Genomic DNA, 72,089 nt, shown 5'->3' with positions numbered 1-72,089 from the left:
CAGTTTTTGGATTATAGTCAGGCAGAACAATTCTGCACCCTGGTGGAGACAGAGTGTAACAGAGAAGGGAGGGGACTTAGTATAATTTATTATCTCATTATTTACCTATAACACCAGGCATAAATCTTCTGAATTTTTTACTAAGATAGAATTGTAAGCAGAGGGACAGTTCAAGATCCTAACCCAGTGTGAGCAGTGGCAGCTGTTGTTTATTAGATGTGGGTAATTATAAGCTGATAAAGGCTATGCCAAGGATAAATTGTCATTAGCATGGTAAAAATAAAGGGCCCCTTCACTCTCTGGTGAATACATATAAATATCCCCACTTTTTGTTCACCATGAGCACCGATGGGCACTGAAGGCTTTACTGTCTGTGCAGGAGCAGGCTGCTTCCTACCTGCAGGTCTGGGTCTGGCACAGGGATGTTGTAGTACTCTCCCTCATCTTGGGCCAGCAGTTTGAACCAGCCACTGATAGGACGCCTGAAGATCTCACTCACTCCGAATGACAGCGCTCCCATGAAATCATTCCTAGATGTGCGGTCCCAGTCCCACACCTCCACAGACAAGCGCCTGTCCCACTGGTGACCGCGCACTGAGCTGGAGAGACCAACACAAAAACTCAAAATCACTGGGGAGAGTTTGCTCAGTATGAAAACAACAGAACAACACACATACTGTGCAGCCACAGTATGTGCCACAGGAAAATATTGCTGTTATTTTTCAATTTTATGCCATTTTCCAGATTTTAAGGACATTTCTTAATATCTTAATTCTACTGAATATCATTAAGGTGGTAAGAGGAAAACTTGTTCACTGTTCATGTACAATAAGATATGTAAATTCAAGGATCATCAACCTTATATTCTGTCTTTCACAGATATTTTTGACCCAGCAACCTCAATTTCTGGGACATTTCATCAAACCTATAGACTCCTGGAAATGTCCCATCCTGGATTCAAGTTCACATGTACTCACAAGGTGAAACTCTCATTCCAGACGGGATTGAGCGTTGAGCGGATGGTCTTGGTCTTCTGTTTGCTGTGACTCTTTGGGTCTGGAATCAATTTCAGTTTAACATACGGGTCTGACAGGCCATTTGGATCCATGGGCATCAGGTTACGAGCCTCCCGCACTGGAGAGAAAGTAGATTATTAGAAAATCAAGAGAGAGAAATCCTTCATTACCTGTTTAATCCTGGTTTTTATTTCAAACCAAACCTCCCATTACATCCCCTCACCTGTGACGAAGATGTCCTCCTTCTCTCCTCTGACGGTCAGGTGGATCCTGCCTCTCTTCTCTGTATGGTCTTGGCCACAGAGGCTGGGAACACTGGTCTCACACCGCCGATGGACGTTCATATCACAACCTCAAAGTACAAAGATACACATACAGTACATACATCAACACTAGAGCTAAACTGATAAATCGTCCAGGCTGATATATGAGCTATATATTGGCTTCAGTGAATGTCAGCCAATAAGCAACAAGAAATTTCAGCACAAAAATGCCAAAGATTTGTTTGAGGTAATTTAGAAACAGTGTCACCATTATATAGTTTGTCCACCAGAGAGCACTGAAGTGTCTTTGTCAACTGGAAAATGTCCCACTCTGTACATACAAGGGACCCAAAAAGCCCCAAAAAGCCATTGAAAGCATGGAAGCAGGGTGTAGTTATCGGATTTCCTGCAAAGTAGCTTATGTCTACAGCATATTGGGACTGAAAGGGAGAAGATTCGCCACCGTGGAAGAAGAATCGTAGGAGGCTCTTGACACAGTGACAAAAGATGACAACAAGAAGTGTTTCCAGGAATGAAAGAAGCACTGAGGCAAGTGTATCACATCTCGAGGAGAGTAGTTTGAAGGGGTTTAGAAAGGTTCTTCTTATAGATTTAAAGTTACAGTTTTTTTTAACAATTCTCTGAATTTTTGGGTCCCCCTTCGTATGGTGGTCACAATTCTTTAATAACCAAATTTACCAGATCTTTATTAAAAATATTTGTTTATGTTTTGTGTTTATGTAAAAGCAATTGCATTATGTTTTTTAGGTTATTACAAACCAGATGTCGGTGGTGACTTCCTACTATACACTTGTGATTTGATGCATTCAAATCACAAGCTGTGCAGTCCGTGACACATTTTCCGTCAGTGGTTGATCTGCCAGAGACGGTAGGCAGACCTAACGCAACAGACTCGCTCTTCAATTTGCTTGTGCTAGCGCAACTGGGGGTGGAGCTGTAGCAAGGTTACATTGCTTTCTCCGTCTCTCTCCTCTGCTCCACTCCGTCTATCTCTGTGTCATGAATGTATAAATAGCTGCAGGTCTGTGCATCTGGTGGAGCTGAGTTTTGGCTGAGTGGTCAGTGCAGTTATCTGTGGTGTGGACGATCAGGGATCAAGACCTGGTATGGGAGCCCTACTTTGTTAAATAGTTTATCGAAGAACACTTATTTTAACACTTTAATATCCTAAAAGTAGAAGTGTAATAAGAACGAAAACAGGATTGTTACACCTATTTCCACTTATATTTGAATACAAATACAAATAATTTTGCTGCCGACACAAATACAGACTCAAATACAAATACCGGACTCTCTACACATCCCTAACAGCGACACTGTTTGTATCTCTGGGACTGAGGTCGAGTGAGGTCCAAAAACACACCTGCAATTACTGCTTAATGCCATATGGTGCTGCCAAAGAGAACGAAACAGAGATCTCTGAGATTGCCACTTTAAATGGTCTTACATTAACTCCCTGGAGTCTTGTTCTAACCATAAGCACTATTAGCCTGAACTCAACACTGACCCTAACCTTAATCTAACCCCTCACCTAACCTCCATTAAGTCAACCATAAAATTTGGTGCTTAACCTTGTGTGGACCTGCTTTTTCTCTCCAGATGGGAGGCGAGCCCCTGTAATGCCCCTAATATGTTATTAGTCCAAGTACACACACACACACACAGATAGATGAATATGTAGGGGAACTCACAGGCACATTTCATGCCCTGGTGTATGAGGCCGTACAGCAGCGAGCCGCAGTGGTCGCAGAAAGTGGGACTGGAGTATGTTTGGATCTTAAATGTGTGGTGACTCTTCAGGTCCTGAAATACAACAGAAACAATCTGTACTGAGAATTCACACAGGCATACATAGTGACTAGCGAGATAATGTGGGGACACGTGCGCACACACACACACACACAAACACACACAGGGTATGATTAGTGGGAAAATGTTGAGTGGGGTATTCATGGTCAAGCCAATTAGATTTCTCCACTGGGAGAGGACATATAAATGAGAGTGCATCTAGGCAAGGCTGAGTGTGAGTATGTGTGTATGTGTGTGAGTGTGTGTGCGCGCTGTGCAGAGAAGGATGAATCATTTTATCTCTCTTCAGCTCATCAGACCCTGTTTTCCCTCCCTCGTCACTCTGCGCCAGTATTTAAAAACACCATCACCCTGTTTCTCCTCTTTCCCTCTCTGTGTGTGTGTTCCTTTCACTCATTCATCCGTTTTCACTCAAACACTCACTCACACACACACACACATGTTCCCCTTGACCTAATTTCTGATACAGTTTATTTGGTTGGGGGAAAAAACGTGAAGAAAAGACAAATCTCCCTGAAATCCTCAAAATGCCACAGAGAGGAAGACTGAGCAGTCTGTTGCTCTCTCCCCCCTCTAATTCTCCTTCTTATCAGTCTCTCCCACCCTCCACCTGTATCTCCCCGACTCTCTATCTCCAACTCCCCGCATCTCCGAGGCCTGTAGGATGACATGACATGTGTGCAAAATGTCACAGATGGGACAAGGTTGCGCAACGCGAAGGTTGTATGGATTGATGGATGAGTCACGCACACATTTCACTGGCAACAAGCTGATGGCTAAATATGATGATGTTGGTGTAAATCTTGACAAAAATGGAAAACAAGAGGAAAGTAAGGGTGAATGCGCTGTGATGGATACACTGAAACATTTGCTCACATCTGGTCTGGGGGCTGCCACAGAGCCAGGACAGGTGAAGGTCACAAACTCGTGACATCTTTTGTGGACCACAAAACTGCAAACTAAAGTAAACAGAGAGAAAAATATTGTCAGAAATGAATAAATCGCTCACACAGAGAAAATCATCTGAGAATATTAAATACTGAACACTGGGTTTATCTCTACCTTGACACTGGAATCCCTGTTTGCCGATGCCCCTGAGTAAGAAAGGCACATAGATTAAGACACAAAGAAAGTCTTCTCTACTCTTCTTTAAGGTGGAATATTTTGCTTCTAAGACTGTTTCTCAGCCAAAAGAACATAGATAATATTGCAAGACAGAGATAGTACTTTTGCATTATTCCATGCTGTATTAAGACCAACAGACATGCAGGCACAAGTTGAGAGAAAAGTCTTTGTGATTAAAAAAACAAACCAAAAAAACACCACAAGCTGTGTTAGAAACTACCAACTTGATCAACAAAGTCATTATGTGTGATGTTTGAGTGTCTTTCTACTCTAAGCTCTGCTGCTGACCAGGTCAAGTAGAGCAGTGTCAATTATTGTCACACACACACACACACACACACACACACACACACGGACAAACACAATTTTCCTGTTTCCAGAACTGCGGTGTTGGCTAGTTCCCAGTGTCTCCTCAGAGCTTTAATTGAATAATTAAAGCAATTGATTGACTAAAGAGTCCACTCAGCAGCTCGCCTGTTGTGAATCAAGTTTTTATTAGGAGCTTTAGAAAAGCAGATGAACAAGACACAAGCCGAGAGCTCTGCCACAATCATACTGGAGAGGCCCAGGGGTTCATAGGAAACTGACCATAATCACTGATCTACAATCAGTTCACCAATCTCGCCGAGCAATAATTAAAGACGAGGTTGCAGAGAGTAATCTGATCCTTGATCAGCATTTAACAGCAGTCTCTGTCTGCAGCATTGAGCATTTGAGGCCAATTCTGCTTTTTGACCAGCAGAGAGCATTAGAGAACCAGGTTTGGAGGGGATCGGCAGCGTAGCCAGTTGACCGAGATCACAGGGAACTCAATGCAGGGGATAACTGCATTATAAATTTAATGTTGTGCTGACAGATGAAATTAAGTAAGAATTTCCATGAAAAATCATCAGATGACCCTAATAAACTGACCAGAATACCTGAAAACATTCTGGGTGATGTGTTTATTACAAATTACAAATAATTAATTACAAATGAAATAATAAATACAGTGAAAACCCTGTATGTTGTTGCAATAGTCCCTTTTCATTGATTTTTTTTTCTTGATACAGTAGGAAAAGCACAGATGTACTACTGAGCCATTGTTAGTGGTGTTAAGTAACACCTGTGCTGTGTTTCCAACCGTGACGTGTCAGAATGTCTGCTGTGAAAAAGTCCTGCTGGAAAGTCTGTCCTTAGATGGGTTTTATGGTCTTATTTATGGATTTTCAGTGTTAGACATATGACCCTTAAAGACAGCAGATTACAGCCTCCAACCACGTACAAGATATTGTGAGTGTGATGAGGCAATGTCACTTTTTAATCTTTATCAGATCTTTTCACTTCATAATCAAAGGCTGGAGGCCTACAAGACACAAATACTCATTCCTTTTCAGTGCCTGAATTAACAAACAAGATATTTACATCTGCATATTAGAATAATCTTTTCTTAGTCTTTAATTAACTAGCAATCCCCCTTTGGGGCTCAAACACCAAGGTTGAGAGCCACTGCTGTGACACCCTGTGTGAAGGAACGAGTTTTCACCCTGAACTAAGTGCTGCTACTGTGGCCAAGACAGCAGCCAGTTGGAGAAATGTCCTGAAAGCTACCCAGAGGCTGCTGGCACATGCACTGCCCTGTATCCGACATACACCCCACCATATGTCCAACACACACACACACACACACACACACACACACACACACACACACACACACACACACACACTGCCATGGCTTCACTGGACAGAATGAGCTCACTGCATGCTTGTCTGCATTCATATGGAAGACTCAGTCTTCATATGAATCTCTATGTGCCTGCATGTCAGAGATCTACAGCAACAAAATATATTTCTTCCAGAATCTACCTGAGAACAGTTTTGACGCAGTGGTATCTTACTTAACTATTTCTAATTTTTGTGAGTTCACACTGCCTCTCCACAACCTTTCAGATGGGAATGTTGCAGTTTGTTCCACGTGTAAATACAGATTAATATTTGCCAACAAAACATATTATTTTGTGAAAGCCACATATCTCCAAAACATCAACTTATCACAAACTAAGAAAAGCAGCCCTGTTTTCAGCTTTGTGACAATGCATTTTTCACATAATCCAATAGGTTTTTAAACAATTTATTAATCTTAAGAAGTAGGACAATTTAAATCCTTCAGATTATCAGAAAAATTCAAAATCACCAAATTAGGAGATTTATGGTTTTCACTGGTAAGCAGCAAGCTTAAACACCTGCAGTTTATAATATAAGTTGCTGTACATCTAGCGCCATCTGGAGCACCTATGAAAATAAAATACTCTTCACATATTAACACATTAAACATTTAACAAAGCAGCACTGATTAAGCTCCATAATTCCTACTTTTTAGTTCATTTTACAGATTACACTTCATTTACAATCTGCACATTTAGTGAAGAACATTTTTGAATGCAGGAGGTTCTAATACTTCTAATGAAGTGTTTTTTATGTTGTGGAATCACTACAGTATTTTAAAGGGGAACGATTTTACACATGATGTTCAGCTTATGTGGAGTACTACTTAGCTTGTGAAAACAGTTCTGTATATGTCTTTTTTTCCTCTGGAGGAGCTTTCCAAAGTCTGAAAAAATAACCCTGAAGATGCCAGAAGGATTCATTCGATTTGGGCTTGAGACTCACTTTTTGTTAACAGAGAGCCTGCATTACAAACTTTATATAGTGGTTGAAAGAAGTTGGTATTTAGGAAGTGTGGGGTGGGATGGGGGCTGATGAAAGCATTAGTTTCAGCATCAGTTTTGGCCATTCTGCTATTTTAATCTATCCTACTGGAAATAATAGCGTGTCTTAAGTTCTTGCATGTGTGTTTATTAGTGTGTAGTGTACGTGTTAATGTCTGTGTGTGAGCACATGAAGTTGCTAAAGTAACTGTGTGGGCTGCAGTGTGGAGGTGAGGTTATGTGATCAGATCGGGTCACTGTGGTGGCTACAGAGTGTAGGATGTTTCTCCAGCAGGCAGCTGGAACTGGTGAAAGAGAAAAAAAATAAAAGTGCGGAGAAAGTCAGAGTCAGATGGAGGGGTGGGATGCCTGAGGAGGCGGCTTATGAACTGCCGGGGTGGTGTGTGCAGTTATGTGAGTGTGTTTATGTGTGTGTGTTACCAGATGAAGTCGGTGCAGTGGCTGCAGAAGGTGGGCTGTTTGAAGAAGCGGGCCGTGAACTGATGGTCTTTCACCTCGACAATCCTCTTGTGTTTGAGCGCTCCCTTCCTCTGGAACACAGGCACCTTGGGTGGAGGGGAGAGGGGCGAGGGCAGAGGGGAGGCACTGGGGGAGGTTGCTGATGGAGGGGAGGCCACTGTCAGTGGGGAGAGGGAGGGGGAAGGGGAGACAGGGGTAGACATGATGCCTGGAGGGATACAGTAGAGAGACGGGAGGAGGTAGGGAGAGAATGGATGATGAGTGTCAGTGAGGAGGGTATAGAGTTGTACAAGCGAAAGACCTTGAACGTGGGAGAGAGAGGAGGGGGGGGACGCAAGGACAGGGAGGAGGAGCAGGAGGAGGAGGGACGGAAAGTGTAATGGGTCACAGTGGAGACGGGAGGTGTATTAATGGCACATGGGACGTAGGGAAGGGAGCAGTGAAGGAGTGGCGTGATGGAAAGAAAGATCCAGAATAAGGATGAATGGACCAGATATGCAGAAGAAGATGGAGAGAATACAGGGAAAGCGACAGGTACGGAGGGAATGAAAGGAAGAAAGGGTATAATGAAGGAGACAGGGAGGTTAATTCACATACAAAGACAAAACTCTCCTAAGAGACTCTGAGACGCTAAACGATTAGTGCAACTCATTGTGTCCCACATACTGCTTGTCCATTCTACCTCCAATACATCTCTTGCTCTCTCTTTACCCCGTATATCTCCAGCTTCCTGGCACCTATGACTACCACCCGCGCCCCACCGCCCCTGGGCGTCAAGTTAACAGTACCTCCTGTTGCCATGTCAACAACACCCCCACCACCTGCTCCAATATTAGAACCTGTATCCTCTCCCGAGTTCCTGCCTGCCCTTATTAGCAATTAGTCCCATTTCTGAAGAAAAGTTTGGACCAGAATAATATGTATACGTCTATAGGGAATGAGATGTGCTGGAAAAAGTGCAAAGCGGCAAATATTAGCCGGAGAGATTGTGGTGCGTGTGTTGCACGCTACTAAATGATAAATGAAACACCAACAGAGATTTAATGAATAAATAAATAAGCCCATAGCAAAAAAACATGCCAGAAAAAATGTGATGAAATGATAGCGCCTCAGCAAAGAAGCAAGAGCAAATCAATCAAAAGGGTGAAGAAGCGAATGGTGGGAAAAATGGGACAGTGCTCAAAAATTAGTTAAATAATGACAAGAAGAAAGATATGTTCTAAAAATGTGTGCAGACCCATACGGCAAAAACAATAAAGAGACAGTACCTGAATTTGTGATTATTTTGGAGGAAAGGCTTGCCTGAAGGACAGCTTTCTTCTCTTCCTCTGCCCCTTCTCTTAGTCCTGCTCACTTCACAAGAAAGGCTAAAGTGTCACACCTGTAGTTGGTCACCTCAAAAAAAACAGAAAAAAGACAGAAGAAAAGACAGAAAAAAACAAGAGGAGCAGTGCTGTGGCAAGTGAGAAAGAATCAGCCGAAATAAAAAAAAAGGAAAGGAAAACCTATTAAAACAAAAAAGAGAAAGCAACAGGCATTTCGACTGAGATTCGAGCTTTCTAGGAACCAAAGATAGAAGAGTGAGGTGGTAAATATCCGTTAACCCAGAGGCAGGGTGAGGAGGAGGACGAGATAGAGAGGTGGTATTCTCTTTCCAAGATTGATTCTGTTTTTACTAAGAAGAGGACAAGAGGTAGAGAGAGAGAAAGAGAGAGAGAGAGGAAGAGAGAGAGAGAGAGAGGAGAAAGATTGAGGGGAATAGGCGGCGATTCATTTTGAAATCTGGGTTACTTCTCTCAGGAGAGGGTGAGGGTGGTAGAGGATGGAGGACGGATGAGACAGAAGCTGCCATTTTGCCACCACCGATACAGTATAGACAAGCAAGCGCCAACTGTCTCTCACTACTTCTGATGCCAGAAGGAGGGAGGAAAGAGAGAGGAAGAGAGAGGATCCAGTCTGGAAGATAAGAACAGAAAGCTTCAGTGGTGGAAACTCCAAGAAATGGCTAGTTAAGCATGACACGGACAAGTTAAAAATTGGAATTTAACAGTCACTGAGTTTGCAGCAGATCCAGATGACTGAAGGATCAACAGGCCTGTGAAATAAACAACCCTGTTAATGTTTTCTGCACCACTACAGTTAACAGCATCTTCACCGCATTTGAATTTCATTCTGAGATCAGAGCAAGTGGTAGAATGATAACACTGATCCACTGTGCACTGAAACCAGGTCAGCTAAGCCTGATGGGAAGAGTAGTTTCCAAGAGAGAGGGGCTGTTTGTCTATTACAGCGGAGTATACTGTGCATGTGTGTGTGTTCCTGTGTCAAGCCCATTGATTGCTCACATGTTGTCAAGGGCGCACACACACGCAATGACCTTTACACACACACACACACACACACACACACACACACACACACACACACACACAAGTATGTCGAATTGTTTTGACTTACATTCACTCACCTGAAGCAATTCTTAACCCTGTAACTCAATGTTGTGGGAATCAGATTTTTGTCCTCAAATGCGAGTTGAGTCCCCATGCAGTGATTTTCCCCACAATTTGATTATACAAGTATAAACACACTCACACATACACACAATTAATCACACTCCATGTGCACGTGTGGTCTAGTGTATGTGGACAATCCTGGGAGATGAGAGCAGCAGGCAGGATGCAGGCAGGCAGGGGACGAAGGGGTGGATTGCAGTGGGACGAAGAGACTAAGAGAGGGAGCGAGGGGTTGAAGGTCTAATTAATGGAAATGTAGGTTATTAGTCTCCTGATGAGGACACTGGCAGAGAATTAATTAACAATTATAATTAGCAAGATTGTTAGAGAGCAAAATGGTGTCAGCCAGTGAGATAAGAGTGAGCTAGGGTGCATGTGTGTGTGTGTGCGTGTGTGTGTGTCGGAGGGTGTCATCATTATGCCAGTCTTTATTTGAAAAAACAGCTGTGTGAACATGCCCTGTCTGACAATGATATATGTCGTTTCAGCATTAGTCATGCAGAAGCAGCAGCTGATTGGAAATGATAAGGGGCTTTCCTTCACACAAACCATCACCAGACCTTTCTCTATAGAACCGCCATTACTGTCTTCATTTTCTGGCCCATAAGACTCTTCATCGGTCTTATCTTGGATGAGTCATGTTCTTGTTCTGTTGTCACAAATAAACGAGGAAGTCACATAGTAACAGAGAGAGAGAGAGAGTGTGTCACAAAAAATATGAGCTGGTAATATCTGTAGACCGTTCGCTCCTCAGTAATCAGTGCATTGGAAAACAAAGCACATAAACAGCTCACAATGCTTCCCCTCCACGCAGTGTGATGAGTAAGCACTTGTGGCTCTAAAGTGTCTGTATCAGTGCGCGTTTGCATGCCTATCAGAGCATGCTTTACAGTGTTTGATCCCGGGCCATAAAAAGGGAGCCGGTGTGCAGCCAGCCAATGATACATTAAGGCTGTAAACCACGTACACACACACACACACACACACACACACACATACACACACAGCAGTACGAAAAACAAAGATACATGATTAAGTGCAGAGGGAAAAGCTATAAAACAGACTTCAATTCAAGATGAAAGGACATATATAGATCAACAGGAATAAAGAAAAATGAGGATAAATCAATCTGGAAGGCAATGAAGTCTCATTTTTGTCATCACCATCACCTCCAAAACCAAGGCCTGTCTCTTAGTTTTAACCATCTTTAACAGTATTATACAGTATGACAGCACTAGAAGCTGCTGCTATACTGATCATGAGCACTGGCTTTCCGTGCCCCGAGCCCCCCTTTTCTCTCTCTCTCTCAGTCTACAGATGGCTATCTTATTATTTCTGACCATGGCTTAATGAAACAGAAAATTCTCCTCCGATGGAATCTTTTTTGGGGGAGCAATCAGCACTTCACCAATTACACGCATCCATTATCGTCTAACGAGCACTCACTCGCATCAAGCACCAGCTTCAACCTGGCTGAATGGCTGGCTGGCTGGCTTTCTCCTCCAATGAAATTAGGGTAAATTGACTTGCCTAACTGTTGTTTGTGGAATCAGGGGAGAAGTGGTGTCTGAGGTAATCATATCTGCCTGTTAAATTTGCCTCTTCAGAACCGATTGGCTCTGTTTGCTTGTATTGGTTTTCTGCTGGGGTGTGCTTCTATTTGCTTTTTTTTTAATGAAGAGTGGTCCGCTGTGTTTTTGGAAGAGAGCAACAAACCTCCACGCCAGTCAGATGAGTCATTTGGCAGGCGATTAGGCCTCGTCAACACGGCCTACAAACTCTCAGTGCTGGAGCAAATAAGCGCTCTCTCCATGTTTATTTTACTGTTGACCTGCCTCTCATCTCAACAACAAATACTGCTAAAACAGAAAAACATACGGATGAATGAGAGACAGTTGTGAAAATTAAATCAAATCTACTACATGAAATTATGGATTTTAGTTCCTGGACGAGGAAGTGGGGAAACCCAAACATATGAGGGAGTGGTCTGTGGAAAGAATATTTTACTCAATTTGTTATTTTATAGTCTTTCACTGGCTGTGATGCATTCACAACTCTTTACACGCTACATAATTTTAGTCTCAGGAATTATGTTTATGTCCCATGAGGTGATAACCAATGAATTTTTTGTAATTAATGTAGATGTATTTGTGTCTATACTCTACAGTATGTTAAGTCTACTGTCCTCTTATAGATGCTACTGCTTGTCATTTTTGGGGAAACCCTTAAACAACAGTATCAATATTTCCTAATTTGTGTATTTTTTTGTCAATTGAAATGACTGTTTATTTGTAGTTTCAGTTTTTTTAAAATTTGGTAAATAAAATGTTTGTGTCTCCACTGCTTAGAGGTTGAGTTTGAGGCCTTGAGTATAATGAGTTTTGAGCCGTGGCCAAACCAACAGATCATCCACTAACATGAGCAAGACAGGCATTTGAGCTGAGACGTATTACTATTCACAGTATGTGCAAAATACTAACAAGAACTCAAATCCTCAGCTGTGGGCTGCAAAACCTTTCTCACTGCTGCAGGGAGGAAGAGACGGTTGTGAACAAAATGTGCTCAAGGGGAAGGATGAAAGCAGGAGGGCAGGAGATTCAGGGTAAGAGGGGCGATTGGATAATGAGGCGATGGGAGAACAAGGTAAAGTCTGAGGATATCTTAATCTTCATCCCAGTTTTCTAGGATGAATTCCCTTTGGGCAAATGGCACACACACAAAAAAAAGCACGCACACACACACACACACACACACACACACACACACACACACACATATATATACACACACACAGTACACACATAGAGGCAAACAAGAACGTAGTATGAATAATTATTGTGTCCTAGATGTGGTGGTAATGTTGCTTCAAACATATTGGCTGCAGCAAACAGCAAATTCATGTTTCCGTTGATGTTACTACTCCATCTTAAGGACTGTTTGCATAGACAGCTATTAATTCTTCCTACTTTACATCCTGACAAAAGGACAACAGAGTAAAACAAATCTGTCAGCATCAAAATACCAATCTAACATGCAAATAAAATATACACAATAGATATCAACATTAGAGCTAAAATGATGAGTCAATTAATCTGTTTGTTAATCCACAGAAAATTAATCAGCAACTACAGTATTTTGACAATCAATAAATTATCTTTTCAAGCGAAAATGAAAAACATTCTCTGGTTCCAGCTTCTCAGATGTACTTTGAGTCTGTTTTATAATTTAAATCTGTTTTCCTCTATTTTCTATTATTGCAAATGGTATATTCACGCTTTTTGGATTGTTGGTCGGACTAAAGAAGCATTTTTAAAATGTAAACTTTGGATAATTATGAAGGGCATTTTTCACTATTTTCTGACATTTTACAAAACAAATGATGATTAATTGAGAAAATAATCACTGGATTAATTGACAATGATAATAATAATTAGTTGCAGCCCTTACCTGCATATTTTTTATAACCTCAAAAAAGCTAAATTGATAAGCAGTGAACAAGTGTGTCATCACATGTAAACTTCCTGTATCTTCTCTGTCATCACTGGGGCAACATGTGAGATAGACCAGTTGGCATAATGAGGTACAAAAATAGAAAATACAACTGCCCCTTCAGTGTGCATAATATTTTGAGCTTTTACACAGATCGCACGATTCACATTCACACAGTTCCTGGTGAATCAAAATAAAGGGACAAATTTGCATTCAAGATGGTATTTGCATTACTGTGTAAACACTCTGCATTCATTACCTTTACAAATAGCTTGGGATGATAAAAAGCATGCAAACATGCTAACATACAGACACATTTGTGCACACATTTTCTCTCTCTTGCTTCCTCTTTACTTGTCTCTCTCTCTTTCATACACACATACAAACACACAAACAAATAGTGTGCATTATCCGCTGTAGGTCAGTTAGCTCATTTTTCTCTGGTTGGGACACAGTGTGGCTCATGTGAAAATGGAGGAAGAGAGAGATTGGCTGTGTAGATGGAGAAAAAAAAAGCATGAGATGAAAGGATGCTTGGGTGTTTTTTTTCAACTTCAGAGATCAAGACGATGAGTTGTAGAACCTTGCGGCACTGCACACATGATGAAAAAGAAAGCAGCACTTGCTTTCCACATGTACTGTATATGTGTAGATAGATAGATAGATAGATAGATATTTTTACAATACATTTATCGTGTAAGAAAGACAACTGTGTCGGTAAAGTGAAAGAAAAAACAGAGAAATTTACGATAAAATGCAGTAGAAAGGAAGATCCACTGGGAGGACTGCAGGATTTTAAAGAAGAGATAACCAAGGATAGAGTAGAGCAGAGCATAAATGAAATGACAGAGCCAGTCAGAGGAAACAGAATTGAAAGAAAATCAAAACAGAAAGACAAGGAAACCTGTTACTGGCGGAATACCGAGGAAAGATGGAGGGTGAGAGGTGCAGGAGCATCAGGACACTGCACTGCATAGCAAGAGACAACGCTAGTGTCGCTAGAGAGAGAGAGAGAGAGAGAGACAGAGACTGACGGAGAGAGACAAAGATAGAAAGAGAGTGAGAGAAAGTGTTAAGCCCTGCACCACAGACATGCGTTACAAATCCCCAGGGAGCTGGTGGCAGATCAGTACAGGATCAATCTGCCGCACCTCAGCAGGGACGCAGCGCACTCCTTCCATTCCCACACACCACTCATGAATGTGTCACTGCACTGTATGTGTGTGCATGCCTGTATGTGACCATGAAGTTGGAACAGAGGCGACTGAGTGACTGTAGCAGTGAGGAGAGAGGAGGGGGCATGGAGAAAATGGAGAGCAGGTGGAAGGAGGCAGGAGTTAAACAGGGTGTTGAGTTCAAATGTTCACAACAGACCGATCCAAACCATATATTTTACAACTTCAAGATAAAAGCATAGTTGAGCAGCATACACTTGAGATAATGTATATTTAATCCAATAAAACTGTATACTTTTATGTGAAATCCATTAAAGCCCTAAAAAGCAAACTGTATCACTGCTGGCATCTAACTGTGCCCCGCTCTAAGATAAATGATGGAAGCAAGTGATAGAAATCCCACATGGGAGATTAAGGATCAGTTTATCCCCCTCCACTCTCCCATCATAGCCATTAGAGAGAAAAGCATAACACTGACCTCAGATCAGTGTTTGGGGACACCATGATCCAACTGCCTGTAACTCAATCTTATTAGAGCGTTAAGTCATTACAGCATGTACACACAGAGGCCTCACAATGCAATTAGCCATTAGCCCATCACACTGACAAAGCATGGCTAATTAGCAGATCGCAGACGCACAGGGAGCAGAACAAAACATATTTAATATCCCCATCAACCCTCTTGCAGAATATCATGTGTCAGGTGCTGTTTAGGTTTGTTTTTTTTTCATGCTTGGTTGAGCTTGATTTTAAAGAACCAAGTTTGTATTTGTGAACACATTTAACGCCAGCATCAAGAGATTTTCCACAAAGGACAATGAAAGATGAAGTTAGTTTCATATATTTGCTGTGTTCGCCACCCTATTGGACTCTATATATTCCTGATATAATGACTTCTATCCATGAGGGGTAAAAAAAAAAAACACAAAACAAACACAATGAAATAATAAAACAAAAAAACCAAGGGCTATCAATGCAAATATCATCCTACAGAGGTCTAAGGATGACTTGCCAGAGAGCTACATCAGGGTCAGGTCTGTTTAAAATTCTGTTTTGATCAGCAAATGCACATGTGTTTGTTGTAGTAGAAATGGAGCCGGTCAGGTGGCTTTGCCTGTTGGCTGGAGTTGAGAGTTGAGGCAGAGTGTTAGGTGTGTTGCTCTCTTTGAGGGTGAAAGAAGTGGATTATGTTAGGTCAGCTCTGGCCAGATCAAAGCAAAACTCTGACAAGAACCGAGAAACCTCTGAGAAATATGTGCAAGCAAGCGTGTGCGTGCATACACACGCACATGCACGCACACACGCAGGCGTGCACGCACACACGCACACACACACACACACACACTTTGGCAGAAGACTGCCTGTCAGAATGCCAAAAAACTACTCTTTGAGCTCTCCATAAATTTACTTTGAAGGAGTTCTGACTGGGTAATAGCTTGTATGGAAAATACTGTCATAAGTAGGAATACACACACACACACACACACACACACACATACTGCACAAACACAATCTCAAAGCCCCTTATTTATAATCGCATTCATAACAAAGGAATTGGAAGGAAACACAGCACCACTGAAATTAATTAAAGAGAATCATATTTTATGAAGCAATTCTCAGGAAGTAAGTGCAGCACTGACCCTCCAGCCCCACCCCAGACAGACAATGTCAAATAAACTAACACATTTAAATTAGGGCATAGACCAGACCAGTCTGGGCTAGGAGCAACATCACCCTACTAGCAACCCGCCTTAGCAACCCGTAAATAGGCCTATAGTGTTGGAGAGGTTACTAGAGCAGAACTGGGCCTTGTACAATGCTGGAAACATACACACTGGTTTCTGTGGGTATATGTGCCCTGTCACTCTGGTAGGATAAGGTTCTCATGGTGCAACATGCAGACCCTGGACCTGGTGAGTACAACGTATGGCACTCCTGTATTTCCTTGATATAATTCATGGCCGATTCAGCCAATGAGGACCCTGTTTGAATTCTGGAGCACCACTCGTATTGCTTCCCAGGTCACGGGCCAATAGAGAGAGGGGATGAGCTTGAGGCTGCACCAGGATCTCTTTCAAACTCAGGCACTAGACAAGCCTGGAGCACACTGCACTAGGCTGGACTGGACTGTTCAATGCATACAATTTGACCAAATAGTAAATCTAATAAATCAAAGCAGATTAGGACAACAAGGTAAATCAAAAGCGGAGCAAGTCAGCAAAGAAAAACAAATTGAACCTGACGAATTTAAACAGAAACTGATGGATCAGAACAGGCAGGACAGTGCAAAGTAATGCAGGACTATACAGCAAACACAAGAGACAGAAAGCTCAAAACAGGCAGAACATTGCGAATGTACTTAACTTCCTCAGATAACCAAATCTCTGAATCAAATTTTATCCAAAAGACTCTACATTTTCAATAAATTAGAGTAGCTACAGTGTGTGTGTGGTGTGCATTGTGTGAGGTCACATGTGTGCCTGTGTGGGACGATCAGACTACTTGAGGCGGTGCTTTAGATTGCAGCTTAGTGAGGGCTAGAGGAAGATGAGGATCATTGGCTGAGTGATGTACGCATTGTGTGTTAAATATGCATGCACAGCAAAATGTGTGTGTGTGTTTTTCAGAAATAGCAGGAGGGGAAAAAAATAGAGGGAGAGTTGAGGAGAGCACTACAGAATCATGCTGCAGTGGGCTTTTAGACATGATTACTGCACATGCAGTACACATACATGGCATAAAACACACTACTCTCCTGACTGGTTTCAGGCTGTCAGTGATATGAAGGTTTTGGGATGACATGCAGGGATGCACAAACTTAGGTTTGAAAGATTAGGTGATCAACATGATAGAAACATTTTTATCATAGCCACTTCAAGCCAAACCAGTCCAGTCTAGATCAGCATAGACAGCAGACACGTCACCACCATGCTGCCCCTCAGCACTCCTTCAAAGTGAGCTTTTAAATATTTCACCTCCCATTGATTAAGGTCAGGACTGAGCAGAGGGGAGCATAGCAGATCTTTGACCAGTGCTTTGGGGAAAGTGAAGGACATTATGCTATATTACCCAGCAGGCACCAGGTGGTGGCGGTGCAGAGGACACCATGGCAACGCCATGAAAATGCCATGGCAACACCATAGCAACTGTGGCCTCATTTGCTCGCTGGTGGTGTGGTACAGCCCAGACTTGCTACAGTGGCGTGGTCGTCAGATACACACTTCAGTCACATCATTAATAGTAACATTGTTCATTAATTATTTCATCAATCAATTAATTGATCATCATCATCAACAATCAGTCAAAAGGAGCAAGAACACAGTATCTACTGGTCTCTGTTTTTTGCTAAGTGAGAGACAGACAGAGGAATGAGCTGATTTAAAAAAAGAAAGTGATCAAAGGAAAAAAGCAAAGGTCAATGGATGGGGTTAATTAACAAAGAGATTGCCATATGATAAAACTTTAAAAAGAGGATAGGTGGAGAATGTTCATAGCTTGTTAATGAAAACCAGGAGAAAGAACTGCAGAGGAGAGCAGGAAAATGTAAAAGAGACAGCAGACTGTGAGAGAAACATCCTGATGTGTAAAAGCAGTGAGTGTCAAAAAGTAATGTTAGGTAGTACGAGAGGAGTGACAGACTGATAGCTATAGTAGATACAGATGAATAGAGAGTTTAGACTTTTACTTGTCTTTTTTGTCACAGGCACTAATGTCTTCACAGTCATATAGGAGGAATCGAAATTCAAAAATGATTTCAGTGTCTAGAATCGCTACAAAGCTAAAACATTTAAAACTATTTCATCTAACACTTCCTCCAAATATACCAATCTTAACTAATATATATATATATACCTGTATGTATATATATGTATATATTTATTTGTACATATATATTTCTTTATAGATAAATGATAGAATTCAAATGATAATTGAATACAATAAAATATCTCAGTTAAATCACAGTATAACATGGTACATTCTCAAAAACATAGTATATTTTAATATATTCTTTTTTCTCAGCATAAAAGAAAATAAATAAAACAAAATAAGCAAGAGGGTTTTTAAGAGTCACTTCTGTTCATGCAGTCACAGACTTAAGTATTAGCGCCTCAATAGAAATCAATAATGCTCAATGACATACCAGGTTTAAGCCCTGTTGATTGGTTGAAAATGACTGTGTTCTACGACACAGGAAGCAATCAAACTGTTGCCGTGGTTTCCACTGTTGGGGTGGAGAGTAGAGCGAGCTTACTACCTCATGGAAAAGGTGGCTGCCCTGGGTCCTAAGCATTTGCTACAATTGAACTACACAACCCTCCCATGACAAATCTTTGAGATTTCATTCAGTTAAACATGCAATGATTCTGGGGCTTTCCAAAGGATGAGGAAATGGCAAAAGCATTTCTCTAAAATAAAGACAGATTGTTTTAAAAATTGCCCCACGCGAACTAGAAAAAAGCAATCCATGTGCAGATAAAAGGTACTGTCTGCCCTCACTGAAAGGCAAAGGAGTCAAAAGGGGAATTGAGAAGGTCAACTAACCCTTCGATCTGTGACAACATGCACAAACACAACGCACAGTCCCTCACATAGCAGGTCAACCCCCCCTCCTTCTAGCCGTTATCAACAGCATCCCAAAAGCTACAAAGTCTAAAAGTAGATGTTCTTTTGCTACATCATGTCAAAGTTACATTCAACTACAATAGAAGAAGAGCTGGGCTGTGGCTGGTCTTAGTGTGAGAGATGAGGTGGATATGTTGACCTTATGAAGATGGAGTCTATCATTGCAATGTTGGCAACGTTGGCACAGTTTACACTGTAGATGGCTTTTGGCACAGCTCACAGAAGATGCAATGCTACAGTTCACTACTCTCTTATGAACACATAGCACTTCGTATTCATATTGGTCAGCCAGAGCCAGGTGCTGTGGACTCTAACTCATAAATCACAATCACATCTGACCAAATTAGATTATATCAATCCAACATGTAAGAAAATCATTGAAGATGTGGAACATCTGACTGCGGCTGAAACAAATGTTCTCATTTTAAAATAGACAACAACAACAACAAAAGAAAAACAATTACAATGTCTCAGATGCAAACAGTTGTGCCATTGCATCCCTGTCACATTGAAGGTGGGAATATTGCTCAAAGTCAAACAGTCATCTGATAATCTTGATAACAGGAGTTATTATTGACTGCATTCAATGAAGTCTCAGCTATTGTGCACCTCAAATTGGAACTCAAAACATTCACAGTAATTTGTTCAGTCTTATTTGCCAAAAGGAAATAGTCAAAGTACAAGATTATTTCCTCAGCACAAGTGTCTGTGGTACTTTGTTATTTGAACCTTGGTTACAGTGAATTTTATTGTCCATAATAGCAACATGAGTTAACATCAAGTGATTTTTTTTTACATGTCAGCAAAATATGTGACCTGTAGATTGTGCAGTTATAACTGTGGCACACACGTCTGAAAAATACAATTGTGCTTCATGTAATCCATCATCTACAAACTCTGCCAAGGTACAGTATAGTAGTGAAATACAATAATATCCTCGGAAAGCTTTTACAATGCGCTGCACTTGATTCAATTTCCCTCACTTCCTCTGAATCCTCTGAATATATCCTGACTAGCCACTTTCATAAAAGCAATAAAGTTCATAGCTGCACACCCCTTGCTTTGTATTATGCAGCCACAATTATAAAATCCACTAGAAGCCTCTTGTACAATTGTCTCCGAAGCTTATTTGAATATTATACAGCCATCTAGTGCCAATTACAGATATTGCACCAATCACCCCCTTGATCCACTTATATGATGGTGAATTATGCGTTGTGGGAAAAAAAAGATGGGTCTTTCTCTATGAAAACAAATTACTTGAAAAAAAATCTTGCTTAAAAGCTCCTGTGTGGAAATTTGGCACTGCTACTGAATCATTCCCACTTCCAACACTAGCCACATCCAGCCTCCTCTTTATTAAAACACTAACACAGTGAGAGAAATATATTGATAGAATAAAAAAGAGGGGTGGGGAGAAAAGTCTGAGTAAGAAAGTAAAGAAAAGACAGACAGAAAAAGAAAATCTGCTACATGTCTTTTTTGTTCTTATTGTTATTTCTCTTTTAAAGTTCAGTTTTTTGTTCAAATACTTTGATAATGTGTGTTCCAGTCCTGCTTGGACCAGAGGCGACATGACAAGCTCCAACAGGGAGGAAGAGAAGTTGTTCCTGTTCAATCTGATTGGTTAAAAGGGTTTCTAGCAAAACATGACATCTCGTAGATGGTCCTGGGGTAGAGCTAGATGGGTCTGATGGTGTCATGAGGTCAACGGGCAAATAAATAGCACTGTCCTCACTGCCCAGTGAAAGGTGATCAGGCAGACAGAGTGCATGAGAGAGGTGACTGCATTGCTTTTCATAACAACTGATTTACAAAAGGGAAGAAGAGGGGGCAGTCTCTCCAACACCAAGAAGCAGTCCACCAATCCAGTTCAAAAGCCAGCAGCCAATGAGGACAGGGAGCCAGAGTCTCTGGACCAAACACTGGCATCTTTCGGGAGAGGGTGGGTCTCTCTATATCCCACCAAGGTGTGTTCTCAAAGCCAGAGGGAGGGAGACGTTTTGAGCATATATCTGTGTGTGCGCTCGTGCATGTGTGTGTGTGTACAAATATGACATCATTACTCACAGGTTGGAGACTATTCTTATCCATAGTTGTGACTCGGGGAGGGGAGGAGAACCGAAGATGACATCACAAAGCTCAATTCTGAGCGGAGGAGAAGTTCTGGGGCTGCTGTCCCCGGTGATGCAGCCTCGCCTTCACTCTCGTCGTCATGGGAACCATCCAAACGGATGTAGCTCACCCTGGTGTGGCATCTCACCGTCGCCCTCACGAGAACGCGTACAAAGGAGCGGGTGGCGGTAGTGTTGCTCTCGCACTGAGTCGTGTTAGCAGTAGAACTACTGTCGACATTAGTTCCCGCAGTCATGGTCGCTAATTGATTACCTATGGTCACCAAGGCAGCCATATCTCTGGTGTCATCCCTGGCTCCAGCTGCCGTGGCAGCATGGTTCTCAATAGCAGTGGTGCTTACTACGTCTCCCTCTCTCCTCTCCCCCTGTCATACCTCACTCTCCAGGCTGGAGAAGTGGGCCGACCCTCGGCGTGAGCACAGACTCTTGGCTTTGAGTGGCAGGTGAGGGGAATAGAACCTCCGTGGCTGTGGCACAGAGCGCAGTCTCTGATACTGGAGTTTGGCACTGGCCGAAGCCTGAGCCTGACCCTGGCTGGCCATCCCTACCCCTGCTGGTGGTGAGACGGAGGATGAGGATGGCGGAGGCGGGATGGGCATTGGGAGGGAAGTGGGAGACATGGACGGCTGCTGGGGTGGCGACGGTGAGGGCAGAGGTGGATGGTCTGTGGGCTGTGTGCTGAGGCTGAGGTTAGATTGGCTGCCTGATTTGGCCTGACTGGGATCTGGTTTGGGAGGCAGAGACTTGGGACGAGAGCCCCCACTGAAGCTGTGGCAGTGGGGGAGAAGCTCTTCCTGGCTATGCGAAAGCGCAGTTGTTCCTCTCTTGGAGTGGGAGGCATGCGAGCGGCTGTGGGGATGTGGGTAAGGATGAGGTTGGGGGTAAAGGCTACAGGAACACATGGTGGCCCGTCCTGTCTCCTCCCCTCTGTCCCTAGCTCTCCCCTTGCTCTTCCCTCCTTCACCCTTCCACTTTTTCTCTCCTTTCACAGGGATCTTGTCCATAGACCAGTATCTTCTAGGTGGAGGGAAGGCTGCCGGAGGTGGCGGCCAATGTGAGCCCAGCCCCCCGCTCCCTCCTCCTGATCCCCAACCTACACCTGGCCCTGAACCCCAGAAATCAGTACCAATCCAGCCCTCTGCCCTTGTTCCTAGTAAGGAATCATCTCGACTGTTGATACTGCCCCCTTTCTCTCTGGAGGGGTAAGTACCAAAGAACCACCCTCCTCCGCCTATGCCCCCTATTCCAGTACTGCTTCCCCCTGCACCTCCTTCCCAGTACCTTTCAAAGCGGCCGAACTCCCCTGACGAGCCCTCATCTGAGTAACTGTCCTCTGGCCTTGCCCTGTCCCTCTCTGATTCAGACACTGCCCCCCTACCTGCCCTCCTTCCCCTCTCCTCCACCCTCTCCCTCACTCTTTCCCTCTCGTCATCATCCTCATCATCATCATCCTCATCATCCTCAGAGTCCCACTCATGGAAGGACAGCCCTTCTCTTGTCTGTGCTTTCTCTTTTTCATAATGCATTAACAAAGGACGCCGCTCTCCGACTCTACCACTGTCATCCCTGTCCATCCCTCCACTTCTTCGCCGCTTATAGGAAGGAAGGAGTGGGTGGAGGGATGTTGGAGGAGTATTAGAGTCATCTCCTCTTCCGTTCACCCAAAATTTGACTGATGCAGGGAGTTTGTTGAGGTTAGGGTAGCGCTTACTGGGGGTACGATGTCTGGAATGCGGGCGTGAAGATTTGGGACGCCTTTCCCTGCTTCTGCTGCTATCCTCCTCTTCCCTGTCATTGCCCTCCTCTCCTCCCTCTCTCCTGACTCTTTCCCTCTCTCCTTCCCACGAATCCCGTCCCTTCTCTCCAAATGTGCTCCGATACTGAGTAGAAAAGGAAGAGTAGTCTTGCATTCCTTCTTCTCTCTCTCCCTCTGCCTCTCCTTCCCTCTCTGGCTCTACATCTCCCTCCTCTGGCTCAGAACGTTTTCCCCCAGTCGATTTCTTCCTTTTCTTTGTCTTCAGCGCCTTCTTCTTCTTCTTTTTCACCTTTCGCCTCTTCCTTTCTCTCTCTCGCTCTCTTTCCCTTTCTTCCCTCTTTTTCCTCTTTTTGTTCTTTTTCTTTTTCTTCTTCTCTTTCTCCTTCTCTTTCCTCCTCTTCTTTTCCCTTTTTTGCCTCTCAGCATCTCCACCCACTCCACTCCTTTCTCTCTCACTCCAGCTTGCCCACCACTCTTGAAGTTGAGACAGTTGGCTCCCCCCTCTCTCCCTCTCCCGTTCCCTTTCTCTGTCACCCCAGGATGTGCGTGGTTTCCTGGGGGGTATGGGTGGCGGCAGGCGCCCGTGGCTGAGGGAACGAGGCCTGATGATTGAGCGTTCCCTCTCCCTCCCCCTCCCAAGGAGGAGGCTTGACTCTTCTGTCAGCTCCTCATCATCATCATCATCCTCACCATCTATTCCTCCAGTCCTGTCTCGTGTGCTCCTGGAAGAGCTGTAAGAGTAAGTTGGAGAGGTGGAGCGAGAAGATGAGGCAGATGACGACGTGGATGTGGATGAGGTGGTCGACGAAGAGGACGAGGAAGTATAGTGCAAGGATGCGGAGGGAGAAGGGGGGGTATAGGAGGGGCTGAGGGGTACTGGCACAGGAAGTGAGAGTGGGGGAGAGAGGGGGCGTGCCCTCCTCCCTCCTCCCTCCCTCACTCCATCACGTGCTCCTCCCCTCCGCCCCAGGGGCAGAATGTTCTCGTACAGCGGCCCTCCGGGCTCTTTGGGCTTCTTGGGCCTGCGTTTCCTCCAGAAGGATGAGGGGAGAGGGGGAGAGGGGTGTGGCAGCGGGGGTGTAGGAGGCAGAGGGGCCTGACTCTTAGGAGGCAGTCTGGGAGTTCCCAGAGGTTTAACGGCCCCTTTCCCCTGACCTCCGCTGCCACCTCCCACCACCCTCTTCCCCACCCCGTGGTCCATGCCCTTCTCTGAGTAGAAGGCCACACTGGCTGGAGGGGGCTGGGGGTGGCCCCTGGGCATAGTCTTGGGGGTCTGGGACCCTGCCTGCTGCTCCATGCAGGGCCCCAGTCCCTCAGGGTCAATGGGACCATAGTATCTCTTATAGCCATCAAGTCCCCCACCCCCTCCAGCAGTTGAAGCCCAGTTTGGTGGGACTTTCTGACCAAAGGGTCCCATGTCAGTGATGGCCCCCCTTACAGCCATAGGGTTGGTGGCTGTAGCAGATTTGGGCAGCCTCCAGCGATCCACCACAGCCAGTCTACGGTCTGGCCGGGGCAGGAAGGTGGAGCAAGGGAGGGGTGCACCAGCAATGGGGGTGTTAGACGGACCCAGTGCTGTGCCGGAATGCACCACAGTGGGAGGAGAACCCGGTAGAGGTGTTTTGTAGACAGGCTGTGGTTGCTGTTGTTGCGGTTGTTGCTGCTGTTGCGCCATGGCAATGACTGGGTTTGTCATAGACGTTGAGACAACATGTGGCTGGGAAGGGACTGTAACCATCGCAGTGTGGTGATGAGTAGGCAAAGATTTAGCTCCACCTGGTGCTGTTTCATCCTCAAAGCTACAGCAGCTATACATGCCCTGAGAAAAAGAGAGGACAAATAAGAAACATAAGAAACAGTATTATTCAGAGTAGCATGAAAGAAAAAATTAAATGTTGCTTAGAAAATAATAGTTCAGACATAGATTGGCAACAAATGTTACAACATAGATGTGTACAGATGCAGCAGATATAACTACACACGTACACAAGAAATTGTATTACTGTAAGTACATGAGAGATAGCGAGAGGGAGGGAGAGAGGAGTGGAGAAAAATGGATATCATAAAACAACAATCCAAAGAAGTTCCAGTTTTCAAAAGAAATGCAAGATTGCTGTTTTTCAGATAAACATCCATTCCTATTTATAGTACAGTAGTGCATTGTTTGGTTAATGAAATTGAACACATAAATGCATAAATTAAACACAGTAGTGGAATTGGATAAATTATTATCAGTGAAGCCACAATAATCACATGTATATGGTGTGGGCTGTTTCTGTCAAGGTCACTGTCAAAGGAACAGGATATCCAGGGTGTAAGCAGAATTGAATTTCAATTAATCTCCCGAATTGACTGAGTGGAATTGAATTGACCTCAGACCTCACGCTTTCCAACACTCACACTCGGTAACAGATAAGGGCACACACAGGCAGGAACACACATGCTTACACGTGTGTGTGCATATGGCTACATGCCCAGCATTTTGGTTCCATAGATGTTGTCCTGTTTTAGTGTAGCATAGTTTTCATGCAATAAAATAAAGGGAAACTCATTCACTGGTTGCCACAAGAGGTTTTTTTTTTGTTGTTTTTTTTACAGAGTGAAAGTTAAAGCATTAGCAGTGGGAATGTGGATTTAAAATTTGGACAAAAACAATTTTCAGAATGTCTGCAAAAAAAAAGTAAGACACATAGTGTGCTGGCGCAGAAAAACACTAGACATACACAGACAAAAGCACTTACCCTACTGATTGCCAGGAGAAAGTCCAATTTTCCAGAGCTGGTGGCCATGCAGTGGCGCAGCTTCCAGTAGACCAAGTGTTCCCAAGCAAACACCAGCAGACTGAGGCCCATAGCCACCAGCAGCATGTAGAAGACCCCGGCCATGTTGTCAATATCTAGTTTACTGCTCATCACCTCAATTTTGTCATTATGGCAGATACCTGATAGCCAGAGGCGCTCCAGCATCTCAATCTCATCTGGAAAGGGGACGGGTGGGGGGGTGGGGTGGGCAAGGATGAGGAAGAGAAGTGGGAAAAGGGAAATGGATGAGGTTAAAAGGGTGTGGTGCACAAGGAAAGAAGGGCAAAGAAAATGGGGGAACATAGGCAGTGGAGAAGAGTAGGATTGAAATGTGCAATAAAACAAAGAAAGTAAAGAAAGACAGGACAAGACATAAAGGGGTTAAGAGATGAGAGAAGGGATTATGTTAGAAGAAAAGTTAAAGCTGGGAGGCTTGAGGTTATTTCAAGGTTGTAGATAAATAGATTGATAGATAGTCAGATAAATAGATAGTTACAGAGGACACACAGAGAGACAGAAAGGCTAATAATAAGCATTAAAGTACAGGTCTACAGTAATGCTTGCTGTTTGCCCATTATCCAAGGTGACTCGTCAAGGTCAGAGGTCAGTAAAACAAAAAGCAGCACTGTGCCCAAAGTAACAAAGAGAACGGAGACTGGGGAAAGAGAGAGTTCAAAACAATCAAGTAGCTCTGAGAAGTAAAATGGCACAGACAACCTAATCTAAACATTGTAACCAAGAGTAAATGAGGAGAGGAGGAGAAAAGGAGACCAGGAGTCACAGTGAGATGGTTGAATAGTTTGTAAAAAGCATGGAATAGGGAGAGAGAGATGGAATAAGAGAGTTGGGAAGAATGTTTTATATAGGGAGAGAAAGCGCAGCATTCTTTCTCTGTCCACAAACGCGTCAGGGGAAATGAGACTGACAGAGAGAGTTGGAGGGAGCTGGAACAAGGGAGGCAGAGATGGAGGACGAGAGGCTGAGATTGTGTCGTTATGACAAACAGCGGGAACACTCCTCAGCTTGAAAAGGATGAGAGGAGAGAAAAAGAGGGAAGAATGTGAAGTGAGAGAGAGAAAGAACTGATAGGAAGGGACAGAGACAGAGTTAGAAGATCATAATCATTTAATTGTGCTGGAGGTATGGTCAGAATCTCCATCAAGGTGGTAAAGCTCTGGGGGATTCAAGATTCCCATCTGTTGACCTACCAGGAACCAGGCAAGACCGTTTTACCCACAACTCTGCCTTTTCATTTATGATCTCACTGACCTAACGAATCTGAGCTGCCCTGCTAAACCTGTGATAGGCTGCGGGGGTTGCTGGTGTAACCATAGTGATGGACAGCCAGAAGATGCAGCGTATGATTCATGATGGAATTAAAGAGGCGTATTCTCCAAAAGAAGTCGTAATGAGAGCTTTCTGTTACACTAACAGCAACGGCAGGGTGAGCAGAACCGCAATAACCAGGTCTAAGGTTTAAAACTTGGCAAGTCACACATCCACTTTCAACACCACACTGCTCTGTGAAAACTCAAGCTCTAGCTTTTCATTTGTGCCATCATTAGCTGTGCTTGCGTAGCTTAGATGAAGCAGACTCAGTCATCTGTGTGATCTGGCTAATGTGTCTCCTGTAGAACATCATTAGCCCATCAGCCGTGGCCTCCAGCTAAAGCAACAGATGGACACAGTGCTACTGCAGCCCACTGGCAGACTCAGGTAACAACTCCCTGTCTCAGATTCACTCATACACACTTATGTTCCAAAACACAAAGGTTTGTTTTTAAGTGTAGCCTATTGGAGAGGATTTATTCTGTGTCAATGACCTTCAGTAGCAGCTGTGTGTCCAAACATGAGCCTGATGTGAGAACAGCATGTGTCTTAGTGAAGGAAACAGGTAGTCTCCTGTCGGTCCTCCACTTCCCCAGCTGAATTCTTTCTCTAAGCTCTAATTCTCATCTTATGGCTTTCCTGCCATTTGACTTCCAGTGATTCATCTTGTGCTTCTTCGCCTCCCTCTTTTGCAATGTGACTCTCCTCTCACTGCGCCTGTTTCTTCCCTCCCTTAGACCTTTGTGATGGCAGTTGTCTCAACCTCTCAGTCGCAGCCAGCTCAGGCCTGCCAAATCTGACAGGTGTGTCAAATCCATACTACACCTCTGTCGTTCCTGCCAGGTCAGGTCAGGTAGAGCTGGCATGCTGCAAACACATTGTTGGCATGCACCACAAAGACATTATTTAATAAAGGAAACTGTATTTGTGTGCTTTCATGTGTGGGGGCGAGCACATGTAAATGGGCCAGTGCCTGTGTGTGTGATGCATTTTGCAATGTGCCAGATGTGGCATGATGCCAGACATGTCCAGAGTCGCTGAGCTCCCATATTTGTTGAGCAGTAAACCATGACCCGTACAATCCTGTGCTTTTATCACAACATGACAAACCTCTCGGCATGCATTGCAAGATTCCTGAAAAACACCCTGCCAGCCAAGAGCTGCAAACCCAGTTTCCCACATTTTTTTAATATCTATTCACTGAATAATATATTCTTGGAATCAAAATCCTGATACTGTGCAAAAAATAGAAGTCGATCTGATAAGAGCAAAAAGGGAAATCTTGCTACTCAGCAGTTTTGCCTTTATCAGGAAACAAGTTGTAGTGAGATCAATGGACCATTTCTTAAAGCTGTGGTATGAATCACTAGAGGCAGCAACAAGGAGAACAATACACGCACAGGGTTGACAAAGCAGTGGTGGACATCTCCAGTGGCCCTCGATCTTCTAACGCAGTTGTAAAATGATATGACTCAACATGGCATAGTACAATAATGATGTAACACTGTGACATGATTTAGCTCAGCTGAAGGTGTGATGCCGAGTCCTTGAGCCGCAAGGCGATTTTTGAGATGCAGCCTTTGAGGCCATGCTGAATGCAAGTCCTCCCTCCCTCCTTCCACATCCAAACAAACTAATCCTCTTCCTTAGTAATCCACTTCAATAAATACCTTCATACTACTAGAACCCTCAGCATTCAACACCATCCTGTAACTAGATCCATCCGGCGTGCACAGCTGATGTTAAGGGCTTTTGCTAAACAGCAGCAAGGACAAGGACATGCACAACACAGAAAGAAAAAGAACTGAAAGAAACAACAGACATAGCATGTCAAGGCTGTCTGGGCTCTCCGTTTTTCTTGCACACACATCCTTTTCCAGGTCCAGCTATTCAGCTCCAGACACCAGTCTTATTTAATAGATCTTGGCACCAAATTGGCATTATCAGTGTGTAAGCAGCTAAAGTGTCGGCGTGCCAGAAACAGCTAAAGGGCTTTGTCCGCCACGCCATAAGCAAAGCTGATTTAAAAAACGAGGAAAAGCCAAACAAGCAGCATCCGATTGAGACAATGAATGCGTGTGGTGGACTGTGTAAAATGACAATCAAGCATTAGTGTACTGACAACTATTGCTAAAAACAGATTCTCTCTGTCACACACAAGGAACCTTCCTCCCATGGATTAATCCTAAACACTATGTGCAGCAGGACAAACAGCATACTAATAATTCTCCCATAGCTATCAATTATTCAATTATCCGATCTGTTTTCTATAATTCCTTTTGCTTCAGTGCAATATTTACACATCTCATGTTCAGGGTATTTTCAGGTGTTTCTCTTTGCTTATTTTTTTTCCTCACACTTCCTCGCTCTGTCAGTCTCAGCTAATCTGTAATGAGTGTAAATCTGTCACCGCACAAGTTGTGATGATCCTTTTTTACAACATTGACTCACACAAGTAAATCCTTTTTTTTTTCTTTTACCAGCTCGAGCAGGAAAAAGGGATAGAGAGTGAAAGTTAGAGAGATTGAGAGGAGTGAAAAAGAGGGGAGGGGCATGTGCACTTTCACCACAAGAATCAAGACATTTCTGCAATGCTTGGAACGAACAAATAATACTCCTCTTGCTCCCACCTCCCCCTTTATTTCCCTTACTCTCAGACAGCCAATAAAGAGATCTACAAACATCTTTAATAGCACCATCAGCCCTCTCCTACATACCATTATTCCCTCACTCACAATCAACACACCTTACAGCCATCGCTCTCTCCACACCTTACATTCACCCTCATCCACTTCTCGACATCCTCTCATTCATCTACCCCCTGTGTCCTCCATTCACCCCCCGCCGTTGTTCTATTCTTTCACTCATTTCTTTATCCTGTCATTCTACCCATAACCTTCCCTCTGCCCCTCCATTGTCCTAATTATTTTCCTCTCTTCCCTCCCCTCCCCATAGTTCTTACCATCTCCCACCAGCTGCAGCAGGGCCAGGTCAAGAGGACGTTTCCAGCGTGAGTTTTTGTGCAGGGCGATACCGTAGCCTGTGGTGGCAAAAACCTTCCCCGAGCCTATGGTCATCACCTTGGAAAAAGGACAGTGTGCAAATATCAGAAAAAACTGACCAAAAGGCAGACATATATGTCTAATCTGCAGTGTGTGAGTTATTCCTTACCTTACAACCTTCGTCCTTCCTGGCCATATAGTTCAATACTGCAGCATCATAAATAAAAGCATCCAGTTTCCTGTAAAGGGATCAAGGGAGAATTCATTCATCATTTAATGGGAGAGAGGGAACAGAGGGATGAGGAGACTGGCCGAGGCAGGGGAGGAAGTAAAAAGGTGGATCTTTGTGATGTACCAGGGAAGAGAGTTGGGGTGCAAAAATATATGGCAGACAGGCACAGGGAATGGTAGAGAGGCCATGAAAAGTTAAATTATAACAAGAAAAGGGAGGAAGGGTGGAATAGTGAAGCAGGTTTGGTGGAAAGAGTGAAAACACAAGGAGAATAAAATAGGCAGAGATCAGGGAAAGATGTGTGAGTGAGCGGGAAGGTGGTGGAGGAGGTGGAGGGGAGGAGGAGGATGGGGATTTATACGGTGCGAAGAGCGCAGTGACAGGGAGAGAGAGAGAGAGTGGGGAAAGATTTACACACTTCAGGGGGAAAAGACATGGGATAGAGCCAGAGAGTGATGAGGATTATAAAGTTTAAATACAGACACACCAAGAAAGCACACTGGGAGGGGAGAGAATGGACCAAAAAAAGAGAAGAAGAAAGGAAAAGGAAGAAGATAAATGGTAAGATATTAGGGCAGATGAGGAGTGAGAGAGGGGGGAAGATAAGCACTAAGCAACAGAAAAAGACAGCAGGAGAAAAGCAGGAGTTTCTCATTTTTGTGCATGTTAACACTGAGTTATAATTGTGGTGTCAAGGCAATGGGGAGGGAGAAAATGATGACAGAGGCTTAGGATAAAGTAAACTGGGATTATCCAACACATGACGGGTGATAGAGATTCCACTAGAAACTGAAGAGGGAAATGCTGCTCGCACTGTGTGGGTGGGTGGAGATAGCGGTGAAGGTGGAGAGAGGGAGACTAAAGGTGAGAGAATCTGTGCAGGGAAGCAGGAAGTGTGACAGAAGATGTGAAATGTTAGTTGAAGTTGAAAAGAATGCCACTGTATAGTATGGCCTGCTAGTGCAAGAGTTCTAACATAATGAAACCACATGACAGTCCAACAAAAACAAAATAATAATAATAATAATCATATATTTTAGGTACATTTTCTTCAGATGGGTTGATGTAAAACAGGTTTTGTCAAATTCTGATTAAAATGGGGCAGTTATTAGTACATGTTTAAGCCATGTTTAATCTGAAGACAACTACAAACCTACTGTACATTTTTCTTTTGTATATTCTTCTATGTTAATTAACTCTTTTGCATGTATTAATGTTTTCTTTTTAAACATCAGGATCTGTACATCATAATTTGTTTTGTAATTTTTTTTTTCCCCACAAAGATTTTATGTCTCAAGTAAGCAACAATATCGTTTTACATTGCACAGAAGAAATTTTAACAATTTTAACGGCTTCCTTAATTCAATAATTCAATAAACTAAAAAAGAAAAAGAGCAAGACAGATTTAGCAAAACACATGATCAGGCCCATGTTATGGCAAACACACCCGGTCTTGAGGTTCAATATGGCGTCCTCCACTCCTCTCTGGTTGTATTTGCCCATGTACTGGTGCATGTCTGGGTAGTTGGAGCGGATGTTTTTTTCTGTGCTCCCGTTGGGCACCGTGCCAAACTTCAGAGGTGGGTACTGCTCCTCGGGATGCTGAAACTAACGGAGCAAAGGGAGGCGAGGGAGGGAGACGGAAGGGGCATGAGACACACCAGGCTGTGCACCAATCTGTCTGACCTATTTCTGTCCACTTTCCAGACTAACTTACAACACTCTATGCACAGTCAAATCTTCGAAAACAGAGCAGACCATGGACTTAAGTAGTATTTAGAACTGTCTTTTAAGTATTCCAGAACTGTGGTAATTGAGTTATGTTCAACAAGATTTTATTCATTTCTAAATTCCTGTGCTTTAATCAATTTAACATTCAGATTCATGGGATTTGGCTCATTCTAAGACTTTAATTCTCCTTCTGCTTTCTCTATTTAATCAGTATTCAAGCAATGAAGTACCTTCTTGTCCGAGAGGCCTGACACTGTGTCAATGTACTCCTCCTGGATCATGAAGGCAGCCAGGTTAGCTGTATATGAGGCCAGGAAGATGACGGCAAAGAAGGCCCAGATCAGCACCATGATCTTGCTGGTGGTTCCTCTGGGGTTCTCCACTGGCACAGAGTTGTTGAAGACAATGGCCCACAAAAGCCATACAGACTTTCCTATAGTGAAAGTAGAACCTCCAGCCTCTGTCCAAAAAGATGAAGAAAGGGAGAAAGAAAAGACAGAGCGAGTGTAGAGAGTGGTTGTAGAAATAATTAATTTTATCCAGCCAGTACACCAGCACAATAGTGTATTCAGTAGCATGTGAATATAGTGAAGCAGCCGATTCAAATTAAACTTCCATGAACGACCTGTAAAATTGGTTTACCATATATAAAAATACCTAGCAATCTTTTTGAAACCAAATCTCATAAGGCAAAGACTATATGTTTTGAGGATGGTAGCTTTGAATTCAGCTGCTGCATGATCTTACAAATGATTGAACCACACGGTGCAAATCACCATTCAAAGGGCTCAAATGCTCTGCCTTTATATGTCAGGAGTAAAGGAGGAAGGAAGTAGAGAGATGAGAGTGAATGAGTGGGATATATGGGAGGATGACAGAGAGGTAAAATTATGTAGAGCACAGCAATCATGCAGTAAAAGAGGCGAGTCGGGCTGCGTATTGGACCGAGGCATCAGGCATACTGAATATCACAGGGGTACAAACTATGCTGTTGAATAATAAATGGCTGCTTCAATATCAAGAATACTTGGATGCAGTTCAACATACTGTAGGTATAATTTCCTCCTCACCACACTCACACTTAAGGATTCAGGGCGACGCATTCAAAATGTCCTTCAGTTCATTTTGAATGTAACGACTTACCAATCAGACAGCAAGAAAACAAACTCAGTAGAAACAAAAAGGTTCATTATCATAATGAAAAATCAATTTGACTTTGAAATTTGTTAACCACATTCCAGAAGTGCGTTCAGTGTTTGTCCATTTGATCCATGTGGCAACAGTGATGGACTGCACGCAGACCCATCTATCAGACTGGGAAACACAGACAGCTTAGTCCCATCACTCACTTTTGCCAGTTTGCAGACTGCGGTTGTAGCCCACGGGACTGAAGAACTCAAAAATGAAGACAGTCACAGCCACCACGGTCAGGCACATGACGAACATCATCACCCACACCGCTGGGCTGTAGGGCTCTTTAGAGGGAAACAAAAGACTTGAATAAACACACAGCATATGGGCCTATCAAACAGTTCTGTACAGCATTATGAAATCAAGACAATATAAGATGAGATAAGATGAGATAAGATAAGATAAGATAAGACTTTATTGATTCCCAGAGGGGAAATTCGCATGTTACAGCAGTGCAGGAAACAAGGAAACAGATAAGAACTAGAGTAAAAAACACAACAAAATAAAAAGTCAAGTAAATAGAACTCAATCCATATAAATTATACACATTAAAACACTTAGGCTACATACATGACCTGACTTGTGGGTTGTAAAAATAGAAATATGCTTATTATTATTAAATTATTATTATTATTATTATTAGAGGGGACAAGAAAGTTGCATAAACCTGGTACATTATGTACTGTAGAAAGTGAGATGAGCCATGTGTGCAGTGAAAACAGAAACCCCTGGAGTAAACATAGTCTCCAGAAGTCCATAAACACTGTTTCTCTTTTTTTTTTACAATCATCTCAATGCTGTCTATAGGCCAATAACACTTTTCTCCCACTGGAGCCTTGAGTCTGCTGACAGAGTGAAACAAGTCGGACAAGAGCTGCTGAGAAAAAGTAACGGCTAATCTAGATGTAAGGATCAGCAGTCAAAGACTGGAGCTTTTTATGCAAACTTGACACTTTACAGTTAGATAAGATTCTGTACATGAGTTGGACGCCTCACATAAACAGAGCCTCTTACCTAAGAAAGCGGACGGTGATACAGTTCCGTTGCTACGGGAGACCATGACACTAATCCCCGTCTCCACAAAAGGGACAGAGAAATCCACGACCTCTGACCTCTCCTCATTAATAGTCAGCGAGCCAATGGCCATGTCTGCTCGCTTGTACACCACCTAAAGGGGACATGAGGCAGTGGTAAGAGAGAAACCTAATTATGGGTAAGTGTGTAGAGCAGGGTTACCGACAGACAAAGCCAATCGTTTATAGACCACAAAGAGTTGTTTCCAGGAGAGATACTGACATTTCTGCATCCTGACCCTTTGTACACCTTAAAATGTGCCTGCACACTCCCCTTAACTCTCCCCCTAACCCTTCCCCTCCACGCCAAAACAGTGACAGAAAGCTGAAACTGAAAACTACAGTCACTGAAAAACAAGACTAGGTCAAAACCTAGTATATGTCTGGACCGTGTATGGTCAATGTGTGTAATTGTGGCCAATATGTTACAGGTATAGTCAGTGGTAGCATCGATAACTTGAATTCCTGGATATTAAATGTTCATCTGTAATTTTCTGTAGTGGTCCCAGTAATATTTACTGGTAAAGTGTACTGAAGTAGCAGATCACATGATATAGTTAAGCTACATTTGAGTTAAAAAAAATAACAGGTTATAAATGCATTTGCAAGAACAATACTTTCCACTCATATTTTGGGATGTTTGATTTGAAAGAGAACTTATTTTAATTCTAATTATAACTATTCTAATTATCTGTTAACTCCCCCTGCTCTTTCATCTGTTTCTATCACTCCGCATTGAGTGTTTTGTCAGAGTGATGGTTGTTTGGGGTGCTTTAACTGTGCACTCTCCCTCATGCCTCTATGCACCTTTTTGCTGCCTCTTTCCTGGTCGATGATCATGGAGGCTGTTGTGGAAATTGTAAATGAAAGTTTTGACAGCATTTTGGGTGAAAATTCAGGAGGCTCATCTCCGCCCAGTTAACGCAGATACAATCAAATCATGCGCACCTGCAGAGCAGCTGCCGCACACTAAATAGCCTACATGAGTCATGAGTCATGTTTTACCTGCAAGACTCGTGCTTTAATCCTGTTGTTCATTGTTTGTGATGTGAAAACATCATAGAAATAAAAAGTTGCATCCTGGTAATAGTTCAGTTACCACGGAGCGTCTCTCCTGCCGGCTGCTGACGGTGCTGTCAGCCGGAGAGTCGATCACACTAGACGGTAGAAAAGGATACGCAGAGACGCTGGTACGCATCTGTTTAAACAGAACAATTAGTCGACTTTGCTGCGTTTAACACCGGAGCTGAGAGTGTCAGAGCTCGGAGCAGGAAACAATCACTCTGCGTTGCGCTACTATCCTCCACTTCCATCATATCGCACAAATTCATTTTGAAAGAGCAATGGCCAATGAGGAAACTCCAACGTTCAGGCGGCTAACCAATGGTGTAACTTCATCACTCACTCACTCATGGACAACTGCGGTTAAAGGGCTGATCTGTGGCCAGTCCGGTCAAAAACAGTCAGTGTAAAAAGAGTGACATTGAGAAAATATTTGACAAGTGTCATTGAAAAACACATTAGAATTAAACAAATATCAAAATAAAATAAGATAATAGGATTACAGGTGCATGGTCAAAAAATGAGCAAGTATAATATATTCATGTTTTATTAAAAGCTTCATTTTTTTAATGACTGTGTTTTATTATTTAGTGTAATGTTTTTCAGAGCCAATACAACTTTTTTCACTACAAGTGTTTCAATGCCAATGTTCCTTTTTTCAGTTCAGGTTTTGTTTTCAATGCCAAATTTTATTTTCAATGCCATAACTTAAAGTCACTGTTCCGGCTCCATACAAAATGAGCTAGGGCACGTCTCCTCCCTACCACCATCTAGAAAAACCTGAAAACCGCTGTGTCTGCTGATTGTACAAGTGAAATGTTAATCTACATTAGACATGGCACATCCGCTCTTCAGGGCAAATCAGCAGAAAAATGAAGCGAAGCAGAAAGCAAAGCACCCTCCCCTCAACTTTGCCAAGTCTCTGGATTACCTGATCAAAGAATGGCAGGCTTTGGAACATCTGATCAAAAGACAGACATTAGTTTGAGAAAACAAAATTCGCTTGGCCTTTTGCATGTGAAAATAGATTCGACAGACAGCTCTGGCCCGGGCTCAAGTTATAACTGATGGAGCAGGAGAGCGCAGTGGAACTGTTTTGAAACCCGTGACAACTGGCATTTGGCAAGTTCCCTCTGGGACAAAGACAGAAACAGCGGGGTACTTCAATGAAACAGCAGCCTCTGTATCGATCTCGGTATGTGTGTGAACACGTGTGCATGCTTGTCTATTTGTATGTGCCTGTTTTTATTTTTCTGCCAGTATAATTGTGTCTTTCTTGATGGGAGATCATGAACTTCAGTGAGTATTGCCAAGAAAATATCAAGGACTAATCCCAAATAGCCAGGGGGTCTTTGACAATGTGTGTGTATGTGTGTCTTTTTGCTTCTGTGTGTACAAGGATGTGTCTCCGTAGATCAACATGCTTTAGGGATGTGTTTGCAGAAGCGTGTGTGTTCACCGCATGCGTTTGCCATCATGCTTGTCCATCTAATTTGTCTAACTGTGCATTTTCTCCCATCTATCTCAGTGTGTGTGCTTGTGCACATGTATATGTGTGTAATAAATGACAGCTGTCTGATTGCTGGCAGTGGTTAAGTGGCCATAACTCTCACAGCGATTGATGTGACACATAGCGTTTAACTGGTCACCCAGGAGGCAGGAGCACAAGCTGAGAAATGCTACTATATGGCTTGTCAATAGAAAATGCTATACAAAATATGCAGAGGAACAAATGGGAAAACCACACACACTCCTCTCACAAATACGCCAGTGATATGGGACCGACATTGAGAACACATTGCTCACAAAGGCAGACAGGCAGAACCACAGGCACCCCCCCACACACACACACACACACACACACATATAAACCAAAGACTTGCCTCTCCAATCATGCCGTTCCAAACCCCATCAATTTTCTTCCCGTGTTTCCCATTGGTCACTAAGTAAAGGTCATAGGTGAAGCCGACAATCTTAGCCAATCTCTTGAGGATGTCAATGCAGAAGCCCTTGCAACACTGCTTCATGGGAGCCACACCCTCATGGATGGCGCTGTGAAGAAGTCACGAAAGAAAAAGTCAGTAAAGAACAGACGTGAAAGTGAAACACAAAATGACTAAGAACTGCATTGTGTTCGGCGTGTAATGGTCTGGTTCAAGATTGGATTAGAAAGGACAGGACAGGACAGGACAGAACAGGACAGGACAGGACAGGACAGGACAGGACAGGACAGGAAAGGAAAGGAAAGGACAGGAAAGGAAAGGAAAGGAAAGGAAAGGAAAGGAAAGGAAAGGAAAGGAAAGGAAAGGAAAGGAAAACGAAATGGTCACAGAGAAAGTGTACTGTAGTCAAACCCTTGGTGACAGGTTTGATCGACCAGTGTAGGCTAGGTGCTGTCATCCCTTCAGAAGCTGATGAACCATAAAGCTCCACTGTGGTCATATCTGATTCCAGACCCCTGAGTCATTCCACTGATCCTCTGGAGAGCAGTCTGTTATTGATTATGGTCAGGGAGTAAAGAGACTACAGTTTTGATAGGTGATTGATGTCACCTCAATTGGAGGGCATCATGACGGCTTAGGAACTCCATTCATAAAGCAGAACTAGAGAGGCTTCTAGGACTGCAGCCAACAATTATTTTGCGCTGATTATTTCCTCGATCTATCGATCAACCGCTTTGTTTATAAAATGTTGGAGATTAGTGAAAAATCTTCTAATTTCTCAGAGTCAAGATGACATCTTCAAATGTCTTGTTTTGTCTGACCAACTGAAACCCAAGGATATTTAATTCACTATCATACATAAATGGATGAAAGCAGTAAATCCTTACATAGGAGAACCTGATTGGCTTTTTAGTTTGAAATTAACTTAATTAATCAATTATCAAAGTAGCTGCTGATCAATTTATTGCCAATCAACTATTTGACCAATCGTTTCAGCTCTCTATCTCTATCTATTCTTCTTTCTCCCCCTTCACTATCAGTTTATGTTTTGCGTGAAAATTATCATATGAAATTAGTCAATAACATCACATCCATAATATAACACAAAAAAATCAATTTGCCTTTTGCCCAAAGGATTCAAACCTGGCATTAAGGGGTCGTCTGCAGGGCACTGAGTCACGGATGCAAGTTCCAGATGCAGGGTCTGCCAGCTCCACAATAACAAATGGCCTTTCCTCCAGCGTGACAACGCGCAGGTGCTGGGCGTCATCAGGTGGTTTAAGGAATGGCCCGTAGCGGGACCAGGCTGGGTACCGCAGCCTCAGTACGCCGTTCTCCCACCAGCCTACCTGGGGAGACAGGCGAGAGAAAAATTAGACAAAAGGTGGCACATATTTCTATCAAAGACAGTATTTGTTCTAATGGATACTACCTTTGTTTATATAGTAATGATAAACAAGACCAGATAATCTCTACAACAGTATTGAACACAGCATCAAAAGTACATTAGAAACCCACATTTGCCTCAAGATACTGGACCCAAAGGTTTTCCCATGTAGAATGACATTTGAAGTTTTTATAACAAAGTTTTTCCATAGGTCATATGACAGAAATCAATTCATACAGCCATATTTGGAAACAGAGATGGATTGTTGTTTTCCAGCCTGAGAATCAGGTCAGTTTTTTGGGTAACAGGCTACCATTTCCATCATCAAAGCTGTTTGTATTTGAAAGGAGGGATAAAGTCCTCCGAACATCTGAAAATATCTCTGAGAGGAAGCAGAGCACCATTTTATGTTGCACTGTAACACATTAATTAACATGTTTACAGTAATGTGATTACTTTTTCAATCATGAGTAGTGATTAGTAATAGTTAAGTATTAGTAGCAGTGTGACAATGACTGAAGCTTCAACGTCTCCACACGTTTAGTAAGCGCACATTTGGGTCCTTAGCTTTTTATACATAACAGCATGATTATGTCAGGTGAGGCAAACCTTTATGGTGGAAATCAAGATGTTATTTTTACCTGTTATTCAGGAGCAGGTTTTATCATTAAAGGGTATTTTTGTGCTTCCACAGATTTCTCCTGTCTGCCCATAATTATAAAATGTTTGTCCTGGGTCGAAACCAACGTTTAAATGCAATATTTCTATATATTGAACCTGCACCTGCCATGGCACGAGCAGCGGATTTAACGTACGTTAGAACCGTGCTGGTAATACTGGATTTAAACTTTATTTTCAGGTTTCTTGTGCAAAACAAATTCTATTGAATATAGAAGAAAACAAGTAGAAAATATTTTACCAAAATGAATCACTGCCACAATCCATATTCACTGTTACTGTAATCCACAAGGAGTATTACTGTATTACTGTACTGTCCTTAAACAAATTGTGTTTTTCTTACATCTAAAGGCACAAGATACTGTCTGTATTGATTGTGTTGGTCATTTAATATCAAACCAGCTAATGAACAGAAATATAATCACGTTTATATGTAGGCTGTAAGTACAGTGTTTTATATTGTGATTTATTAATTTGCTAATTTTGAAAGTTGGCATCATTGCTGACAACCTCTTTAATTTTCACTCTTAAATATGCATGCTTGTGCCTAAGTGTTACTCTATCACATTTTTAAAATGAAACTTAAGAAAACTACAGAATAAAGCTATAAAATCAGAACAGTGTTTTACTGTTAAGGAGCCACTCTAACTTCAATGTAGACGTTTTTTTCATTTAACAGAATATAAAAGTTTGTTTTATAATAATAACAATACCATAACCTACATTTACACAGTCACATACATGAAGACTTATACAACATAATCCAGTACAATCCCATACAAATACTCTGCAATAATCATTGTAGTAGACTGCATAATTTTGTCCTCCCTTGTATAATACAGATGGGGAAAAAGAATTTGAAAAAGAACACAATCCAATGCAGCAACGCCACAAACTATGACCACAAATGACTACTGAGATGAAGGAACATCTCTCTGACAGTCTCAATAAAAAACAAATATTATAAGCTGCATGACGGTAGTATTTACTGCAGGGCTATGGTACCAGAATGTATTATATTGTACAAGTATTATACGGGTAATTGTGCCCACTCGCTCTATTTTAGAGCACTGAGCCCTAAATATTCATTGTTGTGTGGGATGGGAGCAATTACCTGACACATTTATGCATGTGCAAAGGCCACACTGATTGATGATGCTACAGTGGTCATCTAGATATGCTGCACTAGTCATTTAGTGTTGAATCGGACACTGAACAAACAAACATTTTCATATTATAGCTCTGAGTTGGATGATAGCAACTAACTCACAGATTCATGACTGCACAAACGATGGGCTATACAGGTTGTAGGCAGAAGTAAACAAGTCTCCATTACTGCAGTGGCACCTTACTTGTTCACCCCAGTATGTCACTGTAATGTAGATAAAGCATTACACTTTTTTGAGCGCTACTGCGTGGAAATGTTTTCAGGAGATCCTGTAGAACCAGTTATATATGTTGAAAGTGTTCTCATCAAATGCTATTAAAATACAGCTCATAATCTACAAAAGTCAAGCTTTTTAATGAAAATGAGTCCAGTTTTAACAGACAGTTGAACTTATTTTGGGGGCTTTGCTATTATCAGCTGCTAAAGCACAGGCCTCAATTTTATTCTCGTAAATCTCAGTTAAATCTTCATGTTTCAATCGTATTCTGAGCAAAGGACCGACCAGGGACCACTAAAGACAGGGTGATATAAATACATGGACTGTGTGTGAGTAGCCACCCTGCTGAGCTTGGTGCTACGTTCCCTGGCTTAAATTCCACTTTTACAGTATCATGTGTAAATCCAGCAGCAAGTAATTCCTGCTGGGTTTAAAGGATAGGTTCACAATTTTTCAAGTCTGTCTCAAAACAATAGTCAGGTGCCCACATGTGCATTGGAAGTTTTGTAAATGGGAACTGGATCAGGAACAGATCAGCTAATGGCCAATATGAACAGGAGAAATTATTAAAGCAAACAAAAAACTGTTCAATATGCATAAGCATCAATATGCATTGTGAATTTATCCTTTAATTAACTTCTCCAAACACCACTTTCACATCCTGACTGTGGAGGTCAAACAGAATGTTAATGTAATTTTTTCCCAGAGCCTTAACTCATTTCAGATTTGTGTTTTAGAGGAAAATTCCACCAATTTTACACATCAATAAAGCCTTTTGTGGCTCCAGTGGGAGCTATGCAAAGTCTGATGAGTTGCCTCAAGTGATGTCACTTGAGGCAACGAAGTGTCATTGTGGGTAATGTAGGCTCCAGGCTTTGAAAAGGAAGATGAATGCATAGTGAAAAAGATGATATACCTAGTTGTTCTGCATCAATTTTGATCCTTTTTTAAAAACTGTCCATTGTGAGTCCGACAATGTTATTGGAGAGCAATGCTACATCAGCTGAGTACTCTTTTAAGACTGAATAACTGGCACCTTAACACAGATTACTTCCATCTGTCGGAGGGAGCGACTGCCGACCATGATCAACCCAAGCATCCGTACTTTCACTGTCAGCGTAAATGTGTTCAGTTCCACTCTGCCACAGCAGTAATGGCGGCGGCGCTTCAGAGTGCAACACATAAATCAGATTCATCTGTACTGAGGGAGCTTTGGTGACAGAGGTGGCTCTGTTGCAAGCAGAAATCCCCATCCCTTCAATTTGGCTTGGTCTGATTGATGAATTTTTATGTCATAAGCTCTGGTCTAAATGCATTTTCAAGGGCATTTACACAATTGAAAATCACACGTACACAGGGTAGACCATGGCCTCAGATGTCATGTCAATGTGATTTTTAAAATCTATTTGTGAATGATGCTGTGAGACCACATTGTTCTGTGTCCACTGTTGACCTGAAAATGTCTGTCAAGCATCCCTCTGGCTGTATCATTGTCTCCCCCTTTGCATTCTTTATATGCACTCTGGATGTGCTGGATGCTGGTGCCTGGGATATTCAGACTTTTGAAAGCAGCACGAGGCAGAACCACACCCAAGAAGATTCAGGCTTTTGTGAAGCTTCCTCTTGCAGCATCATTTGACACATCTTGGCATGATCACCTGATGACAGTCACGTCTGAGTGTCGTGACAAGTGTGACTGAGGCGACACACACACACACAAGAAAATGCACATACATACAGTCAACCCATGCAAACACACACAAAAATACACAAGAATATACAGTTAACACACAAACACACATACAAATAAAATACACATAAGAATTTGAGTGCTTAAGCAGGCCAGTAGAGTAAAGTTTGGCCGCTTCTTGCAGCCTGTCTGTGTAATGCAAGCTCTGGCAGTGAGAGAAGGAGAAGGTGGCTACAATGACAGTATTTCGACTGCACTTCGACCGCAGCGCCACAACAGACATTCGATCAAAACACTCTCAGGCAACACAGGCAGGAAACAGATAGAGCTCACTGGAGAACATGCTATTCAGACAAAATCCAGAAAAACGTACATACTAAGAAAAAGAACAGGCAGAGAAGATAACCTTGTTTTGGGGCAAAAGTTAGTGAACTGAGAACCACTTTACACCAAAATATTATCCTTTAGCAGTTGTGAGTGGCGTTAATTAATGTTCATCAATCTCTGGTAATATCCTGGAACATATATCTCTGTGTGCTGTCTCCATAGCAGAAACAAGCCATGCTAATGCTAGACAACCTTCAGTACTAGTCTGCAGTGTTTCAGTAAGCTAAGCTGGGTGCTCCCGGGCTCTAGGTAATGGTGCAGTCATTGTAAAGAGAACATTAAATATTCAAGGAGAGCCAACAGCGTGGATGTGCATAATAGGCAGATACAGGCGTCTTATCCTCATTTTGTGTGTGTGTGTGTGTGTGTGTGTGTGTGTGTGTGTGTGTGTGTGTGTGTGTGTGTGTGTGTGCAATAGGGTTTATGCAAGAAGGGTGTAAGCATATGTGTGTAAGCATACAGTATGTGCCCTCATTTGTGACATGTGGATGTTGGTGTGAAAGCTTTAAGCATGTGTGTGTGTGTGTATGTGGGCGGGTTTTGTACCCTGGGTTTGCACAGAGTCGAAGGACCAGCGCAGGAGCTTCTAATTGAAAGAGATTTGAGGGATATGGCAGGAGTCAGCATGTTACAACACACTGAGACTGGACTCTGGTGGGCTGTTAAAACCAGCAGGAGGCTGAAAACAATCAATGTGTGTATTTGTACTTTTGTGTGTGTGTGTGTGTGTGTAAGTTTGTGTGGGTGCATCTGTATTTGTGTGGTGTTTGTGATTATGTGCAGTTGTAAAGTGTATGTTCTGATAGTGTTGTGTGTCTTTATGCATGTACAGTGAGGTGTAGAGGTGCTGGTGTGTGGTTGAGAAAATGAGCATCGCTCTCTTTTCTGACACTGACAAGGGTAAAATCCCGGCGTATTAAAGGGAAAACATCTCCAACAGGTGACAAGGCTTCGTATTAAGGATTTCTGAACAAACCACAGCTTTATAGAATATGCATGACATGCCAGGGGTACTGATGCATAACATACAGTTATGTATACAAGACACTCAAACGCACAAAACAATGGTGAGTCTACAACTAGATGGCAGTGATACCCAGAAATCTTCAGCACTACTTAAATCTGCATTTTACAGCAAAAACCTGAGAACACAGGCAACAAATAGGAACAATCAGCAACTATTGATCAGAACAACATCAGAACAAGTCTCTCTGCAAAATGACAAAGAATGAAATGTGTGAGTACATGTGTATGACTGCAGGGCTGCAGCTACTGATTATTTTCATTATCGATTTAAGAATAGGTTCACATTTTTTCAAGCCTGTCTAAATACATGCATGCCCATGCTGTATGTATATTGACGGAGTTATTGGTCACTGTAATCATTCCTCTCTTCATACTGGATAGACATGACAACATTTCCGCCAAAAATGGTGCCTTAGGATCGGAGGAAGAGCATTTGACCATTCAGCCGAGGCTCATGTAAAGTTTCAAGTCCAAGTTATGCAAATCAAGTGAGTATCCTCCAAAATTATGGTCAGTTTTGTGCAAAATTCTCTCTTTGTGTTGTTATTCCACTGCCGCATTGCTACAAGAAAACACTGTCCAAGGAAAGGCAGAGGGAATTTTATATTAAAAAAATGTAACTTTAATGCAAACTGGAAGATACCCCCTTGATTTGGCTAACTCAGAGTGCTGAAGCCTTGTGTTACTGTGGGTTCAGCTGCACTATTTAGTGCAATTTTGCAAGGAACAAGGACTGTGTATTTATGACCAGTTAGGAGAGGGAGAATGATTATAGAGAATATTATGTCTTTGAATATACACATAACCATGTGTATATTGGGAAAAATAAGGCCAACTGGGAAAAATGTGAATCTATTCTTTAATCCTTTAATCTTTTTTTCAGTCAGTCAAATGATGCATTAAAATTTCCCAGAGCCCATGGTGATGTCCTCACATTGCTTGTTTTGTCAGACCAACAGTCCAAAATCAAAAGATTTTCAGTTTACATTGATATTATTAAAAGCAGAAAATTCTCTCATTTGAGAGGTTGGAAACAGAATTTCTTGGCATTTTTGCTTGAAAAATTATTTAAAGGTGCAGTGTGTAGAATTTAGTGGCATCTAGCAGAACGGACTTGGCAGCAATGGAATAAAATATTCATAAGTATGTTTTAATTAGTGTACAAGCACCTGAAAATAAGAATTGTTGTGTTTTTGTTACCTTAGAATGAGCCCGTTATATCTACATAGGGAGTGGTCCTCTTCCACAGAGCCTGTTGCTCCGCCATGTTTCTACAGTAACCCAGAACAGACAAACCAAACACTGGCTCTAGAGAGGGCCTTTCGCTTTTTTCACGAGTTTTACAGCCACTGTAGGTTCTCCTACACACTTGGAAGGGGAGGGTGAGGGGAGGGGTATCCAGTTGGTTGCAATCTGCAACCTCACTGCTAGATGCCACTAAATCCTACACACTGCACCTTTAAACAATTATGAAAATTGTTGATGACTAGTTTTCTGTCAATCGACCAATCATTTCCGCATTATATGTGTGTGTGTTTGGGAGTGTGTACATTGTGAGAGTGTGTTTAAACCAAGAAATAGCAGAGATACAGAGAGACAGCAGCAACTGAACAGGCACAGTAGGAGAGCACAAAGTGAGGTCAAATGGTCAGCAGCCAGCTTCTCTCCTCTGCCTCAGGCACTGATAGCCATAGTGAACTTTACATGAACATAAACCCATGTGACCTGCCTATCCTCACTGTCAGGTTTATATTTTTATTTTAGATGCCAATGCAGCACTGATCATCTAGCTCACATGGACAGATTAAGACTCAAGAACATTGCTTGAATCAGCACAAAATCTGCTCTGGGTTCAATTGCTAGGAGCTTTTGTCCTTCCAGTTCATCACAGAGGGCAACATTAGAACGACACACGAATCTCAAGATTCACATAGCAGTTTAAATAATATACAATCAAGTGTATTATGGTTTAAGAAAAAGTATGCCCTTTTCTTTCTGAAGTCAGACTAAATCACAGCATCTAGGTGGAGCCAGTCAGAGCTTGCCTGTCAATCAAATTTACAACCACATGATTAGATGCAAAGAACTGATGTCATGTCCTTACATCTTCCCATCCACGTCCAGGTGTCCAGGAAATTACATCCAGGAAGGGGTTGGCCAGGTAACCGTCACTATTGAAGGAGTAATCTCGCCCACCAAGTGTGATGTTGCTGAAATACCTGCGTGATGATGGATGGAGGTAAAAGGAGAAAGCAGACAGTAACGATATGACAGAAAACACAGAACATTAGTAAATTATTTAATTATTGTCTTAAAGGATATGAAGAGATAAGAGAAATCCTACAGCTGGTTTTGATGCAAGAAGCCTTCCCTATTCTCTTCCCACTTGAAACTAAATCACAGCACCTCTGTGGTGACTGTCAGGGCTTGTCTGTTAATCAAATCTACAGACAAATGATCAGACACACAGAATTGTCAGGATCTTTGAAGTCAAACGACTGCTGCTCTCTGCATCGCCTGCAAGCTCTATAGTTTGTATGATAATCACACAGGACAAACCTTCTAATTGTATTCTCATGTCAACTTGCTGGCTTCAAAACACAGAACCTGATAGATTCATGTTTTTTACATGATGAAAAGCCTCAGATGGAACAGCAGCTTGTAGTTACAGACAGTGAACAGCAGGTAGCAGTGCAAAAAATGGAAATGAGAACATTATCTTCTGTTCCTAGACATAGTTTATAAGCAAAGAAAGAAGAATTCATTCATCATTGCCCTTTAATTGCTACACTGTTTGTGTTGTGCTTTATTTCCAAACATTACTGCAAAGCTACAACTAATGAATTCCATATTTGGCTTATTGACTAATCTATCTACACAATATCACGTGTGCAGTGTGTATATGGAGCAAGAAAGACTGGCATTAAAAATGAACCAAGATGATATCCAGGACCACTTGGGCTACCTGTTAGAGTGTGCTGCTGTCTGTTTGCACAGCCTACAAGGAATATATTAAAGCTGTCTCATTAATATACATGAGACATGGTCCGCTTGCTACAGATGCTGGGGTAATTTCGCCAACTCACAACTACACGCACCAACAACATCTATTTTGCATGGATGATAGCCACCTCCAAATTCAGATATCCCCTCTGCGCCTGCTCTCTGACACTGAATCTACCAACTCCACCCACATACCTTCCAACTCATTCTGGCACAAAGCCAACTCGTTTCATAGAATACACCTCATCCTGTCTCAATTTCTTTTTCTTCCACTTTCAAATATTCTGTCTGTAACCTGCCAACTGGCTCATACTTACCCCCCAACCTTAAATTTCTCTAGCTTCCCTTTTTACATTCTCTCTTTTAGAGCTTTCCTCTTTCCCCTTATCTCCGTCTCACCTCATCCTGCCCCGCAGTCTCTGGGTCTGATTGGCATCCGTCATGCAGTTGGTGACAAAGTTTGGCCCACCCGTTGTTCCGTAATCCTTGCGCATCGCCACTGCCCCATGAGTCAGCACAGACACACCCCGAGCAATCCTCCGGCGAGGTTCGTCCCTCCAGCCCTGGGGCCGCACAGCAAACAGAGCCCGGGGCAGGCTCTCCATGCCTAAACCTGAGAGAGCTGGCCCCACAGCAAACCACATGTGCGAGGCTCCGGCCTGACCGGCGGCCCAGGCAGCTCGGAAAACCAGCTCAGCCTCTTCCTGGGAGCAGTACAGCAAACGTACCTGGAGGACAGTAGGAAGGCAGGGAGGGAACAGGGACGAGGGGAGACACACACACACATACACTCTAGTGAGATAAGGAGGGGACAGGGGAGACGTGGAGAGAGACAGGGTGGGAGAAGTAAGGGGAGAAAGATAGAGCCGGAGCAGAGGTGCACCTGAACGGGAGGGGAGGAAGTTGAATAGAAAAGGCCCTATCAAGAAAAAACAAGCGTGCTGGGGGAGGTAAGAGGAGAGATAGCTGTAAGCTGATGTGATAAGGTTCATGGGAGTCAGGCGTATGATTCAGAAAGAGAATCGGTGGCTGAGAAGCAGACACACCAGAAAGAGGGAAGACTGCATGGCTGCATGTGATGTTTGCTAACCAGGAGGTACAGGAGGCAATAGGGGCCAGTGCTTAATGAGCTTGGGCCTGATGAAACAAGTTACAGTTATGAATAATGAAAACAGGAGTGAAGCAAGAAAGGGAAAATGAAACAACCGTAGTGGCAGGCGAAACAGAGAGGGAGAGGCAAGGGAGGAGGGATGGGGGGGCGGGGTTAAAGACCAAACACACCTGAGGGAAAACAAGGGGAAAGAGGTTAAACTCTGACATATGTTATTAAAAGCAGGGTGGAGGAAAGACCTGGAGACAACAGGAGACAGAGGGGGGCAAAACGAGCGGATGGAGGGAAGTAATCAGAGATGGGGAAAACAGAAAAGTCACTCCTCGGAGAACGGAAAAGAGGAGAGGGATGTAGCGGAGAAAAGCAAAAGATGACATATTTTGGTGAAATAAGGGCCTGGAGAGATAAGAGATATTTGCGAAAGACGGGGTGGGATGATGGAGCGAGGCTGGGGAGAACGAGAAAAAAAAAAACATTAAAGAGAGAGAAAGGCAACACAGAAAGACAGAGCAGTGACAGTACATGAGCTCTCTGCTGCAAGTGCTGAGGTAAGAAGTGAGGAGGGAGAGGAGGAGGAGGAGGAGGGGGGGTTAGAAACTGACCAAAGAGGGTTTTAAGGGGTTAGAGGGGAAATGGAGAGAGAAGGAAGGGATCGACAAGAGGAAGATGGAGCTGAGCTGAGAGGGGAAAAAGGAACAGAGGGAGGGTGAGGTTAAATGCTGACAAATACCAAAGAAGAAAGAAAGGCTAAAAGCATTTAAAATAAAAGAAATACATACAAAATGACTGAGTGAAGGAAAAGAGACAAAGGGGAATCGAAGGACAAAAAAAAAAGTAAAAGACAATTCTTTCATGGAGGAGGGGGGTCAGGGAAACAGACTGAAAGCACATTTTGAGAATTGCGCCTTCATTGAATTTTGAACTGTAATGGCTTGGCAAAACAATCCTGCCTGTATGCCAATAAACCTCCAGTGAATTAGGCAGGGAATGAGAGTGACAGAGGGGGGGAAGGAGGGGAAGAGGGAGACAGAGGGTGACAGACAGAAAGGGAGACTGAATTAAGGAGGGAAGGAGAGAATCAGAGTTATAAACAGACACACACAATATCTAAAGACGGGAAATGGAGAAAGAGAGGAACATAGAACAGAGAGAGAGAGAGAGAGAGCAGAAGAAATACTGACAAGGCAGAAGCTGGAAGAGGAATGGAACAAAAGATAGACAGTGAGAGATTTGAGTAGAAATTGACCCAGAGACCTGCATCAGGCCATCTACAATGTAGAGGACATTACCATACTGTATGTGGCAGAAAGAGAGAGAGAGAGAGAGGAGAGCATGTAATGCAAACATACACGGCATCACTAAGCAATCACAAGCATTTATTAGCCCTGCAGTAGAGAAAAGCTAAAATAAGGGGGGTTGTGAAAAGCAAGAGGGTTAAAAAGCAAGCACTGCGTATAGGCAACCCGCTGCAGGCAGTATGTTATATTAACAGTGACACTAGCAGAGTGGAGCCTAAGGAATCCAATACACATGCACACACTCACAGATACAAACACACGTACACGCTCACACGCAGAGCAGCAGTGGCCATGCTGGGACATTAGCAATGACATTGAGACCCAGACTAAACTGAGCCAACAGAGAGTCGAGTCTGTGGCCAGGAACACATGCAGTAACAGGGATGGACGAATGGACTGAAGGAATAAAAACTAGCCATACAGAGATGGAGGTGTGCGGGAAAGCAGCAGAGGAGAGTGAGCTTGTCTCCAGGCAAAGAATAGCAGAAGGGGAGGCAGAGGGGGGAAGGAGGGAGTGGAGTAAGCATAAGATACAAAGATGAGTGAAAAATTTAACAGGTAGATCATAGAGGTTAAAGAGGAGGTTTAAGGAAGGATGAATGTGCGGGGAGGGAGATAGACAAAGTACGGAGGGAAACAACAAGTTGATAGAGAAAGCTACTGCAAGGAAATTGGGAATGTAAGTTTGTAAGAAGTAAGGAAAGGAAGGAAGAACGAGCAAGCCAGTGGGGTAGGAGAAGGAGAAGGAGCAGGTTTATGAAGGGATGAAATACAGCAGAGGTACAAGCCAAAACCACAAGTCATTTTGGACGTTAAAAATCGCCTCCAGACATGTTTTATGACATATAAATGTGCTCTGCTTTGAATAATTTGTATCTAATCTTTTTCCACAAATAAAAACTCTGTTAAAAATTCTTACAATGACATCTACTCCTTCTCCCTCCCTCAAAAATCCAGAATCTATGAATATGCTAATATTCTGCATTTCAAAATTTTAACCACTGGATGCAGGATGAAGTTTACACATCACGCTTGAGTAAGCTGCATATTGGACCACGACTGGCTCCAAACTAGTTGTGTCACAAATCTTGTTTGTAGCTGCACGCCTTAGAAGGAAGGAGAGCACAGAGAAACTTTCCACTTTCAGCAGATGAATGTGAAAACAGCCTTCTAGTGTCAAACTCTGCACATACATCATTCTGCACAGTGAAGCTCAAACATCCAACTGAAGCAACAATAAATAAGTAAAAGACATTTTTGTGTGGAGGAGGACTGTAATGAATCTCTGCGAATTTAAACGCCATAGAAAAGATTGTTGGAACAAATCTGTATAGATGTGTGAAAACGGTGACAAAAAATAGGTTATTTTAAAGTTAAATAAAGATAAAGAGTGAGTGGATAATGAGAGGAAAATAACTATGGTGTCATGAATTGTATACGGTGATGTACAGGCAGAAAAGCATTTTATCCCAGGATTACAGCTCTGGAGGTGAGATTTTACAGGCCATGTTAATCTCCTTTAACGAGCAGGTGGGTCACTCATTATACACTCTCCCTGTGTAGCCAAACATTTTTCAAACCCACAAAACTTTATTAAAAATGTCAAGCTGAATTATGGAGAAGAGTATATCAAATAATGCACAAGACAACTAGAATGTTTCCATTTGTTGAAATGGTACGGCCATTATTTCACTCAATGTAAGCATCATACAAGCAGATACAGAATATATTACTGTATATGCTACTCTCAGACAGTGTGGAATAGGATGGTTTTCCAAACTTAAAGCTACTTAAAGAGAAATGAATGGAAACTGTATGTTAAGTGGTTAACCTCTTAAGCATTTGAACTCCATAACTCTTTGTACAATGCCACATGACAACCAGCCAGTAAATCAACCTGACTCGTGGTTTTTGTTGCACCGTTGAACTCTTTATGCCTTTGGCAGATGAGAGGGGAAGAGAAGAACAGAGGGATAGAGGAGAGAGGGGAGAGAGAGATGTGGAGGGACAGAGGGAGAGACGAAGAAGGAAGGAAAAAGCTGGGAAGCCACCTGTCAGAAAGGGGGCCCCCAATGTTACTTGCAGCACTTCCTCCCCTTTCCTCCCCCCTTTTCCCCCTCCCTCCCCCCTGTCTCACCTGCGCCTCGTTCTCCTTCAGCAGCCTGCGCGTGCGTGACCCCCCAGGGTCGTCAGTCACGTTCAGGATCACCACACTCTTCTTCTCCCAGCCGATGAACGAGCCGTCCGTCAGCCCCTCCACCACCGATAGAAAATCTTGGTAGCCATGGTGACGCGTGGACACCACAGAAAAGGCTGTCCAATCGTACTCCTCCAGCACCTCAAAGATGACCTCTAATTGGAGGGCAGTAGAGGAGCTGAACTGGAGAAAGATGGAACCTGATTCCTGATTTGGGGAAGAGAGCAGCAGATTTGGTTAAAAATCTCACTGTGGAATGAATCGTTTATAGTTGCACTGTGTCTAAAATGCAGCTACAATACAGTGACTAACAGACAGACTTTTCACTACAAAGAACTACAACTTTCTGGACTGCTCAATCTTTTTGCACAACATCGAGTCATCATGGGGCTTGAAGTTTTTGTGGAACAACAGCACTTGTGCAGCTGCAGGGCTAAAACAGCACGAATTCTCCTATGACGTCCAGGAGGGAGTGTTTCTAAAAAGTCTGTTCAGGGGATGAGAGGGGAATGAGCACTAGGCAAGGGTACATCTTCAAAGGAAGTTCATCAAAGTGCTACAATTTAATTCCTCAAGAGTAAATGGTTAAAACGTGTATTTGTAAGCACAAATGTGATGCTTTTTGTTTCTTTTTTCCCCTGTTTGGTGGTAAAAAGCATGTGACACTAGTTTCTCTGATATACACACACTCGCATAAACTCATACAAATATATAGTACACACACACACACATACACACACACACACTCTTATTCACTCATACACACATTCATGTCTGCTCATTGCCTCCCTCCCAGGAACATCACAGGCACAGCCCCAGTTGGTGCCATTTACAGATCAAACACTGCAGAGTTTCAGCAGATCAGCGACCCTGACCTTCAACTTCCCCTCCGTCCCACCGGCACTTCCCCAAACCTTTTCTTCGCCAAGAGGATGCGTGACATTGTGACTTTGTAAGTTGTTATGGCAATATAAGCAGCTCTCTCCTTTTATACTCCATCCATAGTGCTGTCAATCCATACTGCTTCTGTATACAGCACACACCTAATTAACATTGTGCCACTCGCCAATCCTCACATTTTGAGCTACACAATCACACGTCTGGGACATCTGCCCTCTTGTATCTCTCTGATTCTCTCTCTCTCTTTCTCTCTGTCTCACACTTACACACACACACACACACACAAGCTTCAAACATTTCCTCTTCATTCTCCCACCCCAACCCCAACCTCCCTCCTCCTACCTGTGGCATCCTCCCCAGCCCCGCTCCCCCTCCTACAGCCACTATGGGCAGTCCTGTTTGCGCAGAGACAAACTCCAGCATGGGGGCCAAAGGACCCCAGGCTGTGCGCGGGGGCCTCTCCTCTTCATAAACCAGACCTTGCAGGGGCCGTGCCGCCAGCAGCTCACACAGCTGGGACAGCACCGTTTTAGGACTACTGTCATTCACCTGGAAGATGAAGGGAGGAATGAATTAAGAGAGAGCAACAGAGAGAGGGATAAAGACAGAGAGACAAATGAAGCTTAGCTTAAGTTCAGTCAGGAAGACTATATTTGCATGCTGGGGTCTGTAGTTTTATCTCTCAAACCATCTGTCATTCCCATCCCTCACGCATGCTCACTCATAATTTCCTTGCTGTCATTCCCCTGTGTGTCAATTAAGACTTCAGCTGTTCACATCAGCTGGTCACTTCTGACCAATAGCACTGTGACACACCTTTATTGTCAGCCTATCACATCGCGGCTGTCTTTTTAAATATGTTTTCTCCCTCTCTGCCTTAGTGCTTTCAGAGTGCCGTTTTGAGTGTCCCACTACCACCTCCCCATCACTGCCCAGTCTTCACAGACTCATCAGTGCATCACTTCATCAACCTCATCAGCCTTATCAGTAGAAGTCATCAGCCATGACTCCATGGGGGGGATTTATCTTGCTGCTGCTCAGGACTGATGTCCCTTGATTCAAAATTTCCCTGTAAAGTCTAAGTGCCAAAGACTTGACAATACTTAATCATCAGTATCATCTGTATAATAAACATATTCTTTTTGCTTCATTCACTTGTCTCTCCTGATTGAAATAGAGTTGACCAACTAGGGCAGTGTGTCTTGACTTTGTGTTATTCATATGGAAGGTGTCTGTGCCATGCATGACATATCCGGCTAACAATACGAGCTTTGGTCAAAGAGCAGAGCCAGATGCCCGCTCATTCAGCAGGGCACACACAACTGCAGCAGTGTGCTGCCCATTCAGCTCAAATAATGAGAGTGAGCATGAATAATGGATGGCCAATGGCCATTGTTATTCCCTTCCTTCAAGTAAGGCTGAATGAGCTGTAGGTAGAGGAGACAGTGTCCAACCTGTAGCCAGATGACGTTAGCAGAGCCCCACTGGGTGACCACGCTCTCCCCCAGGGAGCCGTATACCCGGCCAAAGCCAGGGTAGAGCACCCTTCCCCCGGGCCCCGCCACCGCCGCCTCTGCCTGCACCGTAGCACCGGCGTGGATCACAGCGATGTTGAAGTTCATCATGGCCCCTGCATCACGCTCTCGCGGGCTGGGCCGGAGCAGGAGGTGGGGGGAAGCGTCCACCAGACCTGCCCACTCTGCCAGGACCAATAGGAGAGAGAGAGTAGGTATGGCGACCATGGCAACCTGCCGAGGGGGGGGAGGCAGATATATATCGCACTAAGAGAGGGTGCCTGAAAGAAAGAGAGACAGCAAGGAGAAGAAGAAGAAGGTGAAGAAGAAGCAAGAGAAGAAGAGATTAAGTTAGACTCAAGTGTTTTTCCCCTTAAAACGTCCAGTACAGAGGACATCAAATCAAATCAAGAGAGTAAAAGAAGGAGAACAGAAGAAGGAGGTAGAAAGTAAAACACAGAGAGAGGGAGGTGTAGACAGAGAAAGTGAGAGCGAGAAAGAGAGAGAGACAGAAACTGATCAGAGATTGCATACAGGCAAGACAGAGTAATGAATTTTGAATCCAATCATGGGGTAATAAAAGTTAGCTTTGGCTGGAGAAAATACTGGATGAGGAATATGGAATGCAGAGGGGGGAAAACAATAGAGGGAAGGAAAAGAAAGCAAGACAGAGAGAAGATGAAATGGGTGCTATTTAGGCTGCAGGCTGAGAAGGAACAATATGAGAAAGAGGGAAAATAGAAAGTGGCCGTTAGAGGGAAGGAGGGTGAGAGAGAAAGAGAGAGAAAAGAGAGAGAGAGGGAGTTAATAGCAGACAGAGACAAAGATGGGGGCGGAGGTGGTTACTGTGCTGCATGAATGATAACAACAATTAAGATCACTGTAAACATGCTCGCCCTCACACAGTTGCATCCACACACAGACATATGCATGCAAGTGTTCGAATGTACACACACACACACAAGATAAATGCATGGATACACTATGCCTGTAGAGCAGCTTAATGATAGAGATATGAGGGTTAATGCATTACGCACATACTCACACAAACAACCACACAGAAAGATAATGACTACCTGGGAGATAGCAGGGTTAATATGTGAGCCACACACACAAACACATACACACACACATACAAAAACACAGCACATCATTTTCAATTTACTTCTGGTGCCAACTGCCCTCCCTCCCTTTCTCCATTTCCTTCTCACTTTCTCCCTTCTCTCTCGTGCTCCGTCTTTTCATATTCCCCATCTCGTCTCCCTATTTCCATGGCTTCAGGTACCAAACACAACTGCATTGATTAACAGGGGCCCGCTGACATAATATTCCCTCTAAAGTCACTCTCCCTCTCTGTGCCTCTATTTCCCCTTTCCTCCTCTCTATGTTTTTCACTCTGTCTTCATCCGACTCTTCTCGCTTTGTCACAGTCTGTCGATTCTTTGACCCTGATCAGTCTTTTGGATAGAAAAGAAAGCAGCAAGGAAAAGAGGAGGGGGTAGTAGAGGAAAAAGTGAGTGGAGAAAGGGAGCTAAGAAGGGAGACAAGGGGATAAGGAGAGGACGAAGTGAGGTGGGATGTTGGGAGGTGGCATAAAATATGTGAGGAGAGTAGCAGGAAAAAAAAATATTGATTAGTGGGATGTGTATACGTGTTTGGCCTAAACAAATACACTGCCAAACGTCCAGTTTTGAGTGACAGGGCTGTGGGTATGTGTGCATGCATATGTGTGTGGTGGTGGGGGGGGGTTAGATAGAAAGAGAGGTAGAAAAAGAGAGCAGTGGAATGAGAGGGCAAATGAGGGAGGCCAATAAATGGGGGTAAGAAAAAGAGATGGAGGTGTGGAGAGATAGGGAGAGACAGACCTGTTAGTAGGAGAGAGAGAAAAGGAGAATGTAATAATGAAGGGGAGAAGGAGAAAAACAGGGCTTTGTTGTTTTTTTGTGTTCTTTAAGGCGAGGAAGATGTGGCAGGAAAGAATGGGAAAGACAGTGAGACAGAGATAGAAAATGAGAGCCAGAGAAGAGGCGGCAGGAATACGGTACATCATATCATTTGGTGGAGATGTATTCTACCGTACTGAGATCTGAGCCATTAACTGTTAGGCCTGTCACTGTATTTCACTCTCATGAGGTGTTTACGTTGCACTGCTAAACCAGCGTGTGCCATTCCACCACGGCAAGCCTTGTTGGAAGTGTGAACACAGTGTATTACTGTATACAGTATCCACTTCCCTGCAGAGCATACTCTGCCTGTTATCGAACAGCAACATCTCACTGAAGCACGCTGTAATAAAGCAAAGTACAAATAAATTATAATCAAAATCCTCATTTAAATATATCTTAATTTATAGTTCATTATGTGTTCCAATCTGGGAATTTCTGCAAACTGAATCATAAAAAGCGTGCAGTGAGGGGGCTTACTGTGAACACACACACACACACACTGAAACACACACATACACACAGACAGAGAAGGACAGGGAGAGTGGGAGAGAAAGAATGAGAGATTACTGTTTCATTTGATTTGCTACCGTAAATGAATCTTTTGTTAAAATGCAAATGTTCGCATTTTAGTATATTTTTTCCCTTCTAGCTTTTAAAACGATCGTCTCCAGTCTTTGGAGCTTCTTCTAATTCAATAGAGTATGATACTGCGTATATATTTGGCAAGGGACTGCCTACAACCTATAGGGACTGTTTAAATTGCGATGAGTTAGTTAAAAAGTGTTTTCCTTGAGCAGGATTCAAGGTAAGGGATCAGCTAGTTATTGAGATGGGAAAAGTAATTTTTTTATAAACATTATGTATTAGTATTAAGAGTTTTACCAGGATCTCAGCATTGCAGGAGTTTGTAATATTTGGAAATGGTGATAACTTTAATTATTTGTGACACATCAAGATTGTGTTTTGAGCTGTGTCACCACCAGTACAATGAATATTATAATGTATTATCTTCTTAAATTTGACAGTACTGACTACAAAAGAAAAAAACATGAAACTGAAAACCTTTCAAATTTTGTAGCAGTTCTTTCTTTTGGTGATGTTTTCAGATGTTGAAAACTTTCAGTCTATCATGGTTCATGCATCTTGTCTAAATCATTATATCAGCGCTTAAACTAAAGTATTTCTATTGTATGGTGGTAATCTCTCAATTTGTCAATCACTGTAATAAGCAGCTTACTGTATCTACAGTATAATTATTTTTTCTGCTGAGCCTGTTTAGTTTGTCTTTTTAAACAAAGTGACATTTACAGCACCACAGCAGCCTGCAAACATGCCAGAGACTGTTAGAGGCAAACTAAAAACACCTTCAGGAATATTTACCGAGCACTTAAGAGCGGGAATATTCTGAGGCTGACAGACAGCTTATCAAGAAGATGAGAGAGAAAACATTCACACAGGCAAGCCAGTCTCCTCTTTCTCTTCCAAAATTGCCAGCCAATGCTTCACAATCAAAACACATCTTATCATATCTCTGTTTAAACATTTCATTTACATTGCATAATGCATTCACTGTGATTCCAGCTGATTATCTAAAGGAAGTAATGACTACTCAGTCCTTCGTTAGTTTGAAAGAATATCAAAACAGTTTTGCAGTTTTGTGTAGCTGAAGGCAAATCAACTACTCTGAAGGTATATCTTCCTATAGAGGAAAGCGGCAAAGGAGTGTATTATTTCTCCAACCACCAAAGAGCCTAAAAACTTGTATAGCCTCTAAACACAAAATAAAAAATTGATTTTCAGTGTCAGTGTGATGTTAGGGGGAACAATCACAATGTTTTAGAGTTTCAGATCCTCTCCTTACAGCTGCAGCGAGTGCCTGCGGTGACTCTGGAAGAGTGAGTCGCGAGAGAGGAGGGAGCCGCTTGGGTAGAAGTCAGTGCTGGCATCCACACCTCTCTGAGCCCCTTTTTCCCCACTGAACTCCAATGGAGGCAGTGTGCCAGACCTCGCACTGCATCGGATCTGCTGGGGGAAATGTGAATAGGGAAGGAGTCTGTGGAGTCTGGAGTGTGGAGTTGTAGAAGTGCAGTGTTCAGCGTTGTGTTTAGCCCACATCGGGGCTCTGCTGCTTCATTCCATTCTGTCATGCAGAGTAATGGACCTGCTCCCTGCTTCCTATGGCACGGGCTGCACTGAATCAGCCCAGGCAGCTCTCCACAGCCAATACAAAACATTTGAAATATATGCAGGCTGGTATATAGTCTACATCTACTGTACACCATTAGAAGAAATTGCACCGTCTCTGTGAGTCACTGTAAGTGCCTAGAATAAGAAACCCTCCCCCTGAAGATGAAGACTATTTTTGCTTGTTTCATTCGTCCACATTTAAGACCGCAGTGTGCTTGAGAAAACTGCTGTATGTAGCTTCTATAATTTCCCTGGGTCCATAGCTGTACCATAGTAAAAGATAAGATAAAGTGCCAGCACAGTGTGGTACCCATAGTGTGCATATATGTGAGCGTATCAGTGTGTGTGTGTGTATGGCTGTGTGTGTGTGTCGTGCAGGGTAATATGGCAGTGTGGGGGAGCAGAGGAATGAAGAGAAGAGTGCAGCTGGAGCTCAATGCTCCTCGTGTTAATTGGCCCATACTTCAATCACAGCCAGTGGAGTGTGTCCTCTCTGACGGAACAGATCCTCTCTCCCTCTCTCTCTCTCTCTTTCTCCCTCTCTCTCTGTCCTGCTGCACTTGTTCACCCACTCATCCATTCTCTCACACACTCTCACTTTACACACTCACACACACACACACATATACATGGTCATGAGCAGGTTTGCAGACACACTCCCTCACTCAGTCTGTCTCACTCGGGCACTTGATTTGGTGTGTTTCACTCTTTCATTCATCCTTTCTTTTACTCAGTTACTCTATCGCCTCACTCTGCAGCATCTCACTTTCACTAACTCTCCTTCCCTCTCTCTCTCTGCTCCCACAACTCCTCTCCTGTTTTTCCCCAGCCCTCCCCCATTCTTTCCTTCCACACATGTCTTTGTCCTGTACTTCTTTCACTCTCTACTTCCTCCCCTCCCTCACTTCCTCTCTCTCCCCATCTCTCTCTCTTTCTCCCTCTTTGATCCTTGTCGAGTAGAAGAGCCACCAGGCAGGCAATCGGCTCTTGTTCCCATTGTGCATAGTGTGCAGAGTGATCGGCGAGTAGCGCAGCGTGCAGCAGCAGGGCGTACAGTGCTGTGTGTGTTTTTACTGCATGGCTGTAAACAGCAGTAGTAAAGCATTGCTGCTACTGCCTCTGCTGCCTCCCCCCGTGGTCTTGATAGCTGTGGCTATCATAAGCCATTCAACTGACAAACGATGGAGTCATCTATCAAACCATTCTGACACCAGGTCCTCATAGGGACGCACAACGCACAATATTTGTAAATTACACATGCCACAGGCTGATAACCAGATTAGAGCTGGTCGTTTTTATAAATGTGACACCATTTTTTATGTAGAACAGTTAAATTTGAGGGGCCAGCTGATAGAATATGGAAAATAAACTGTGGCTTACACGTTTAAGACAAATTGTACACATGCAAACACACACATTCAGAAACACACTCACAGGCACACAAATATAAGAATATCAGGAGCATTGTTTTTTTGTCCAGCGAACACATATTCTTTCTATTATTCTGTTTAGCAAATAAATGCTGTAGAAGGTGTAAAAAGAATATTATTTTCTTATAAACTGTACTGTTACAGGAGAAGTGAAATCTCTCTTGGTTTTGCATGTCAAACACTCACTTCTAGCTGGTAGTCTCCATTTGTCCTTTTCATATTTTGCAACCTTTTATAAGAGCAAAATGAAACAGTCACCTTGACATCTCACTTTGATGTTTCTTCACAGCAAAACGGCATTTTATTCTGACATTTCAAGGCCCTTTAATTTCCATGTGGTCGTACAAGACACGTCTCACTCTGAGGTTCAGAGTATCTTGCTTTTAATTCAAATTTTTTTTTTTTTATGGATTCGGATTAAACACCTCTGCCAAGAGACAGTGTCAATTAATTGGACTTCACTTCCGTACATTCTGGGGATACATTTCATTACTTGAATGGTAGGACACTCCTTGTTTTTCTTTCCTCTATGGATTGATGGAAATGAGATGAAGCTGACCCTGGACCCCGTCACAGTGTAGCACTAACAATTCTCTGACCTAATTTTTTTTAACAAAAAAGAAAATGTCTTAGTCCTACCCGCTGTGGTTTCTGACACACAAGACACTTGCAGCGTTCTGAATGAAAAGCAGTGACTGGAAATCACATCCATTACGGATGATCATTACTGAAATATTTGACATTACCACGTCTCATCTCTCTAACTCATAACATTCGGCACGGGGTGTATAATTACCTAAGTGGAGAATGTGTTTAATTTTCCTTTAATATAACCTCGCACATGTCTAGTAATTGCAGTAATGTTCTAAAATGAACTCATGTAACCTGAGAGGAAAATCGGGTGATAAAAATAAAGGGCTGTCAGTGGTTTTACTTTGCCGTTACAGCCTGGGCATCTTGAATTATTCACTTTGTGTGTGTGTGTGTGTGTGTGTGTGCGTGTGTGTGTTATCTTTCAACTCCCTGTCATTCATTTAATCCTCAGGACATTGACAGCTACATGCGTGCACACATACACACACACACACACACACACACGCACACTATATTTTTTGAGTTATACTGCATAAACAACATTAATTTGCGTATGAATGATGCTCAGTCAAAAATTTCAATATTGCCTCTATTTTATTTTCTCTCTCTCTCACACACACACACACACACACACAGACACACACACACACACACACACAGAAAACATCAGTTACAAATGGTTTACTACTCTCATGAGACTTCAGACATAAATATCAGTAAGGTCATATGCTTTCATGTGGAAAGGCCAGTATCTAGGGAACTTGCGTCAGGGATTGTCATGACAGAGCGCAGGGTATTATTTCAATAAGCGTAACTGGCCCGTACTAACTCGACTTGAATGAATAAAAATGGTTTTGTAAGGAGACCACATAGTTTGTATGCCTATTGCCAGTGCTTGTATAATATAAGTGCTTCCTTTAAGGCAGGCCAAAGAACACGAATATTTCATTTCCCCACCTCAACACCTGACATCTAATACAGCGGAGAGCAGAGGACTGCAGCACTGCTCTCTGGCCAGCCCCCTCTGCTCTGCTCCCTTGACTATAATACTACATAATTTACTGGCTTTAATGTACATATAAATTGATTTCTGTAGTTGCTTTATTTCTCCAAATCCTCTGTCAAGATGTCCTTACAACGCACGACCTGGGGGATTATCTTATTATGTTTGTTTTAAAAGGAATAATTTCTTCCAGCTCAACCTTTTACAGGCATCCAGAAACTCTGAGGGCTTTGTGTTTGGGGAAAATAGCTTCAATATCACAGCACTATCAATGCAAAGCAATCATCTAAGAATAAACACGCATTCATGCAGTACATTTACATAATGTACTGTACATTCATGAATGAAATGCGTGGTTGATTGTTGTTTTTTTTTTTGTTTGTTTGTTTTGTTTTTTTTAACAAGCATTTAGATTAAAATCAGGAACAAATTGGATGAAAGATTTTCAGCTGATTCAATGAGGCACTCAAAATAAGCCTGGGAATATTCCAAATTTACTGGAATCATGTTATGGCACGGAGCAAATACTCTGTTTTTTTAAACAATAACATTAAATGGATTATTTTACCTTTCCCTCTCGAGTCAGTAGTAGTGTTTCACTACTCTGCTTGCACCAGCGTTTCCATTAATTCCCTCATTGATTGGCCAGACACTGGGATCACCTAGCCAGATCTAAATCAGTCACTAATTAAAAGAGCAAGATGAAAAGCAGCCGACACTGCAGCCCTTCAGGACCTGTAAGGTGAAACATTCTGTAACAACTACAAACTAGGAAGCTGCTCAAGACTCTCAGCAGGAAAAAAGAACCTAGCTCTGCATAGTAATGATTCACAATCTTATTCTGCGGATAAACAGATTAAACTGGTGTGGGAAACCTTCACTGATAACTATCGCGCCTTTGTACAAGGTCACGCACAGGCAGGTGCGCACACAATCACACAAGCGGACATGCATGGATACACTTTACATGTATGGTTGATCATGTACAGATACTCTGTCACACTTATGCATACACACCCAAACATTTAGCACATCTCAAACTAAGAGTGAAACTGTAAGCTAGTCTCTTTCAGTAGCAGGTGCCACATGTTGCTGAAGTCAAGCCGGATTCAGTCTGCTTAAAATCTAACACTGCATAACAATGTTGGGCATTCACAGCACATCTGGCTCTGCCCCCGCTCATAACCAAAGGTGTTAGAAACACTTCTGTCAGCCTGTCCTATAAATGTTGGGGGATCAGTTTGGCTCAGGAAATGCACTCCCATGTAGACAGAAGCCCAACAGGGGAGATGAATTTGAGGATCAAGACCAGTGAAGGTTTTTTTGTGGAGCCTCAAATGATTCTCAAGAGTAAGAGGTGGTGAGAGGTTAGTGAGGGGAATGTCAGAACCCTACTGTGTTGTCTTCACACAGCCAAATCTACAGTTGACGCCCGCTAATCCTGTGACGTTTGTCCCACAGCAGCAAATATGAAATCACTGTCTTCTCCAGCTTTTTTAATGTTTTGACACATGAGGCAACAGTATCTCATCAGAAAAGGCATTGAGTCTGAGAAGACCACAGCTCTTTACGCTGGTTTAATGTCATATCTGACGGACTGTAATTAGCCGAGTGGGGAAAACTATTCACGTCAGCCTCCTAGTTGTAATTCAAGAATTTCTGACACGTATGATACGTCATACCTCTGAAAAAAGAACCACCTTTAGTGTCAACAAACCCGTGGCAAAAATCCTGGAATGCCACCATCACTGGCAGTGGCATCTAAATAAAATCTAGTAACACTAAGGGTTATTAAAAATGAATGATACAATGTTTGTTTTCATCTGGTTTCACTTGTTAACGAACAGCTACAAATACGTAACAATAAAAATAGCTTATTTATACTTAATTTCCATTCCTCTCTTGCGAATAACCATCTTGGATTAATGCATTCACACTCTCAAGTTGGAATAACTTCCCTCTCTGCTAATAGTGCATCTTAACAGTTAATCAGCAGATTTATTATTTACGTATAGATGACATAGAGCATCCAGTGCCAGCAATTGATCCTCTTGCTATTTCCCATCACTGCTTCATGCAAAATGTGTGAATGAGTGTCTCTGTTTCCCAAAGCTGCAGCCTTTGATAGAGAATATACCACAGTTAACACTGAACAGATCACATAACAATCAACTTGATGAGCCCGATCAGCACCAGTCCAAGGTTGGGGTCATTTATCGGCTCATTCGGAAAAATTAGATTGAAATTGCTATTACATAATTGAAAAGAGAGCATTCACTCCTAATCACCTTTCAAGAGATAGACTAAAGAAGGCTTCGATGTGAAAAGAATTTCTGAATTTGAATAATGAAACCTCACAACCTGAATTGAGAACAAATTAATCCTGACCCTGAGTCAGACAAACTGCATTCCAAGCATATTGTACATTTCATTCTTTTCAGTGTCAAAAACCAAGAGAGGATCTGCAAGACTGTCTCAAACCAAAAGGCCAGTTTTAGAAGCTGGAGCTATTTACATGACAGAGATGAAGCACATTAAAACAAGCACAGGAACATCAAACTATCTTCATCAGAGGCTTTCTTCCATCTCTGTGCTGACGTTCTCTCATCCCTCCTTGTCTTCCTCTTCTTGTTGTACTGTAGATAACATGCTGTGCAAATTCCATTCAGGTGCAAACACACATATTTGCATTTGTAGCAGCTGTATAGTTGGCACCTGTTTATGAAGGAATTTCACATTCAAACTTGAAAGAAAATAGAGCAAAGCTATTTTTACATGAAGTGATAAGGCAATAAAACTGTTTCAACTTTGTCCCTTGTACCTACACCTAGTAAATCCAGCACAGTCACTTCAATACAAAGCCTGCTATAAATGCCAGCTCCTTGGTTCTTTGAGAAGAGAATGACACAGGGTTTTAACAAAGCTGGCCCCATACATGCAGTGCAGGAAGTCTCACAGATCAGGAGGCATGACACAGCAGCCCAGGGTGACATGCGACATGGGCCGCAGACACAAGCTAACATAGTTTTTATAAATGCCCCCATTTCCTCTTTTTAATAACCACTTATGCTGTCATTTCCTGCCCCATCCATCATCATGAAGGACCGCACCACACTGCTGCTAAACGCTGCATGCCGCAAAACATTCCTGCACATTTCTCTATCTTTCTTTCTTTTCATCCTCCTTTCCTCTTTGGCGTGTGTGTGTGTGTGTGTCTATGTGGCGTGCACACAGATATATATATACAGAAGAGTGTATATAAAAGTGTGAATCCCATGGGCAAAGTCTCGGGTCCTCTCTCATCCAAAACTGTGGCTGGTGTTTGTGTGCAAGTATGCTTTTCGTTTGTGTGTGTATTTTTGGGTATGCTCTCAGTGTGTGTGTGTGTGTGTGTGTGTGTGTGTGTGTGTGTCTCTGACTGCATACCCATGGGTCTCTGCCTGAATGTACTTTTTGAGAGTGTGTGTGACTGTGTATTGCATGCAGCCATGTGAAGCTGTGTGCCTGCTAGCTGCCTCCAGACTTGTATTCCCAAAACAAGCCACGGGGCTTTGGCACAGGTTTGTGTACGTATGCGTGTGTGTGTGTGTGTGTGTGTGTGTGTGTGTGTGCACCTGTTTGATAGTGACTGCGTGCAAGGAGTGCACACTAAATTCTCTCTCATTCTTGTGTGCGTTTGTACCTGTCTGTGTGATTTTGTTTATGAATGTGTCTGTCTGTCTGTCTGTCTGCCAGCCTGTCCATCTGTCTGTCGGTTTCCATCTGCACCATCTGCATCAAATGATTTCCTGTCATTCTATATACAGCATGTGTTTGACTATTTACTGTTGTTGCTGTTCTTGGTCTAGAGTTGAGCTGCAAGTGTGCCAGGGGCGGCACTTCAGGGTTGCCAAACCACAGCAGCTGCCACCTTAACAGCAAAGAAACCCTCAGATAAAGAATTCCATCGGTATTAAAGTGATTAAAGTTTCTACAGCATCCTAATTTTGATTAAATATTGATTATTGCCATACTGTACCATAGTCCACTCTGAAAAACTGCACTCTAATCATACCCGAAGCAGCACTTGTACTTCTAACTCTCAGTTAGAACTCTTCCCTCCCTCTCAGAGACACACTACTCTATAAAAACTTGTTGTGAACAGAGCTACACAAATGATGCCCAGTTTCCCATCTTGGTATTAGATAATATTTGTTTTTCCTTCAACTTGTCATAATCAAATACATCATACTTACCTATTACATCTAATTAGTGAAAGGTAAAGTCTTATGAGTTGCCACTGATAGCTTGGCAGCCCTGACAGAACACAATCAGCAGTGATTTGCTGTACCGTCACTAATGTTTGCAAGAAAGCTGTTTTGCTAATGTCGACTAGCAGATACTGTTGAAATCAGAATTGATTAAAATTGTTTTAAGTTGAATATTATTTAATGGTTTCACCTTGAAATTCAAATACATGCAGTAAATACTGGAACTTAAAACTCTTATATGACATTACACATCTGGAGCTCCCTAAATAGACAACAGATGTTTACAAAAGGTTTGAATCACTTGACACCATAGACTGTATATGAAGTTGGACGTAGCGAGGTGGGTCACCCATTAGTTTGCACTGGAGCTGGTTTGAAGCCCAGAGTTGCTGCTTATGGCACCATCTTTTCCAGTTGGAGCCAGGACCTTCCAAATAATGAGTTGCCTTTCATATTGTGGAAATATACCCCACTACCTGAGACCGAAGCGAACACTAGCGTACTGGGAACATCAATGCAATGCACACTTGGGCTAACATTAGCTATTTTAGCTAAATTGTGCTTAAAGGGCAGGTATCATAATCAAGTAACATTAAACTACCAAAATATTGCGACAATAGTCCGACTCAGTGCATGTCCCGGAGCCAGGGAGAGCAGCAGCTGAGCGAACTGTCATTGACAGCTGTCAATCAACACCACAGACATCAAAGCTACTATAAGTCTTCAAATGTTACAAATGGAGCAATAATTTCCAAAATGACCACCAGCACACTTATTAGAGGGCCCAAATTTAGAGATTGAGAACATAATGAATTATTGAAAAAAAAAATTATTTATTTAGTGTTTTTAGAGAGAAGTTGAGGGATTTTTTGGAGCCAGCATCTAATGGCCATCAGTGGTTTGCATTTTGTTCTATTTCCGCATTGGTTTCAGTCTCAAGCACTGATAGCTGCCACTAGCTTGATAAACATCAGCAATGAAACATTTCTGGTTTTGTCACCCAAGCAACCTTTACCCTTTAAATTCATACTTTTAGAGAACTGACATGTGGTTTCTTGATGATTAAGGACTAGCAGTAGAGTATAAATACTTGTACAGTATTTTAATCTGTATTTTCAGTTTCAGGTGTATTGCACTGTACTGGCTGATAAAAGTTTAATTTTAAGGCACAATTGAATTCTATGTTTATGCCTTTATTGGTGTTTACCGTCATTTAATGTTTAAAAACCTGCTTCTCTCAAAAATAAAGTCAGTTCATGCATTAAATAAAAACTACAGTGTGCAATTTAAACTCCAGCACAATTTAGACTGTAGAGAAAAGTGAATCTGATAAATTGTGTCCCCTGCTGATTTCAGTGGAGGGCATTCTTTCCTGAAATTATGTATTTATTTAACGAGCACTGTAGTCTGAGATGTTATCACTGAAAATATAGATTTGTAGTTAATGAGTTAGATTTATTTGTCATTTTTAAGGAAGCCTTCCAAGATTTTTTTCAAGATGAAAACAGCATACTGCATTCAAGAATTTTTTTTTAAAATTGAAAACCTCCGTCACTTCCGCTTCACATGACCCCTCCGCCTTCCTGCCACCACACGCATCAAATTCTGCTCCAGGCCAAAGTGAATATGCAACACCTTCATCAATACAACCCAGAGAAGAGTCCAGAGAAGAACACTGGGAGAGGGGAGTACTGTAATCGCTCCAAAACACCAGCCTCTGATCTTGTTAAAGACTAATTGATGTTCTATGTTAACAAGCTTTACCTTAATTAGTGGTATTAAAAAGAACACTGGGTGCAATGTGTGGCGAGGGTGGGAGAGGATTTTGGGTGGGCGGCAGAATTGAGGAAACTATCCACTAATGTTGCATCAAACAAATGATGAAAGGGGAGGCGGGAGAACGAGAGGGAAGCGGAAACTGTGCGGAGGAAGTCACAGGTTGCAGGGGTGAGAGAGGAGACGGAAAGGATTGAGGCAAGAAGAAACAAGGGGATTGGCAGAAGAAAAGAGAGACAAGCAAAGGGGGGATTGAGCTAAGCTTGAAGGTTTTCTGTGCAAAAGTCAATGAATCAATAAGGTGAAATTGATGAAGAGCAAGGGGGTTAGAGAAAACAAGCACACAAATGTTGACTCTATTCCTCTCATCTCTTCTCCTGTGCCTTCCAACCATGTCCCCCTCTGATATTCAGTTCCAACCAGCCCTCTCAGCCCACCCCTTACTCTCCCCTTCGTTCTGCTGCCTTTCCAATCTCTCACCCTGGCTCTCCCCTCATGCCTTCTCTCCTCTACCTCGTCCTCCTCCTCCTCACACCTTCTCTCATCTCTCTCTCTCTCTCTCTCTCCCTCCACACCTTCTGTCTCTCTCATCACCTCTCCTCTTCCCTCCCCTCCCCTCCTGTCTACCCCCTTCTCACAGCTGGTACAGTACAGATCTCTCTCTGGGCAACTGTACGACAGATCGGCGGAGAGAAGGGGGGCTCTACTGACACTGAAGGCAACACTTTGCGGGCAGCAGTGCATGCAGTCGGCTGCTGCAGTACGCCTGTGTGTAAATTTCACAGGGCTTGCAAGGGAAAAATGATAAACTGAACGAGAGCACATCACCTGTGGGTGAAAGAGCTGATTGAAATGGATATCAGCTAGAGAATTCAGCTGAGAGAAGAGTGAGACACGAAACACCCCACAGAAATGGGAAAACAAACAACACATTAATTCCAATTTCCATCTGGATAAATGCATTCAGTGGCCCCACAATGCAGGCCAATACATTTGATCTTGCTACTCCCAATCACTGCAGCAAATCTGCAAGGGAAGCAACACTGTGCTTCTCCATTTTACAGGTCAACAGCATGATCATCTGCCTTGGTAGTCTCTATGGTCCAGGGCCTTTTCTTAAAAAGAAAAACAAGCGGGGATGCTGATGTTTGTGTCTGTTATTCACCTCTCCTCTAATAAAGTACTGCAAGGCCAAAACAAAAGTTATTTGGGCACCAAAGGCGGCGCAAATTTAGAAATCTACCAACAAAGTGCAATCTCTCTCACACACTCCTTCACCCAGCTGGAAAAAAAACAACAGAAAAACCCGCCTGCTCCAGCTGTCTGAGAGTGTTTGAGGCAAGTCAGCCCGTTGGGGAAGATTCCTCGGTGGCAACAGAGGGATAACTGCGTGCTGCCATACGCCCAAATATTCAGCGTATCGGGATATAAATAGATCAAGAGGAAAAACTGATCGGCAATCTTGCGGGCATAGCGGTGGCTATACAAGCAAGCAGACAAGCACACGCACGCACGCACGCACGCACGCACACACACACACACACACACACACACACACACACACAATCATACACAAACACACACTCACGCACTAACATTGACCACGCAGCCTGAGAAAATGAGCATCAACAGATATGATCACCTCAATTAATACATCCGCAGCAGAGTGAGGGGGAAACTGCAGCCAGTACCGGTGTTTAAAGACTTAAACGGAGCCCAAACTCTTTCTTTAGCTATTAATAGCATTGAAAATTCCTGGCAGACAAAGCCTAAAGGTTTAGTCTAGCATTATGATTAATTGAACTGCCGGTAATCTGTGTTGTGTGTGTGTGTATGATTGGAATATGTATCCCGGCTGCTGTGAGGAACCTATGCGTTAGGGGGGCTAAGAGGCTTGTGAGTTTTCAGGCGCAGCAATGACAGAGGGGTCAAAGCCCCGGTGCGCCGGCCGTTTCCACCTTCTCCATCCCCGGCCATCCATCTCTCCATCACAGGCAGCTGTACAGATGCCGACACCCGAGCCCTCTATTCCTGTCTCAATGACGCGTAGCACCCTATCACTGCCCGAGCTGCAATTAATCTAAGCAGTACTACGAGTCTGTGTGCGTGTGTGTGTTTGTGTGTGTGTGTGTGTTGCGGGGTGAAGCGGCGGAAAAATGCCTCCGCACTGCAAATATCATTCAAATAAATGTACTTACTGTTTTTCACCAGCCTTTCCCCCCTCTTTTCCTGCGTCCCTCCATCCTTTTTCACATCCTTCCTTTTTGAGGTATCCGTTTTGCGGGTGTCCCCCCCACCGCTGCCGCCGCCGCCGCCGCCGCCACCACCACCACACACACACACACACACACGCACAGACACACACGCTAGGAAAATATATATCTAAATATATATATGTTCTACATGTATTCAATTTCTCCGATCTCTCTCTTTACCTCTCTCCCTCCCTCTCTCCTCTCCTCTCTCTCACACACACACTCTCTCTCTCCTTCTCCCTCTTTCCCTGTTCTTTTGTTAAAATTCAGTATATGCGCCCCGTCACCTAGCAACCGTCAACCTCTCTCTCTCTCTCTCTCGCTTCCTCCCCCCTCCCTCCCTCTCTCCATCACTGGCGACACGTGTTGAATGCTAAACTTAGCGGTCCGGAATAAAATTAATAAAGGGATGGACGCTCTATATCTCCCCCTTTCTCTGCCTCACCCCATCTCCCTCCTTCACTCTTGCGCGTATCATAATGCAATATAAATATTTACTAGAACCACTCAGCCCTCTCATTGCGCCCCCCTCCTCTCCTCCACCTCTCTTGCGTCCCTCCGCATTTTCCTTCCCTCCCCACCCCTGCCTCCCTCCATCCATCCATCCATCCATCCATCTCTAGCTCCCTCCCTGCATCCCTCCCTCGCCGTCCTGCCTTTTCTCCTGCCTCATATCGCCTCTTTCTGCTTCTCCAAGCAAAACGGAGGCGCCACACCAGCGTCTGTGGATCCACATGTGAGTGTCACCCTGCCCGGTGCGTCTTTGCATGGAGAGCTGCAGCGTGCGTGCCCGTGTGTGAGTGTGTGTGTGTGTGTCTGTGTGTGTGCGTACATGCGTGCGTGTGAATGAGAAATCTATACCACTACAGTAGCATGTCAGTGCCCATGTGTGAACAGCTTGCAGAGAGTGGAGGAACACTGCAGATCAGTTAGTGAACTCCTCATTTTTGGCTTCAGAGTTGAAATATTTGTATGTAAGTTTTTGTAACCATTTGTTGATGAGTAATGAATCAGTAGGCTGTGCTAAATTATATTTGCATTACAATGTTTTCTTTCCAAATGTGAGGCTCTGGAGAAACAGAGAGTGTAGAGTACTTTAAAGAATATTATCTATATGCTTCTTACTGTCAACAAATCTCACATGCAGAGCCAAACCAACAATTAACTCATCCTTACAAGTATTGTGTGTGTATCCAAAGTCTGATAGGCTATATCTTATTCCTCTGTGCCGTAGACCTCTGTTGTCCAAAAACTATTAAAATCATGTCAGTGAGCCACACTGCTGCACTAAGTGACATGTTCCTTCACCACAAAGACTTTGGGCACATTATTTTGTTTAGAAACGGATCCAAAGACTAATAACAGCAATCACGTTTTCATTCTCTAGAGAGCAGTTCCTTGCACAGCAGATGCCACTGCGCATGTGCAGGAACATGGCTCCTTTTGCAGCTTTGCTGGTTTGTTGTGCTACATATCACAACCTCTTTGACTAAAACACAGTATCACGGTTTGTGAAATAGTCATGAAATTTAATCTATAAATTCGTGCACATGGACATGAATTTTCCATTTTTTTTCATGAAATTTAGCATGACTTTAAAACTAATGTATTTCAGTTGGAAGTATCTTCCATGCCTGCACCACGTTTTTATTAAAAAAATTGTTTTATGGTGTGACAATGCTGTGGCTAAGGGCTGGTTAGGTTTAGGCACAAAAGCACTTGCTTAGGGTTAAGGAAAGATCATGGTTTGGGTTAAAACAATCACTTGAAACATTGTTGGAGGGGAACTGTGTTCTCCTGCAGCAAAGTCCACTTAATCCACTTTTTGCAAGTAAGGATCTATCCATCCACCCAACCTGAAAACTGAAATTTATCACTTTATAAAGATGTCATCTTAACTGCACCACTTCACAGCCTCTTTGAAAGTCGTGCTGAGTGTCACAAACAAAAATGGAAATTCGTGTCCATGTACACAAATCGATTAAATTTCGTGACTATTTCACTGCCGTGATATTAGGCTGCAATGTAGCACAAAGTGACTGAAAACATGATTGCTGTTATTAGTCTTTGGAGCTGTTTCTGAACAAACTACTGTAACCAAACTCTTTGGGGAGAAGGAACATGTCACCCGGTGCAGCAGTGTGACTCATTTACATGGTTTTAATACTGTTTGGACAACAACGGAGGTCTACGGCACAGAGGAATAGGGTGTATCAGGCTTTGGATGTACACACAATACTCGTAAGTAGGATCAGTTCATTGTTGGTTCTGCACGTGGGATTTGTTGACAATAACAAAAATATAGAAATCACCGGCTATATCCTTTAAATTTGGGATGTGCTGTTATCTTCCTCTCAGTCATCCTTGCTTTCCTCTTTCTCTTCCTCTGTGTGTAAACTTGCATCAGCACTAATCAATGGACCAATAGTTAACCTAAAATCATGAGCAGGCTCAGTAAAAGATCTTATGATTAGGGTTTAACATTTTCAGCAGACTTTGGGTTATCTTTCTTGATCACACACTGAGCATGTGTGTGTGCAAAAAAATACACACAGATGCTCATATAACCACACACAGAGTGCTTAAATGTAACAACTGCTTTAGGACACACAG

General features: G+C 42.9%; 2 protein-coding genes across 4 annotated transcripts in view; both read right to left on the bottom strand.

Annotated features, from left to right (window-relative positions):
* prkcg (protein kinase C, gamma) overlaps positions 1-7,666 on the bottom strand; it is a 17,151-nt gene extending 9,485 nt beyond the window's left edge. The window contains exons 1-7 of one of the 3 annotated variants that reach the window (XR_006404727.1): positions 7,366-7,666; positions 4,172-4,203; positions 3,986-4,068; positions 2,992-3,103; positions 1,240-1,368; positions 978-1,134; positions 398-599 (exon numbers count right to left, since the gene is read on the bottom strand). Coding sequence is in view for 2 of the 3 variants with exons in the window: in XM_044360400.1 (XP_044216335.1) it covers positions 398-599; positions 978-1,134; positions 1,240-1,368; positions 2,992-3,103; positions 3,986-4,068; positions 4,172-4,203; positions 7,366-7,607 (957 nt within the window). In the remaining variant the exon portion in view is untranslated. The remainder of the gene's footprint in view (positions 1-397; positions 600-977; positions 1,135-1,239; positions 1,369-2,991; positions 3,104-3,985; positions 4,069-4,171; positions 4,204-7,365) is intronic. The other 2 variants (XM_044360400.1, XM_044360401.1) reach the window with 2 other exon arrangements.
* Positions 7,667-18,533: 10,867 nt separating this feature from the next.
* Positions 18,534-69,772, bottom strand: LOC122987848 (glutamate receptor ionotropic, NMDA 2D). The gene is made up of 16 exons (XM_044359880.1): positions 69,420-69,772; positions 53,976-54,316; positions 52,864-53,070; positions 51,562-51,828; positions 47,415-47,743; positions 46,117-46,231; positions 38,603-38,808; positions 37,400-37,568; positions 34,396-34,549; positions 33,540-33,665; positions 32,421-32,650; positions 31,907-32,067; positions 30,397-30,466; positions 30,188-30,305; positions 25,837-26,072; positions 18,534-24,914 (listed from the first exon to the last, which is right to left on the bottom strand). Exons 2-16 carry the CDS (start codon positions 54,261-54,263, stop codon positions 21,708-21,710), a joined length of 5,883 nt encoding a protein of 1,960 aa, XP_044215815.1. The 5' UTR covers positions 54,264-54,316; positions 69,420-69,772; the 3' UTR covers positions 18,534-21,707.
* Positions 69,773-72,089: the final 2,317 nt, after the last annotated feature.

Source organism: Thunnus albacares, chromosome 8 (genome assembly GCF_914725855.1).
Source record: "Thunnus albacares chromosome 8, fThuAlb1.1, whole genome shotgun sequence".
NCBI classification, from domain to species: Eukaryota; Metazoa; Chordata; class Actinopteri; order Scombriformes; family Scombridae; genus Thunnus; species Thunnus albacares.
This window is presented reverse-complemented; position numbering and strand designations above follow the sequence as displayed.

Excerpts from the sequence above, each read along its gene's own strand:
- LOC122987848 (XM_044359880.1), bottom strand. The coding sequence starts at position 54,263 with ATGGTCGCCATACCTACTCTCTCTCTCCTATTGGTCCTGGCAGAGTGG. Across the intron at positions 30,467-31,906 it reads ATATTGAACCTCAAGACCGG|GAAACTGGATGCTTTTATTT; the intron begins GTGTGTTTGCCA and ends ATCCCTTTACAG. Across the intron at positions 30,306-30,396 it reads GGAAGGACGAAGGTTGTAAG|GTGATGACCATAGGCTCGGG; the intron begins GTAAGGAATAAC and ends CCTTTTTCCAAG.